A 72,089-nucleotide genomic window follows, 5' to 3' on the forward strand; every position below is an offset into this window, starting at 1 on the left:
ATAAATTTTTTTTAAAGTTTTACTTTTTATTATTATGTATACAGTATTCTGCCTGCATGTACACCTGCAGGCCAGAAGAGGGCATCAGATCCCAGTCTAGATGGTTGTGAACCACTATGTGGCTGCTGGGATTGGAACTCAGGACCTCTGGAAGTGCAGACAGTGCCCTTAACCCCTCAGCCATCTCTCCATCCCCCATAAATCTCTCTTAGTCTGGTTTATTTCAGTTAATGTAATGAGCTCCAGTTGTATTTTCCTGCAAAGACAGCCTTCTATTCTTCACGGATGCATAAAGCTACATTGTACATGCATGACACATTTTACACTTAATTAGTTTTTGAGAACTTCATACATGAATACTGTCTTAACATCTTTTTTTTTAAACCCATCCCTCTCTCTCCTCTAACTCCCTCCGTGTTCCCCACACTCCCTCTCAAGTTCATGACCTCTTCTTAACCTTTTCCTTACATTTATTAATTTGTGATGAGCAGATCATATGGCTGCAAGGTGAGCGTCACATCCCAGCATAGATGGTTGTGAGCCACCATGTGGTTGCTGGGAATTGAACTCAGGACCTCTGGAAGTGCAGACAGTGCTCTTAACCACTGAGCCGTCTCTCCAGCCCCTGTTATTTATTTATATGAGTGTTTTGTCTGCACTGGTACCTGAGCTCATGTGCGTGCAGCGGCCTTGGAGATCAGATGAGGGCATTGGATCCCCTAGTACTGGAGTTACTGATGGTTGGTAAGCCAACACGTGGCTGCTGGGACTCAAACCTGAGTTCTAGAAGAGCAGCCTCTGTTCTCAAACATCTCTTCAGTCTCCTCTTTAATTATCATTGTTATATGCAAATTATATAAACACACAGCTTACTGAGTTCATTTATTATTGCTCATATGTGTATGTGTTCGGGAATCAGGTCATCCGTCAAGGGGCTCACTCCTGGAAAAGACTGACCCTGACTGACTCACCTAGCAGTCTTTACTTGATGTAGCTCTTCATCTAGAAGTGGTATCTTGTGTGAGGTGTTTTTTTTGTTTTTTGTTTTTTGTTTGTCTTTCATTTTTCACATCCACGTTGGCATATCAGCTGGCGGTGTCATTGTGGAGGCCTTGTGGAGGCAACCACATAGTTAAGACTTCATGGTGCAGCTTTTCTGTCATTTGTAGACGATAGTTTCTCATCAGACATCCTGGTCCGTTCTACCCCCTCTTCTGGGGTGCACCCTGAGTCTTAGGTGTAGGGGTGTGTTTTTAGGCTGTATCCATTGGGGAAGATGGGTCTACAGTCAGTTGTTCTCTGCTTTTTGGCCAGATGTGGCCTTCTGTAATAGTCTTTACCTGATGTAAAAAAAAAAAAAAAAAAGCTTCCTAGATGAGGGGTAAGAACCACACTTCCTAGACCTCAGAGAGCAGTTAAGGATTCTGCAGGTTTGGAAGTGACAGCTGACATATTTTCTTTATCCATCCATTTTGTTAGTAGAAGTTTGGGACCCTCCTGTAGCTGCCAAAGGATCCGGGGAAGTTAGGGTTGGGTTCCCCTCTTGGCCTCATAGTCTTATTAATAAAATAATTTTAAGAAAGTCCAGGGCAGGAAAGCTGTAGGTCTCATCAGCTGCCTGGAAGAGGGGCGTGAAGAAGGAAAAACAACCACATGGTCTGAGTTAAGGGGACGCGGGAGTCCGTATGGCAGCTGGCAGCCACATGGTGGTGGTGGGGGTCGGGGTCGGGTGGCCTTAGGGAAAGATTAAGGGAGTCCAGAGCACCAGGAAAAACACATACTTAGGTTCTGCCCAAAAAGAAGGGTACAGGAAAAAGAAACAGGGAAACTTAGGACTCAGAATATGAACTGGCCTGAGCAAGGTCTTGGCATCTTGCGGGGACTGCAGTCAGGGAGAGTTCAGGGAAGAAAAAGCACATCATCTTGTTAAGTGACTGGTTACCATGCCTATCTCTAGCAAGGCTTCGGGTGGCCTGGCTTTTCTAAGGGCTGTCCACCCTCCAGAGGGAGGCTGCCTTGGCTAAGCCATTGCCTTTGCCCAACTGGAACGTTAGGTCTCTATCCAGGCCGGAGACTTCCTTTTTGATATGGCTTTCCCTTCCTGGGACTTCACTGCTGCTGTGGTGATCTGTTAGCCGTCACCTAGGGAGCGTATTGTGAACCTAGGCCAAAACCAGAACTTGGCTATCGGGAGCAGGGCTGCAGGAAACACACACGTGTAGATATCTCTGACCAGGGAGTGTTGTCTCAGGGCCTTTCAGCTCGGTCATATATGGTAATTCTATCTTTAGTTTTCTGGGGAATGGCCAGCTGTACTGATTTTCACAGTGGCTCGTCTAATTTATAGTCCCATCTGCGGAGCCTAAGGGTCCCGTTCCCTGTCTGTACCAGTGCTTGTTACTTTATTTAGCGATAGGCACTCACATTCTGATTGGGGTGAGGTGGACCTTCAATGAAGTTTTAGTTCTCCCGATAGCTTAAGTGTATTGAACATTTTTTTCAAATGTTTATTGACCATCTTTTGAGAACCATCTCTTCTTTAATTTTAATTTCCTGATTTTTTCCTCTGTCTTAAAGCTCAAAATTTCCTTTTAGACTAGAGAAACAAAAGCTCATATTTTTGCGGCTGAGTGTTTTTCTCCTCCCTTTCAGGGTCTCTACATTTCCCCAGACTTCCTTTTTTTGGGGGAGGGGGGGTTGGAATGCTGCTTGAACACCATGTGAATTATGAAACAAACACAGGGCCTGTTCTTTGGCGACTTTGAGCATGTGAAGGATCAAAGAACCAGGGAGAAAAACAGGGACCAAAGAGAATTGGAATGCATAGCAAACCTGTCTGGAAAAAAAAAAGATGTGTCGCCGACTTTGGAAGCGTGCACCTGCAACATTAACAGTTGATTTGTTAGTCTCTCAAACATTTTTACATCTATTATGCAGAGGACCACCCTAAAGAGAGGGAGCAGGGAGTATAGAGGAGAGAGAGAGAGAGAGAGAGAGAGAGAGAGAGAGAGAGAGAGAGAGAGAGAGAGAGAGAGAGAGAGAGAGAGAGAGAGAGAGAGAGGGAGAATATGCCTGACAGCGCGCTGCCCACACCCACTTCCAACCCCCACCCCAGTATAGGAACTGGCATTTAAACCCTGTCTGGCCCTAAGTCCTACCTGGTTTTGCTTATTCTGGAAGGGTTTCTGTGTTCACACCCTTTTGGCTGGTAGGCTCATGGCTGCTGGTTTCACATTCTTGGGCGCCTTTCCGGCTCTGCTCCCTCCGTGTGCATACCGCGCGCGCTTTCTTCACTGAGGAACTCCAGGCAGGGAAATATTTCGGTGTCTGAATTAAATGCAAAGCCCTATTTGTGGTGTCTGCTTAGGGTCGAATACCTAAGGGATTCCAAAGGGTGACAAGTGTGAGTCTGCTGGGACATTCTTTCTTAGTGGAAGGCGATGGGGAGTGACGGGAGCTTAAGAATTCTCCTGGAGCACTGGAGGCCAGCTGCGAGAGCTTACGCTGAAGGGAACCCTGGATCTGATTTCAGTGGTCCGGCCTCAAACGGCATTGTCTCTCGTTGGTTTGGCAAGAACCCTGCCAGAAATAAAGTGAAATGAAGCCGTGGACCCTGGAGACAGCAGAGGAAATTACAAACGACAGCTGCATAGTTCAATGGCAACATCTGGTCCAGAGGCCTCATCCGGGACCCCTGGGATGGGAGGGGTTGGATCCGTTGGCGGCTAGCTTTGGGGCTTAGAGCAGAGGGAGACTCCTAGGCTTGGCTTGATTTTCTTGCTGGCCTTGCTGTCTTGCGCCAGGCGAGATTTCTCAAAGCCCAGGTCTGCTAGCTTGTAAACAGAAGTGCAATTATACCTTTCAGGTTTTTTTCTTTTTCAATTTCTTTAAAAAAACAAAAAACAACAAAAAAAAACAACACACACAACAAAAAAACCTCTTTAAAAAAGTAATTTGTAAGCCACAATGGACTCTAGAAATACAAACTTTGTTACAGGTTTGAATTTCCTGAAGGGAAACGCACTGGGAAGCCTAGGAAGCATGCGGGAACACTGAAGGAAAGCGTAAAGATAGCACTCTATCAAAATAAAACTTCAAGCCAGGCGGTGGTGGTACACGCATTTAACCCCAGTACTTGGGAGGCAGGCGGATCTCCGCATTCGAGGCCAGTCTGGTCTACAGAGTGACTTCCAGGACAGCCAGGGCTGCACAGAGGAACCCTGTCTCTCCCCATGAAATGGAGGCAGGAAAACTAGAGACTTTCTAGGTCATCCTTGGCTACATGGCACTACACTGTAGCCTAGGCTGGACTGGAATGCAGTGGGTAGCTTATATACCAACTCATTCTAAAGAAGAGGAAACCAATGGTGTTGAGTAAGGGTTAGGCTGCCTGACTCACGTAGAAGCCAACACTACTGAACTTGAACTCTCCTCCCCCACCCCAAACAGGAAGCTTTATTGTGTAGCTGGCCACTAGAAGGGCTCAGTGTGCCTCTCCGATTCACTGGTGTGTGTGTGTGTACACATGTGTGTATGTGTGTATGTATTTGTGTGTATGTGTGTGTGTGTGTATGTGTGTGTGTGTGAAGATTTGTAGCAATGAAGAGGAAGAAGATGTGGGAACATATTCTGGGTTCATGGGATTTTTTTCTTCTTGTTTTGAAGAAGTTGGGGTTTATTAGGAAATGGAGAATGGTGGCACACATCCAGGGCAAAAAGAGGGTGTGGTTTTCTCAAGAATAAGCTATATTGCCGGCCTTCTGAGTGAGGCGTAGCTTCTCTTATGGGCAACTTTATTGGAGGGGAACGTTATTCATGAGCTTAGGTGGGGGAGGGCACCCAGGGATCCAGTTGGGATTTTTCCAAGAGAAGGGCTGACTTCATTTCTCTTTCTGGGTGTGGAGATTTTGGGCGTGCAAGGCATCAGATGCCCTGATGGGAGCGGGCAATTCTGCAAGGCTAATTATAAGATGCCAGGACAGTGAAACGAAGGCCATGTTGGTTCTAGCTCATTTTGGGCGGGCTTGTATCCTTATCCTTTGCGAGCTGCCACCATGCCTTCCCGTAAATCAGCTATGATGGTAGCAGTTCTTGGCACTGTACACGTGCCTGCGTGTCATCATTTCCCCTCCCCAGAGCCTATCAACTCTCTCTTATTTCCTGCCTCAGACACTTTCAGCCTCTAATCTTAAGGGATTGGAGAGAGGTGAAGATCCATCCTCTGCAGCCATTTCTATCTGATGTTGGTCTGTTGACCCTGTGTATAGAGACAAAGGAAGTCTCTGGCTGTCAGACCCTGGGAGGTAAGGGACACGGAAGCTGTATGGGCTGGAAAACTTGCACTCACTTTAGCATGGGCCACTGAAGTCCTGCGCAGGAGATTTTGATGACTTGTCTTTTGGGCATTTCTGTTTTGGGTGAGCCAGTTCCAGTTCATAAGAATTACTAATGAAAGGCTTTGGGAACAACTTAAGCTAGGGAGTTTATGTTTGGGTGTGTCCTTAGTGCATTTCACCAAGATTCAGAGGCGCTGAGCAACCTACTTAAGGCCTCATACACAGGCCAGTGAGGCAAGGCACCGAGCCTGTATGAGGCCATTTACCGGACACATTGTCAAACGGCTGAAAGCAGAGAAAGAAGCAGGCAGCCTTAGAAGCTGGCGTGACAAATTCTACTTTGCTTAACCTGTGACATTTCCCATTTTAGGAACAAAAAGTCCTGAGTCTCAGGGACCCTCTCAGTGCTAGGAAAACTGGGACAGTTAGACCCCCTACAGCTGACAGCTAGTGGACGGCTTATTTGTATCAGCAAAATCACTTGGTTCCTTTCATAAGCATAAGCAGGATGTTGTTATACATTAGTATCATTAGCGTATTACACTTTAAACATTAATATCAATCGTGAGGGTTTTCAAGGACGTGACGGAACAAGAGAAACACGAGACCGTTCTATAACTATGCCCTCACGAGGACGAAAACAGATGTACAACTGCAAAAAGTGACCAAACACCCCCCTCTCCTGGCTAACAGGAGAGTTACTGCTTCCTCAGTGTAACCCTTAACTGTTGTTGCATTCCTACAGTTTTAATGTGTCTCCAAATCAGCTAACAGCCTAACTCCCATAATAAGCCGTTCTTTGCTCCCTCTGTCTGATCTGGTTTCATAGCTGGACACAGTGTGAGGTCTCCTCATAACGCAGAGCAAGACCCGCCCCTTCAGACTGCCATCTTTCTTTCTTGAACTATGACCTTAGAGAGAACATGTTTAGGAGTTCACACCTTACTTAAGCGTCCTTAGGAACGTGACCGCAGCATCCAGTGTATTTCTGGAGGCTTCTTTAATTCCAGGGCACTGCATGTGTGGAGAGGAGCCACTTCTAACTTGTGATTCTCCATTGCTCCAGGTAGACCAGATACTTCTTTTAAAGTAGACGTGTCCAGTGAAAAAAATCCTGTTTTCTGTGGCTCTCCACTTGCCAGGCACTGCACTAACTAGCTCGCCCTGTGTGGACTGACCCATTTAGGGCTCACCGATGCTGTCTGAACTAGCAGCTTTAGTTTTTCTTATCTTACAGAGACAGAAGGGGAGCCTGCACGCATCTGTGGAAACTGACGGCTTAGGTATGTCCAAGACAAGGGCCAGTGAGGGTTCAGTGGGTGAAGGCACTAGCTGTCCTTTAACAGCCTGAGTTTGGTACCCAGGACCTACATGAAGGAGAGAACCGATTCCTTTACGTTGTCCTCCGACTTGCACACAGATGCCATAGCACAGATGTAGCACACACACACATACACATATAAGTAGAATTTAATTAAAAAAAAAAAGTATTTTGAGCCAGAGTTCACCCCACTGAGGCAATGCTAGAACCTGCCTGGAACCCACAGAACATCCAGTGTTTGGGGAGGAAACAACAAATGCTTGATTTAAGTGAGCGAGAGGATGACGGGGCGGCTTGCTTTTTTATTTTTAAATTTATTTATGTATTACCTTTACATCCCGATCGCAGCCCCCTCCTTCCTCTCCTCCCCCTCCCCTCTCCCTCTGAAAAGGAGAGCCCCTGTCCCCCAACAATCAAGTTACATTAGGACTGAGCACATCCTCTTCCGAGGTGACCTGGCAAGGCAGCCCAGCTGGGGGGGGGGGGAGTGATCAAAAGGCAGGCCACAGAGTCCATTCAAAGACAGCCTCCACCATCCTTATAAAGGGACGCACACGAAGACCAAACTGTCCATTTTGTACTTTTTTTTTTTTTTTTGAGACAAGAGTCAATGTAGTCTTGGCTGTCGTGGAGCTTTCTATGTGGGCTGGCTTTGAACTCATAGGGACCCATCACCTATGCCTCCCGAGTCCTCGGATTGAAGACCTACACTACCATGCTTGGCCCGTCTGTTCTCTACTTTTATGATAGGACAATCTGAGCATGCCCCAGATGTTCCTGTGCCCAGTTTTGACTTTTCAAATGTTTGCTGCATGACCTTGAGCTAGGTGATTAAAAAAAAAATTGCACAGGCTGTCTTCACATCTCTGAACTGAGATGTTCAGAAGTGTACTCCTTAACTGAACATGCTCAGGAATGTGTTGCCCCAGGAAGCACTTTCCTATGTAAATATATACAGGTTCCTCAAATAAAATCCTTGCTTCCCTTGTTCCAGGAGTGTGTTGCTAATAAAATTAAAATGGCCATGCATTCTCCTTGCCTGCCGCAGGGGACTGAGTTCTTCTCCATGCTTGGCTGTGCTTATTTTGGCTTGGTACTTACTAAGAGGCGAACTCACTGCGTTTGGCTGAGCCATCAATTATAATATGTTCCATTGTTTTATACACTTCTAGGGGAAAAAAAGCTGTCAATCATATTGGTACGATGTATTTGAGGGGGCCAGTGGCATAGAGAGCACTGAGTCTGAATTAGGGACTAGAATTACTTGAAGCCGGCTATGGTGGCTCATGTTGTTAACTCCAGCATTTGAAGGCTGAAGGTGGAGGCAGAAGGTCATGAATCTGGGGTCAGCCTGAGCAACAGAGCAAGGACCTGTTTCAGAAGTAAAAAAGTCGTTGTAGTTTATCCAGGTTTTTTTTGTTTTGTTTTGTTTTGGGAGAGGCACTGAATTGAGAGAAAAACGGTCTTTAGAATTGATGGAGTATTTTTACCTACATTGGACAAAGTCCATTTTTTGAAAGATTGTAAAAGCATTAAAGGAAAAGCTTGACGCAAGGCCCATAGGATGTGCTCTTCGTCAGTGTTATTCTAAATTTCATGGAAATCTTTGATTTTCGTATTTGAAGGAGGGCTTGCGAATTGTAGCCGACTGCCGCGACCCTGCATCATTTGACCAATGCAAGGGCATACATACATTTTGTTCTATTGAAGTCACATCTTGGTGATGGTCAGGTACGTCAAATGCAAGGGCCGCTGTTTTCTCCCTGACGGTCCCTGTCTGTTCTGGGAAGCCTCACCCTAGCAATAGACCTTATATAAACTAAGGAACCTAAGCCATTTCCTTTCCCCCATGTTTTCAAGCTATTTGAGGCCTGCTTGACATATCTGCCTTGTTTTTTTTTTGCAAGAGAAGCCTCAATTATGCAAATAAAGGTTTTGGTATGTTAAGACATTTTGGGAATTTTGGGGTAAAGATGCCTGCTGCTAAGTTTGAAGGCTTGAGTTGGATTTCTAGAACCCACAGAACGGAAGGCAGGCGAGAGTCAATTCCTGCCAGAAGCCTTCCTACCTCCACAGATGCATGTACACATACGTACAACCTGCAGTGGACAAAATTATATACGTGGTAATGTGTCTAAAATCCCCAGCGCTGGGTAAGGAGTGTGGCAGAAGGAGGGACATCTAACCAGTCCAGCGCGGCAACCTGAAATATATTTTTAAAGGAAGCAACTTTTTAATTTATGTTTTGTTTATTTTATTTTATTTTTTTGAGACAAGGTTTCTTTATGTGGCCCTGGCTGGCCGGGAACTCACTGTGTAGGCCAGGCTGGTGTCAAACTCACAGAGATCTGCTTGCCTTTGCCTCTCAAGTGAGTGCTGTAATTAAAGGCACACACCACCATATCTGGCTCATACACTAAAAAAAATATTTTAGTTGTATGTATGCATGTGAGTGCAGGTGCCCAGTGACGCCAGAGGAGGGAGTTTTTAATTAGAGATGGTTGTGAGATGTCAAACATAGGTGCTGGAAACCCTAAACATTACATGCCCTTAACCACTGAGCCATCTTCTACATTTCCCTCCCCCCCTTTTTAAGATTTATTTCTTTATTAAGTATACAGTGTTTTGCTTGTATGCACACCAGAAGAAGGTACCAGATCTTATTATAGATGGTTATGAGCCACCATGTGGTTGCTGGGAATTGAACTCAGGACCTTTGAAAGAGCAGCCAGTTAGTGCCCTTAACCTCTGAGCCATCTCTCCAGCACCCCATCTACTTTTAATATGAAGAGAGACTGTGGTTGTCAGCTTCCTTGTTTACCTGGAAGTCCATGGCATCTTCAGCTGTGTTTTGCTGAGATGTAAAATGTAAATGGGGTGGTGGGAGAGCTAAAGACTGAGTAGCTAATGAAATGGAATAGAAAACAAGGAAAGTAGAAAAAAAAATGAATGACAGACTAAGAAATTGTCAGAGAATCCTGATGTGTTAAGAAGGATGTGGGTCAAAGAAGGCTCAGCTCACGACCAAAGCATCAAGAAAGGGGAAGAGGAATAAAAGGAGGGGGAGGAGGAGGAGGAGGAGGAGGAGGAGGAGGAGGAGGAGGAAGAGGAGGAAGAAGAGGAGGAAGAGGAGGAGGAGGGTTGTTCATCATCAACTAGAGATTTGTTCAAAGATGTCCATGGGTACCAGAGTCCACGGATGCTCAAGTCTTTCATATAACTCGTCACAAAATTTGCATATAACCTGTGCACATCCTCCCTAGATGACTCATAATGTGGAATGCAAGGTAAGTGTTATTTCAGCAGTTGTTAGATTGTGTTGTTTGGAGAATAACGATAATAAAAACGTCTGCACATGCTCAGTACAGGGATAATATTAAAAAAAAACCCGATGTATATATCGATGTAAAAAAACCTGAGTATATGGAGGGCCAACTCTAATGAAAAGGGAAAAGACAGCAATAAAATATGACTAATATCGTCATAACACACAGGCTTTTAACCAGCAACCACAAAGTTTCACCCCACGAAAGTTTTAAAAGACACACTTCTGGGCCGCGCTGCGTCTATGATAAGCTCGCGGCTGCCTGGACACGATCCACACAGTAATTACCAGGTCAAGAGTGCTGCTTCCAAGACAGAATCATTAATCACCATTTCCGATGGTGTCGACCCAGTAATGAGAAAACACATAGCAATAGTTTCCAGGTCGCTTTCAAGCCGTGTTATGGGAGGAACGCAGAGAAATCGATGGCAGACAGTTTCCTCGAGTCTGAGCAGACATTTCAAACAGCGCCGAGCGAGGATGGAGAGAGAGAATGCCCCTTTAAAGGTCAGTAGCGATTTCCGTTACCATCCCCGAATTCGTCATTAGCCTGGAAGATTCATTCTAGGCTGGGATGCAACCTAAGAATCCATTTTTGCACAAGGGAAAGGCAGACGTGAAACACAAAACAAACAGACAAAAAAACAAAAAACCGAAATTTATATTTTGCGGTTTTAAGAACTTTTATTCCTTTCATTCCCCACCCTCCCTTTTTAGCTTAAAAAGTGGATACCCAAAATAACTAAATTTTCAAAAATTTGTGTTTCTCTCTTTGTTTTGACCAAACAATAGTTCTCTTTATCCCTTCCATAAAAACTCTGTTCCCAGTAACTGGGTAGTCTTGGGAAAATGTTTTTATTTTTTTATTTGTTTTTTTTGAGACAGGGTTTCTCTGTGTAGCCTTGACTATCCTGGACTCACTTTGTAGACCAGGCTGACCTCGAACTCACAGCCTCTGCCTTCTGAGTGCTGGGACTAAAGACGTGTGCTACCATGACCGGCCAGGAAAATGTTTTTCAGAGTGGTCCTTCTAGAACCTTAGTGTCCTCCCCCCCAGGTCAGTTATTTATTTTGTGTGTGGTATGGGCACTGGTGTTAGCACATAGAGGCCAAAGGACAATTTGGAGTGGAGTCTCTTTTTCCACCATGTGGGCTCCTGGGATCAACCTTTGTCCACTAAGCCATTGTGCTGGCTAATTTTTGTCAATTTGACAGAAGCTAAAGACATCTGAGAGGGAACCTCTCAGTTGAGAAAATGCCTCTAGAAGATTTGCCCAAAAGGAGACCAACCTGCAGGGAATTTTATTTACTTGTAGATGCATGGTGGAGGGCCCAGCCTATTGTGGGTGGGAATGCCCTGGGTTGGTAGTCCTGGGTTCTATAAGAAAGCAGGCTGAGCAAGCCATGAGGAGCAAGCCAGTAAGCAGCACCCCTCCATGGCCTCTGCATCGGCTGCACCCAGTTTGAATTCCTGCTTTGGTTTCTCCAGCCGGGCTGTGACTTGGGGTGTGCAAACTAAACCTGTTTCTCCCCAGGTTGCTTTAGTCCATGGGTGTTTCATCGCAGCAATAGAAACCCTGAGACAGCCACCTTCTGATCACGTTTCAGCATCTTGGACTGTAAGAGTCTTAAGGATATTTTTCTGGTTCTTCTCCTTTCTGCCTTCACATTGCTTTGCCAGTGAGGGTACTACTGCTTCTGGAGAACTCTCCAGGATAACTAGCCATTTAGGAGAAGAACAAGTTGTAGCACAGAGGCTCTTGAAAGTTTAAGTAAGGGGTCTGTGATATTACTGGTCAGTGATATTGTGGTCCAGTGCCTACATTACAATCCTTCAGCTGCCTGAGTGAGCATCTGGCTGTTATCACTATGGATAATGATGCTCTTTTGTGATCTTCAATATTGGTCCAGTAGACTTAGCGAATGTGGCTAACACAGCGTATTAGGAGTTAAGGAAAAGTGTGAGAAGGAAACACCTCCATTCCTGTTGTTTCCTTCTGTATGGGGTTGGGGTGAGGGGAGCAGGTCTAGGATCTCAGTTTCCTTCCTTACTCTGCCTGCCAAGGGTGTCCTGTGCTTAGTGAGCACGCATGGAGACACTTTGAGCTTGGGTCTTACATCTCTGCTCTTGGGGATAAGTTCTCTGTGGGCAACTTGTGTGTCTCTCTTCTGTCTTATGCTATTGTTTTCATGTACTTACTAAAATAATTTAGAAGCATGTGTTCATGGTGTGTGTGTGTGTGTGTGTGTGTGTGTGTGAGAGAGAGAGAGAGAGAGAGAGAGAGAGAGAGAGAGAGGGCACCTCTGTGGATGTGTGCCTGCCACAGCATGTTTGTAGAAGGTCAGAGGACAACTTTCAGGGTTTGGTCCTCTCTTTCTACGATGTAGCTTAAAGGATCTAACTCAGGTTGTCATATTGAAGGTGGCAAGCGCCTTTAATCTGTTGAGGCACCTTGCCTTCCCAAATTTTGATTCCTTAATTACGAAGCTTTAGTTCTAAGCTGGTTCACAAGAGGGGAAGAGACTGCTATTGCCTGGGTAGCTTGTAGGCCTCTTGAGGGTGAGATTCCAGCTTTCCTTGGTTATGTTAGAAATAGAATACAAGCTGGGCGCAGAGACACATACGCACCTGTAAATCCCAGGACTTGGAAGGATCAGTAGTTCAAGGCCAGCTCAGGCTACATGGGCATCGGAGACAAAAAAAAAAAAAAAAAAAAAAAGGAAAGGCAGGGATTGAAGGAGAGGGGGTGGGGGATGGGGGGGAAGAGGGGAGGGAGAAGGAGAGGGAGGAAGAGGAAGGATGCAGAGGGATGGAGGGAGGGACGGAGGGAGGGAGAGAGGGAGGGACGGAGGGAGGGAAGGACAGAGGGACGGAGGGAGGGAGGGACAGAGGGACGGAGGGAGGGAGGGAGGGAGGGAGGGAGGGAGGGAGGGAGAGGTAATGCCAGTTACCGAGGAAATGCAGAGATTCTGCGCTGCCGCTTGTATTCTGGCTCCTGCTCACGTTCTAAAACAAGCATCTTTGGAAACACTTGTGAGGTCCTGGGCCTCAACAGTGAGCAAGACAGACACAAAACCCTGCCACCAAGAGCTAGTAGAGAGAGAGAGAAGCAAACACGAGAAGAAGCTTCTATGAATTGTGATTTGGTTTTTACGATGGAAGTGCACAAGGGTCATGAAGAGTAAGAGAGGCGGAGCTGGCTCTGGACGCAGTGGCCCTGGCTAACAGAGGCTGCCTGCATCCGCTAGAATTGCTTGTGATGTCCCGATAGAGCGAACAGCGACTCTCTGACAGATGGTATCACAACCTCCAGGCTGTCCCTAGTCCTCACGATTCTACTAGACTTACTGCACACTGTCACGTATTCATGTGCTCAGCCAGTGAATGCTTTTTAATGCTTTGAGGATTTATTGTTTAATATTTTTATACATGCATTCAGTGTAGTGTGATCACCCCTGCCCTCATTTCACTCTTCCAACTCCCACAGGGTCTCCTTTAATACACCCCCATCCCAAGCTTACCTTCTCCTCCCCCCCCCCCCCCGTCTCACCTCCCCCCCCCCCTTTTATATCCTACTGAGTCCGGTTAGTGCTGCCAATATCTGTATGGATGTGGGGCAGGCCACTGGAGCAACCTATCAGTGGCCACACACCCCAAGAAGAATGACTTTTCCTCCTGTAACATCTGCCCACTGCCAGTAGTTCCTGCTAGGCATGGGGTCCAGGGGGCTCCTCCCATATCCAAGATGGGATTTTGATTAGCCAATGAATATTTTATCATGGGCTCTAAGGATGTAGGAATGAATGTATGATCCTGGGAGTTGTCTTACACATGCTAGGCAAGTGCTTTACCACTGAGCCATGTCCCCAGTCAAAATAAGACATCTGTCTGTCTGTCTGTCCATCTGTGTCTGTCTGTCTGTCTATCTATCTATCTATCTATCTATCTATCTATCTATCTGTCCATCTGTGTCTGTCTGTCTATCTATCTATCTATCTATCTATCTATCTATCTATCTATCATCTATTTAAACATATATGTTAAAGGAGATCCTGTGGGAGTTAGAGGGACAAAATGAGGGTGGGTATGATCATACTACATTGAACACATGTATGTATGATATATGTGCATTTGTGAGTGTGTGAATGTGGATGTTCACGTGCCATAGCCCGCGTGTGGAAGTCAGAGAATAACCTCGGCTGTTGGTCCTGACCTTCCATATTGTTGTCCACTTTTCTGTTGTTGTCTGTGCCAAGCTAGCTGGCCCAAGGACTTCCAGGGACTCCCCTGTCTCCGACTCCCATCTCCCCAAAGGAATGTTGGAATCACAGACATTCATTGCACTGCCTGGTTTTGTGTCCACTTGATACAAGCTGGGGTCATTAGGGAGGAAGGAGCCTCAGTTGAGGAACTGCCTCCATGAGCTCCACGTGTAGGCCATTTTCTTAATCAGTGATTGATGAGGGAGGATCCAGCCCACGATGGGTGGTGCCATTCCCTGGGCTGGTGGTCTTAAGTCTATAAGAAAGCAAGCTGAGCAAGCCAGGAAGCAACATTCCTCCATGGCCTCTCCATCTGCTCCTGGCTTAAGGATTGTTCCCAGTTTGAATTTCTGTCTGAACTTTCTTCCTGGAACAGTGCTATGGAAGTTTAAGCGGAACAAATCCTTTCCTCCTCAACTTGCTTTTTGGTCATGGTGTTTTCGTTGTAGCAATAGGAACCCTAACTAAGACATTCCTGCTGCCTGTCTGGCTTTTATGCTTGTTCTGGTGATTTGAGCCCAAGTCTTCATACCTGTGTGACAGGTGCCACTATCCACTGAACCCTCTCCCCACAGCCCCCGCAAAAAGACATTCGTAATGTCACAAGGGACAAGTTACCATGTTGGGAAGGGCAGTGGTAGCTTATGGTTAGTGATTATAACCTTGTGAAAGGCTGTGAGGAGGTCGTAAATGTAGCACAAGGAGTGATTGGCTTGGCACACAGAGGTTTGGAACTTGAGGTACAAGAGGGAGGGATCTGCAGAGACTCCAGAGCAGTGAGAAGCATGGCTTGTTTTTTTCCTGGGACAGAAATGTACTAAAGATATGGTGGCTCTGTGGCAAGGTTCTAGAAAATCCAGCCTTTCCGTGCTTCCTTGGGAAGACAGATCCAGCAACATCTGCACTTCAGCTCCTTCCTTCCTTCCGTCCTTCCTTCTCTCTCTCTCTCTCTCTCTCTCTCTCTCTCTCTCTGTTTTGAAACAGGGTTTCTCTGTATAGCCTTGGTTGCCCTGAAATTAGCTCTGTAGACCAGGCTGGCCTCAAACTCACAGAGATCAGCCTGCCTCTGCTGGGATTAAAGGTGTGCATCACCTCTGCCCAGCCTAAACTTTCTTTAAACTTATTATACCTATTATTTTCATTTTCAAGGCAAACAAAGTACAATTAAGCTAAATGACTTGTGTAGGTTTCATGGTTTTGTCGGGAGAGCAGCCAGGTGAAATATATTTTATTGGCCCCGATGGTAAGATGCATAGAAAGTCAAGGTTTGGATAATGGAAAACAAAACAAAATGAAACAAAAACAAAAACAAAAAAAGAAACCAAGCTCACTGGAGTAAAAGTTTGGCTGTATCCTCAATGAAGTACATTAACACCATTAGAACATGCTGCTGGCTGCGGATCCACCCACATCCCCTAAAGAACTTTCCCCCCTTTGATGGAAACAAAACATTTCACAGCTAAAAAATACACGAGTCAAAGCTTAAGAACTGCAAAGGCGTAAGACTTAAAAACAAGAACAACAAAAAAGAAGATCATTTTAATTATGATTTTGTTTGGTCCAAGTACAATTTCTTGCTTAAGTTTTTGTTGAGTAGAATAAAAAGATGGTTTCAAAAAAATATCCCAAACAGTCTTTCATGAATTGTTTTTGCTGTGTATTTAAGGGGATAATTAGAGAAAAGGAGGAGCTTAAAAGTGGCTTCTGCACTATCTCCACTAATTATTTTTAATAAGCAGTGATTCGTGATGCCGAGTACTATTTTTCTCCCCTTTGGCACATCCAAAGCAGGAGTGATGCTGTGTGTGCCGAGGCATATCAAAGCCTGGCTGAACCTGCCTTAGCTAGTCTGGTGGTTTGATGTTAGTTCAAAGAAAAGCTCCAATCCCAAAGACTTTTCCATTTCTCTCTGCACAATAAATTAAACGCAAAAAGACCAATATAAACCTCTTTATACATCTTTATGTGAATGACATAACCAAGTTGTTTCTCTCCAAAACATTCTTTGGAAGTGCATGCCTGTGTTGTGCTTAGCATATATTTATTTGATGCTCAAACACAATTCACTCTTGTAAGAGGGACCAAGAATATAGGGGCTGCTGTTGATGGTGGCTCAAGCTCACCAAGTCTATGCCCAGCCCAGGGCCAGGGCACTGTGAACTGGTAAATATACAAACCGTAGGTCATAATTTATTCATCACTTTCAAATTCTATGAAGGTCACTCGTACACTTGTCACTCCTTCTCCCTCAGACAAAGAAAGGAGATGGCTTTCATTTGACCTGTGGGTCCTGAAGGGTCTGGCCGCTTTCCATGGCCATCTGGTAGACCTTTGTGCTGTGCTCCTTCATCTTTTCCACTAGGTCTCTGCATAACTGTTCCTTCTCTTGCGGGACTTAACTTTCCTACTCCCTTTGTATGGCGTAACTAACCCTACTATTATTTAGATCTCAATTGTCATCGTTGTTGTCGCATAGTCTTTCCTGGTGTCCCAATACAGTTCAAACCTTCCACTAGACACCCCCTGACAGCTGTGCACCTCCTTTTGTGGTATAGTTTTGCATTTATTCTTGTGAGAAGTTGATTAATATCTGTCTCACCAGACTACGTTCTCCATGTGAGCTGAAGGTGAATATTTTCTTGCTCATTATTACATTTCCAGGCAAACGTGGATGCATTGGAGGCACTCTCTAGACGTTTTCGGTATAAATAAATAAGCAAATGACAAAGTCAATGAGTATCGGGGTAGAAATAGGGCTACAAAGTATGCAAAAGTCAATGTCATTGTGCAAAAAGCCCAGTGCTCCACACTTACTAAGTCAACGAGCCAATTGTTAACTTTACCTTTAATGAGTTAAGAAAGTCAGTCACCAGGCTGATGAGTAGAATAAGGTCTTTGCCCTTGAGATCCTTACAATCTATTTACAGACAGATCTTTAAACTGGCTCTTAAATGCACATTGTGATATGTCTTAGCTAGGGTTTCTATTGCTGTGAAGAGTGGCCGTGGCTACTCTTCTAAAGGAAAATATTTAATTGGGGCTGGCTTACTGTTTCAGAGGTTTAGCCCATTATCGTCATGGCAGGAAGCATGGCGGCATGCAGGTAGACACGGTGCTGGAGAAGGAGCTGAGAGCTCTACGTCTTGATCAGCAGGCAGCAGTGTGTGCCATACTGATGGTAGCTTGAGCAGGTACAACCTTAAAGCCCACCTCTACAGTGACACACTTCTTTCAACAAGGCCACGCCTACTCCAACAAGGCCACACCTCCTAATAGTGCCATTCCCTGTGGGCCAAGCATTCAAACACATGAGTCTATGGAGGCCATGCCTATTCATATTATCACATGACTATAATTATCTTGCTGTGTGTGTGTGTGTGTGTGTGTGTGTGTGTGTGTGTGTGTATACAGCAGTGTTAACTTTGATGTGGGAGTTAGGACACAGAATTGCAGAGGATGACCCTTTCTTAAAAAAATTTATTTATTTATTACATATATAGTGTTCTACCTGCAAATAACTGTTGCAGGCCAGAAGAAGGCACCAGATCTCATTATGGATGGTTGTGAGCCATCATGTGGTTGCTGGGAATTGAACTCACAGCCTCTAGGAAGAGCAGCCAGGGCTCTTAACCTCTGAGCCATCTCTCCAGCTGGAAGATGACCTTTTCATTTGGGTCTTAAAAGATAGTGAGTTTTCTTTGAGGCAGAGTCACATTTAGTCCAGGCTGGCCTCGAGCTTGCTATGTAGTTGAGGATGACCTTGGATTTCTGATCTTCCTGCTTCTACCTCTGGCGTGCTGGGTAATAGGTGTGTGCGCTACACCCAGTTGTGTGGTGTTGGGGCTCCAACCTAGAACCTTGGGAATGCTGGGTAGCACCCTACCCAATGAGCTATACCCCACCCCTAACTAGAGCTTGCTTTTTTTTGAGACTGAAAAACTTATTCATCAATCATCACACATTCCACAAATAACTTGGAGAAGTGATCAACCGGCCTTTCAGTTTCGTTTCTGTGGCTGTGATAAAACACCCTGACCAAAAGCAACTCAGGAGAACAAAGGAATTATTTCATCTTACAGGTTGCAGTCCATCACCGAGGGAGGTCAGGGTAGGAAATCAAGCAGAATCTCAAAGCAGAAACTCTGAAAGAATGCCAATTTCTTTCTCACTTGTCTCACATCTTAGCTAGCTTTTTTATACATCCCAGGACCATTTGCCTATGGATGGTGCTGCCCACAGTGGGCTGGAGCCCTCCTGGCTTACAGACCTGCTCACAGGTCAATCTGAGTTTGGCAATTTCTCAATGAAAGCTTCCCTCTCAGATGATTCTGCCCAACTGATAATGAAATCTCACTAGGACAACAGCGCTTGTTATTTAATTTCTCCAGGATTCAGATTTTTCATCTATTAAAACAGAGATGAAGTAATCTCAATGCTTATTTTACTGAGCTCGTGGTGGTTTGGCACACTGACACTAATCCTTACCTTTCCAATCACCTATGGAAGCCAGAGGTGTATCGCACCTCCAGGACTCCCTTGCAGCTACAGTTACAAAGGCTGGAAGGAGAAGGTGTTCTCACCTGGTTGGGTGAGCACAAAGTGACACTGGAAAGCTGGTGTTTTGTTATTAGCATGTTCTATTGGTTCTTTGAGCTCCCTTTCCTAGTCAAACAACTCTTTCTTTGACACTTCTGAAGACCATGGAAGTCAGAAGAGGATGTAAGACCCTCTGGAGCTGGAGTTACAGATGTTTATGAGCCACCCCCACGTGGATGCTGGGAGCCAAACTCAGGTCCTCTGGAACAACAGTGGTTATTCTTAGCCTCTGAGCTATCTCTCCAGCCCTGAGCATAAGACTTTCAATGAAGGGATTCTCCCTTTGCCTTTCAACGGCAACTGCAGAAGTGAATGTGTTAAAAAGAAATCTCCCATCTGGGTGAAGTTCTGATAAGGTATAATAATATCCTTTATATCAGAGGCGTTGAAGAGGAGGAGGAAGATGGGGATATGAGAGAATAGCATCTTTGGGATATACACATATATGTGTATGTCTATACAATAAAGATTCCTTTTTCAAAAACAGAACAGAACAAAACAAAACAAAACATAGTAGTTGAGCTGCTATGATGTAATGTGAGAGTAATTCCTCCAGAAGTCAGAAAATGGTAGGAGAAGCCAATGTCCAGGTGGAGGAAGCCAGTGGTTTGAAGGAGGGGTGGAGGCCGTGGGAAAGGGTGGGCAGTCTGAAGGGGTTAAGCTGCCATTGCTGTTGAGCCTTCACAGAGCCTCTTCTGCTGCTCCCTCCCTGTGGCTGAGGCAAATGGGACCGTTACTCTTCCCCCCTCCCTCCTCCCCAAGCATCACTTGCTCCAGAGGCCCCACGGATACCTCGTTCTTCCTGTGAAAGCTCTAATTCTGGAAAGGGTGGACATCTGTGTCCTACAGTGTTCTTCTGGTTTCTTTCCCTTCCCTTCCTCCTCTCTAGGATTTTTTCCTTCTTTCTTTCTTTCTTTCTTTCTTTCTTTCTTTCTTTCTTTCTTTCTTTCTTTCTTTCTTTCTTGTTTTTCAAGACAGGGTTTCTCTGTGTAGCCTTGGCTGTCCTGGACTTGCTTTGTAGACCAGGCTGGCCTCGGACTCACAGTGGTCCACCTCTGCCTCCCTGAGTGCTGGGATTACAGGTGCAGGCCACCATGCCCAGCTACACTAGGGTTTCTTTATGTAAACTGTAGGCATTTAGAAGCAGCCTGCTCTAATGTCAAGGAAGGTAGTCAAAGAGGTGAGAGAGGAAATAGCAAAGCAAATGCAAAAAAAAAAAAAAAAAAGCATTAGCTAATGGTAATATTGCAACCATATCATTAGTATAGATTGTGAAAGGCTTGGGCTTAAGTGCTGGCCTTGCCATGTACTAGCCCTGAGTTGGTGGATAAGCTATTTAACCTTTCTAGGCTTCAGTTTCTTCTGCTACCAAAAGGATATCACTATTGTACCAATTGCAAGCAAGTGTTTAAATAAACTACATGCTGTTGTTCTGAGTTTGCTTTTAGCCTTGCAGCATTCAGAAACTGTTATACACTGGTGCTGCAAGGAATGAGGCTTAACCTGGTGGGTAGGTTAGCAGGATCTCGGTCCAGAGGTGAGTGCCTCTGTGTGTGCCTGTGTGTGTGTGTGTTTGTGTGTGCCTGCATAGGTGTGTGTATGTGTGTATGCTTCTGTGTGTGTGTGTGTGCGCGCATGTGCGTGCGCGCGCCTGTATGTATGTCTCTGTGTGTCTGTATCTGTGTGTGCTTGTGTGTATGTGTGTCTTCTCTGGGATGGTTTTCAATGAAACAGCTCTCCTTTATTGAGGGTGGAGGGGGAGGATAAAGTCTATGTAGATCTTGAATATAAACCTTGGAGAAGTGGATAAGGATTTTAGGGGTGAGTGTACATCATTGGGCGGGGCTGAGGTGCTGGGAATGCTTCATTTGCACGGAGAGGAATTCCAGGTGCTAACTGGCTGTTTTTTTTTTTTTTTTTAAATAAGAAAACAGGCACAGAGGCAGGCGGATCACTGTAAGTTCGAGGCCAGCCTGGTCTACAAAGTTAGTCTGGGACAGCCAAGGCTACACAAAGAAACCTTGTCTTGAAAAACCAAAACCTAAACCCAAAAAAACAAAAACAAAGAAAACAGGCAGTTTTAACCTGAAACCTGGCTACCAGGCTATGTGACTACCGCAAAGGTGGCAGAGGTAGGGGGTCTCAAGGCTATTGTCACCAGGGCATGCAGGCCCAGAACAGGGAGGGAGCGATCCTTACTCTTGTCAGTTTCAAGATGAGAGTTTTGGAGTTTGGACACACCTCGACCTCATCCTTGCTCTAGGTCAGCTCCCCCATCCCTCGGCTCACTCGCCTCACACATGCGATCTTTAGAGCAGACCCCAGGAGGTGCAAAGGCATCAATACCAGTATCCATGCCTCCAGTAAAGGTCATGATGTGTTGCTGCTGACCATGCTGGTTTTGTCTGCCTCTTGAGCTTTAATTTTGCTGTGAGTGTCTTGAACCAGGTATCTACAGGGTCCCCCTCTCATACTGAAATTTCGAGTCCATGTTTTTACCACGAAAGGCACTGTCTTCCTTAGGGCTTTTATTGCTGTGAAGAGACACCACGATTGTGGTGACTCTTATAAAGGAAAACATTTAATAGGGGCTGGCTACAGTTTTAGATGTTTAGTCCATTAGCATCATGGCGGGAAGCATGGCGGCATGCAGGCAGACATGGTGCTGGAGAAGGATCTGAGAGTTCTACATCCTGATCTCAAGGCAGCAGGACACTGACCTACTGGGAGTGTCTTGAGCTTATATGCAACCTCAAAGCCCGCCTCCTCAGCGACATACTTACTCCAACAAAGACCACACCCACTCCAACAAGGCCACACCTCCTAATAATGCCACTCCCTATGGGCCAAGCTTTCGAACACACGAGTCCTTTAGGGGCCAGAGCTATTCAAACCACCACAGCACAAAGACATGTAGTCACGTATCACATAATGAACTTTCAGTTAATAATTGGCTACATATGTAATGATGGCTCCAGGAGATTGTACTGTTTACTGGTGTCACAGCCCTCTTGGGAAGATTTCTATTTATGTGAACATGTGTGTGCTGCATGAGTTTATGTATAGCCTGTGTGCAGATACCTGCAAGGGCCAGAAGATGGTGTCAGATGCCCTGGAACTGGAGTTACAGGCTGTTATGAGCCGCTTGATGTGGGTGCTGGGAACCCAGCTAGGGTTGTCTGCAAGAACAGTAAGCACTCTTAACTGCTGACTCCTCTCCTGGGCTCCCTCCCTTTTGTTTTTAAAATATTTTTGATCCAAATCTGGTTGAATCTGGGGGAGGGCTGACTGTATAGGAAAACTGATCTGTTTAGGAATGTCCTATACAAACCATCATTTAGAAAATACATTTAAACTCCAGGCTTGGTGGCGCACGCCTTTAATCCCAGCACTCTAGAGGCAGAGGCAGGTGCATCTCTGTGAGTTCAAGGCTAACCTGGTCTACAGAATGAGAGTTCCAGGACAGCTAGGGCTGCACAGAGAAACACTACCTTGAAAAACCCAAACAAACAAACCAACCAACAAACATTTAAGACCTCAGTCCTCAGAACTTGTATACCATGTTGTTTTGAAAACCATTAAAAGTTAGTGTACATTGCTGGAAAATTTTATTGGTCACCATCTTCAAGATGACATTCAGAACCAAAGCTGCATTTGAAGAGTTACTCTTTTTATTTTTTTAATAAGATTTATCTATTTATTACATATACAGTGTTCTGCCTGCATGTACACCTGCACACCGGAAGAGGGAACCAGATCTCATGAAAGATGGTTATGAGCTGTCATGTGGTTGCTGTCAATTGAACTCAGGACCTCTGGAAGAGCAGCTGCTGAAGAGTTACTTTTGATGGACATCGTTCATACCCAGAGGAGAACAATAAAAAATCACGTGCTGCCCATGAGGTGTTTGATGAAGACCTTACTTCTCTAAGGCCTGGTTTTATTTATATATTTATTGTCATTCTAGGCTTATGGATCATTCATTTTTATCCCCCAATGGTTCAGCTGATTTTTTTTTTTTTAATTACGTTGATAGGATTATAGTGTTGTAGTTCTGGGGAGGAGGAGGCAATTCAAGGTTAATGAGAACACCAACCACACTGAGTGTAAATCTGGCCTTCTGGATTGACAGACATGGGCGATGAGACCGGAAATTCCTGGTCACAAATAATGGATACAGCATAGCAGTTGCCTGTGGGAGAACATGAGCTGACTCATTCGGAGCTGGTTAGAGCACCACTGAGATTAAAGATTCAGGAAGATTAGCCGAGGATCAAATTATGATAATCAGTACCAAAGAATTAAAGCTGGAAAAGATGTTGTGAGGGTCTCTCAAGTGTGTGCCTGTGTGCCTCTGTGTGTATGTTTGTATATATACATATCTTATATATAGATTATATATATTATATCTATTAGCTTTTAAAAAAGGTAAAAATGGGAACGATATCACTACACTGATATTTATTTTTTTACATTTGTTCACTTTGTGTGTGTGTATGCCCACATTTGTAGTGTGTGCCCGTCACGACACATGTGTGGAAGACAAAGAACAACTTGTAGGAATAGTTTCTCTCCTTCCACTGTGTGGGGCATGGGGATTGAACCCTGGTCGCGGGGCTTGCAGGCAAGCGCCTTTACCTGCAGAGCCACCCTGATGGCCCCTCTCTCCTTTTCTTCTTCTTTCTGTGCCTGTAGCGTGGAGGGGGGGGGGCGCAATTTGAGATCCTATGAAAGTGTGCACAGGAAGCCGTGAACTAATTTGAGTGAATAACACTGCCTCTTCTCAAAAAGCGTCTCCTGCGTGGCGGAGCGTTGCCATCACCTTTCCCAGATCCATGAGCTTTCCTTCCATTCCGTAGAAGGATAGAGGAGCCTGGCAACCCCATTCCTCCTATTTCCTCAGCATCCTGGCTCCTGCCCCTAGGGACGACTTATCTGGGCGGGGCGGGAACTGGGTGTACCCTTGATCCCCTCTGCAACTTCGTGGGTGTGAGGTCTGTCACTGCACAGGACACTGTGCTCAGAAGGGTCCCGCGCTTGGTGTAATGCTCTGCTCTGCTCCTGGCAACTCTGAAATCATGCATGATTTTTTTCAGATGTCAGGTTCTGTGTTTTTCTCTTGCTCTGGTCTTTGCATTTTGAGTATCCAGTCTTGCCGAGGAGACTCATCCCCGGATTCAGATCTTGGAGGAGAAGCTCACAGTTTGGAGAGGAGTGTGTGTGTGTGTGTGTGTGTGTGTGTGTGTGTGTGTGTGTGTGTGAAGTCTAGATTGAGGGAGGGTATTTTAGGAACCCTATTTGACCACAGAGCCAGGCCTTACTCTCCTCTGCATGCTGTGCGTTTGAGAGGAGGTGTTGAAAGGTGGTGACAGGTGGGACCACTGCCAAATACAAATCTTGCTCAGTGCATGACCTTGAGCAATTGGCTCCTCGGCAGGTGCCTGTTTGCTATCCTGCAAAGTGCAGGCAGTGCTAGCGAACAGCTTAACATATGGTTCCTCTAACACTTATTAATAGTTGCTGTGGTAATTCTATCACCATGACCCCCAAATCTTGCTTCTCATTTTATTTGGGATTCAGAGGAACACAGCACTGTTCACTGTGGTCTCTAAAAATCCAACGGTTCCCGTGCCTCGAAAAAGGCGAGAGACCACCAACATGGTTTTGAAGCAGACTCTATTCTTGCCCCCGAGGGGCTTTGCAAGTTTATAACTCGAAAATTCGCACTATCAGCACAATGCGGTATGGAAGCTTCTAGAGTTAACCAATGCCTTCAGACTCAGCTGGTAACAGATGGCCCTCTCTCCTTTACAGAAGAAGGATCTTTTGTCACTGTCTTTGTGGCAGCCTCCCGGGCACATGCCCACCCTAGGCAGCAGCCACACGCTCATGTCTGGGAGGATGATAGACTTATAAGCGATTTGGTTTTCAGCCCAATGTATCAGGTCTAGTGCTGTGTTTGGATAAGATCGTGAGCTTATGGCGGGGGTGGAGGATGTTGCTCTTTTGAGAGGGAGTCTCTCACTGGCTTGGGTCTAGCTGGCCAGCGAGATCCTGAGATCTATCAGTCCCCGCCTCGCCAGAGCTGGGATCACAAACTCATGCTTATACGTCCGGGAGATTGAATCCAAGTCTCTCATAGTTAGATAGCACCCATTATGGAGTGAGCTATCTCCTCATCCTTCTAGAATCATCTGGATGGTTCTCTCGACTCTGAAGTGTGTGTGTGGTTCTCGATCTCAGAAAGCCTCTGGACTAGTGAGGCAACCAAATGTGATAGTCAATGGTCAGGCAGGTGTACAAAAGCTGGTAGAAGCCCCCAGTGGGGAGAGAGTAGCTCTGCCTGAGGGGCCAGTAGCTGTTACCTTTGAACTCTTTTGGATTAGCATGGTAGACGTGAATAGTTTCTCAAAAGCAAGATGAAGACTGGAGAAATGGCTCAGTGGCTAAAAAACAAACAAACAAACAAACAAACAAACAAACAAAACCAAACATCATCATCATCATCATCATCATCATCAACAACAACAACAACAAAACCCAAAACAAAACCACATATTATTCTTCCAAAGGACCTGAGTTTGATTCTCAGCATCCACCTTGGATACTTCACAGCTGTATGTAACTCCAGCTTCTGAGATAACTGACTTCTCTGGCCTCTGTGGGCACACTCATGTGTACACACACACACACACACACACACACACACACACACACACACACTTTAAAAAATAATAAGAATCCTAAGATGTAAGATGAATATAAAAATATGAATATGTAGATAGGTAAACTCTTATGCAATTAATTTCATTTTTGGACTCATCGGCATGGCATGGTAGATGGAAAGCGTGATGGCGCACGCCTTTAATGGCAGCATTCAGGAAGCAGAGGCAGGCGGATTACTGTGAGTTTGAGGCCAGCCTGGTCTACAAAGCGAGTCCTGGAGAGCCAAGGCTACACAGAGAGACCCTGTCTCGACAAACCAGCCCCCCCCATAAGCCTCACTGTTCTGCCTCTCTCCCCAAATTGCTATTGTTTAAAAAAAAAAAAAAGACTATCAGCTGCCAGGGGGGTGATGATGGTCCACGCCTTTTAATCCCAACACCCAAGAAGCAGAGACATGCGATCTCTGAGTTCGAGGCTAGCCCGGTCTTCAGAGTGAGATCCAGGACAGCTGGGGCTATACAGGGAAAGTCTGTCTTGGAAAACAAACAAACAGACTATCGATTTCTCTCTGGTAAGTAGTTTTCAAGATGCAGGATATGGGTCTTAGGAGCTTCAGATGGCACGGAAGGGCTGTAGCGGAGATGCTGTGAGCTCGTGGAAGAGAACACAGCCGAGTCAGCCAAGGCCAGGAACGGGGTCAGCCTTGGAGGGACCTGGTGTAGGCAGGAGACGGACCCGTAGCTGGAGCCCTCAGGAGGGCTGCTATTGGCAGACGCTGTAAAAGGCAGAGACTAAACATCCCACACTCAGCCCCCCCCAACCCCCCATGTTGTTTTTTTGTCTGTGAGTGAAGCTTGTGAGGGAGGCTCCGCCGTGTGCCACCTGCAGGCGTGAAGTTGGCAGGACCTAAAGGAGACATCTCAGCCCCCTTTTCAATGTCTATGGCAGCTTTGTTTCATGTTAATTCAAAGTGATTTGTTTGTCAACTGTAAAATATCTTTCACACCATCATGTATTCATTCCACACTATGTGTCATGTTACGTAGTTACGTAGTTACGTGAAGTTACGTAGAACCAGGAAAAAGCCAGGAAGCCAGACGGGTCAGAAAAAACGCGGGGGGGGGGGGGGAAGGGAGGTCCTGACTGAAATCAAGTAAGAAGATGGAGAACATGTGCCCGTCACCCCCGACGGCCCTACAGCCTCCATAAGGTTACCGGCTGAAGTGCTGTTAAGAAGGCCATAGGTAGCCAGGCTGTGAGTTCAAGCCCAGCCTGGTGTACAGAGTGAGTTCCAGACAGCCAGGGCTACAAACAGAAACCCTATCTTGAAAACAACAACAACAACAACAACAACAACAACAACAACAACAACAACCACCACCACCACCAATAATTGTACCAATACACATCTGTTCATTGTATGCATGATCAATTCACTTCACTTAATTCAAACTCCACTAAATTTAATTTGATTCAAAAAAAAAATCTCCTAGAGTTTGTCAGGTACAGGGGTCCAAGGATAGCCAAGAAACTGTCCATTTAGTATTTCACTGTGCTGTCATTCCTCCGTCTGGCCACTTGGTGGCAGTGTGTCACAGAAAATCTTTATTTGTGGGGCTTGTTGTGTGGCTCCCACCCCCCACCCCCGGCCTAAGGCTCAGAGATTGTTGCTCCTTCCTTGGATTTGTTTAATGCACACTTCCAAATTGAACAGACAGCTGGTATTATAGCCATGTGTGTGCAGTATATATGCTTAATTATACTGTGGAATTAAATCCAAAAGGGTGAGAATGTGGTTACATGTGTATGGTTCCAAAGTCTGTGCGGAGTTCACAGCTTTTGCCTGGGGCTCAGTCAGGGATGGGGAAGGCACAGAGAAAGCCTAGGGAAGCCTCAAGCCCGGCGGCAGGTGGTTATCAGCAGGCAATAGTGCGAATTTGCTTCCCCGGGCCACCTGAGGTTCCCCTTCCTACCGCCTGCTTCAGCTGCCCCAGCCCCTGATTCATTTCCTCGGCTTCCTACTGGGCTGTGTCAAGAAGGCTGGCCCGGTTAGGGAGCCGGGTACCGTGACCTTCATCTTCCCAGTTCTCAGCATCTCTGACTTTTCTCCGTCGCTCTGAAAACCTGTACTTGCTATGCAGGGCCATGTGCCTCCAGAAAGGCATTTATTTGCTAGTTTCGGCGTTAATGACATCTAGGGATGTCTCTAATGGCGAAATCTCAGGTTCAGGAAAGGTCAATGGGAAAAAAAAATCACAATGACAGAAAAACCTCCAGGTTATCCCAACAGCAACCTTGGCAGCCGGGGGCGGGGGTGGGGGTGGGGGCGGGGGTGGAGAGCCGGTGTTTGCTGATGCTGGACATATCCTTACTGGGAGCTCATCGCTTTCCACCAGACCCTTTCTTTCCCAAGGAGAACGAAGTGGGGGGATCATTTACAAATTTCCCATTTCTCTTTGAGTTGAATTTGCCTCCTGTAGGTTTCGACGGTTGGGCCTTATTCTTTCTTCTAGGGCCATATAGGCAGCACCATGGGTCATATATATCCGACATATACAGAGGAGTCTCTTCCTCTAACAGGCTCCCAGAGGATGGGACCTTCCTGGCTCAGGAACTACACTGTGTCGGGACATGAAACCACAGAAGAAAATCCTTTGATGTCTGAAATGGTTTTTGGGTGGGAGCTCTGGCGTTAGTCTCCAGCTTTGTGACTGTGGAGAACTTACCCACAGTCCAGTGTGTGAGACTGGAGTGTGTGTGTGTGTGTGTGCACAAATATATATGTGTATGTGTGTATGTGTATATATATGTATATAAGGATATCTATACACACACATATTTGTGTACACACACACACACACACACGTACTCCAAGTACTGGAAGTATTTGGGATGACCAGCTTCTATCCCCCACCCCCACCCACCCCACCCTTCCTCCTTTGCCCCACTCCTCCTTTTTCTTTGGTGTCTCAATGGCTAAAAGCTGGGTCACAGAACCAATCTTAGGAAACCCTGGCTTCAAAACAGCTGAAAAGGGATTGTGACGAAGTCATCGCTTTGAGCTGGGCCCATTCTCATGCTCATCGAAACTGCAGTTTTATTAGAAGGTGTCAGGGATGAACAGCAGCTGGGTGCCTCTGCAGCCTTTGAAGCAGGTCCACACAGTTTTTTTGGTAAGCATCCTTTTAGGAGGTGGTGGCTGCATCTTTTCTACACAGTGATGACAACAGCAGGCCGTGTACCTCCTACCTTATTTCTTATTTCTTAGAGCTTGGGAGCTCTCAGGTCCTTGCCACAAGCATGACTCTCCTGCAGACCCCATGCTGCGAGGACCTAGTCACCAGGAGAGGCCAGGCGTAGGTTCCAGAATTGGCGACCATGGTTTTTCTTTCCTCCCGTCCCAGGTCTGATCCTTCTGTCACTGTGCAGGGCCCGTCCTTGCTGCGCCGTGCTTGAATTCCCAGGCCTGCAAAGCTTGTGAGCATAATTCAGTGGTATGAAGTCTGGAGATAGCCTTTGTTTTGCTTTGAGACACAGCTTCGCATAGCCCAGCCTGGAGCTTGAACTCACTATGTAGCTGGACTAGCCTCCAACTCCTCATCCTCCGGCCTCTACTTCCCACGGGCTTCGATTCCAGGTGTGAACCACCACCCGCTTAATGGGGGATGATGTTCAACTTTGCCATCATGGGGAATTGTTAACTGCTGGAACCTGTCACGGATGGTGTCTGCTCTGTAGATGCTCAAATATGCAACCTTCCTCATTGCTTCTGAAACTGTTGACTTCCCTGGTACCCATGATTCAACCAAGGGAGCCCGGTGAGGTATCTTCATTTTCTTTTATTGCTGCTCACTTGGTTTCACTTTCCCCCCCTTCCGCCATCTTGCTTTTCTCTGATGAAATCCCAGGTGACGTTCACCTGCTTTTGAGGTCTGGATTCCGAAGCCGATGATGATACCGGTTTGCACTGTACTGAGTGACAGCCATGTGCTAGACTCGTGATCTCATTACCCTGGGAGAGTGCACCCATTTTGCAGCCCAGGAAACTGAGGAATAGATGCAGGTGGATGAGAATTGGCTCAGGGTCTCCTCAGAGCTAGTTAGTCGGTGGAAACCAACCCAGCCAGAACCGTCATTCTCCACAATGGACAGCAACGTGTTGGCTGGCTGTGGTGCGGTTGCGCAGGAGCGCGCGCCAAGCAACGCCTCTGAGATTCTGCGACGTGGGTAAGAAGGAAGGAGACATAGCGCGTACACAGACAGTTCCATAAAAGCCCATGCTGGGGGAAGTGGGGGCCTTTTGGGAGATTTACCACATGCCCAACTTCCTACCTAACTGAATAACAGCAGAGATTGTTGGTCTCTTTGTATTGGTCTCTGTCCTAGCCCCTGGAGCTCAACTCGTTTTCGCTTCCCCATTAGCTGGCCCTCTCAGGGCCTCCTTTGTGCTGGTCATGGCTGTTTGTCCTGGCTCCCCACAGTCTCTTTTCTTCTATTGTCCTTGCGCTTTGTGTCATGGCCTCCCCTTCACCGAAGGGCAGCTCTCATTCTCATGCCCCGCGATGGACTGATTGCCCCTCTCTCCTTGGAAAACCAGAATGACTCTGGACTCGAACCCACCGGTCTCTGTTGCCGGGATCCAACAAACTGGGTTTCTTGTAACAACCTTTCCCAGCTGCTCACAAACCATCCGTTTCCTGTATCATTATATTCGAGAACGTGGACCACACCGAGCTCAAAAATCACCAGAGCCATTTTTTTCTTACATCCGGGCTACCGCTCAGCCGATCCACACCAACTCTCCAAATCGATCATTTCAACCTTGAAATCTTCTAAATTTACCACTCTTCTTTCTAAACAACGCCCCCCCATCCCCCCATTTTCACACTGGAGAAACACTTCTTATTTTTGTGATAAGATTCTCACAGCCCCTAGCTTCCCATCTGTTACTATTTCTAGATGACAGGTTTGAGTTCCCTTGATGATCAATTTCAACTTCGCTTTGGCTTTGGGGAGACTGCTGAGTTGAGCCGAGGGGTAAATCACAATGTGAGCATTTTCACATGGACGAGCATAGGAAAAAACATACATACTCAGTACCTGTTAGCTCACTGGGCCATTCCTCCTTATACATTTTGCCATACTTGTTCAGTCATCACTGAATGCTGTAGACAGTGAAGCCCTTTGGAGGACTCTTCCGAGCTCCGTTTCTGTTTTTCACTCCCCTCCTACCTTGAGCAGGACCCTGAAGCCAGTGCCTGTCATTCCAAACTGGCTTATTTACGTTTACGTCTGCTCTGTGAGTATGCATGCAGTACTCCTGCACCTCACAGTCCAATAGCTACGTGCTGTATTTAGTCTTTGTACTCCCTCCGCCCCCAAGACAGGGTTTCTCTGTGTAGCCTTGACAGTCCTGGACTCGCTTTGTAGACCAGGCTGGCCTCAAACTCATAGCGATCCACTAGCCTCTGCCTCCAGAACGCTGGGATTACAGGAGTGCGCCACCACGTCTGGCTTGTGCCTGTTTATTATTATTTTTTCCTCTTAACATTTACTTTTGAGATTTATTCATGTTGATACATGCCACTTTGGCTTTTAAGGCTAATGCATGGTATTTCATTGTATGCTAGTACCTAGATATATTAAACTACTTCTTAATTAGTAAAAATGGAAGTGTGTGCTTACAGGTGCATGTCCACCTGGAGGCTAGAGGTCAATATATATATATATATTTTAAGCACAGATTTTCACTGAACCTGGAGTTCACCAATTCTACTAGACTGGCTGGCCAGGGAGCCTGGGGATCCTCCTGTCACTGCCTCCTTAGGGATGGGATTACAGATATGTGCCACTACGTCAGGTTGGTTTTTGTTTTGTTTATTTAATGTAGGTTTTGGGTACCAAGTTCAGCTCTTTAGGCTTGCACAGTGCACACTTGACTGAACCATCTTTCCACCTGCAAGAGTCTGCCAGCGTGTTCTGAAAGCCAGGCTATGATCACTGGCAGCCTCATCAGATCGTTATCCGAAATGGTTGAAATAATTAAGTACCCACCAGAACTGCGCATCTTTTTCTTGACGCATTGAAGATTGCTGTTTTTTTTTTTTTCCAGTGTCATGAGCCAACATGTGGACATCTTACTCGGTGGCCCACGCTGGCCTGAGACTCCTCTGTGTAGCCTAGCTGGGCCTTGAATGTATAGCAATCATCCTGTCTTGGTTTCCTGAGTAGGGGGGGGGGATTATAGGTTCTCTCTCTCTCTCTCTCTCTCTCTCTCTCTCTCTCTCTCTGTTTGTGCAGGTGTGTATGCAGATGTCAGAGATAATTGCCGGTGTTATTCCTCAGGTTTCCATCTTGTTTATTTGAGGCAAGAAGGCCTGGAGTTTGTGATTTAGGCTAAATTAGCTGGCTAGCACCCTCCAAGGGGTCCTCCCGCACCCCCCCTCCCCACCACTGGGCTTACAAATATTATGCCTGGATTTTTTTTAATGTGGTTCTGAAGATTGAATTCAGGTATTTATAAATGCATGCTGAGGACTTTGCTTACTGAGCAGCCCAGTCCACTAGAGAATTAGGAACTGACCCTTGTGATGGAGTGGCGGCCTGTTGCCTAGCGTGGCTATAGAGGAGGGTGGCATATCATAATAGGCCAGAGAAGATCAAAAATTCAAAATCCTACTGAATGCCTCTCAGTTTTGTGCCGCTGGTAAGTTGAACTGTTTGAAGTCTAGGCGCAGCTGTAATTATTTAACCCAAGACTCTTGGCCCAGGGATGGTTTCTAGGATAGACTTAGAGGTGATGGAGACCCAGTTGCTGCTGACCTTCCATCAGTGTGTTGTCCAAATCTCTCTCAGTCACCCCAAGACCACTGCGGCAGATCCAGGCATGCCCTCCTGCCCCACGGGTGAGAAGTAGGGAGGACGATGGTAGAGGCCAAACTGAACCTTTGTGTCTTCCTCTTACTGTAAACCATAGTCTTTCTTAGAATTCGCTCCCCGAGTCCTACCCTGGCCACGTGTCTGTCTTAGATAAACTCTTGGCAGATTGAACGTGACTGCATAATTGGCTTAGGCCAATCTCTGCTCATCCCTAGAAGCTGGGCAGATCACAACCCCAACAGAAGCCAGTGGAATGGACAAAGGAGGCAGTGGCTGCCACACAGATGGCCAGCAGCACCACTTTCCCCATGGACCCGACTAGTCCCTGCTCTTTTGTTCTAGACCTCTCTCCCTTTGATCTCCTCTGTCAGGCCTCACCGCTTCTCCCTTGGGCTTCTGTCTCTCTCTCCATTGTTGGGTCACTTTCCTGAATCTTCTGTTTTCTTCTGTTTTGTCCCCCCCCTCTTTCTTTACAAAAGCTCAGTAGTTCTAGAACTTGTTAGGAGGTGATGTGTGTTCTGAGTCTTGCTTGCATGAAGATGCTGGCGTTCTGTCCTCACATTAGATCCATCATTTGGTGGTTCAGGATGCCAGCCATCAAGTATTCTGCTCTGAATTTTGGAGGCATCACCCCATTAACTTCTTATTAGGAACGTCAAACTACACTGATGACTAGTGGTTTTTTTTTTTTTTTTTTTTTTTTTTTTTTAAAGAAACTCCACTCCTCAGCTTCCAGATGCCTTCCTGATCTCTGGCTTTCTAGAATCCCATATGATGTCCCATGGTGTGGGCACTTAGGGAGCTCTCAGGTGATGACTTTGATCCTCAGTTCTAGATGATATGTTTGGTATTAAAAAAAAATGCCATAGACATTTCTCTTCCCTCCCCACCTCCAAGTTCCTGGAATACCTGTTGGCTATGTAGTACTCTGTCTCGCCTGTCCCCTTTCCGTTGCCATGAGCGTCCTGTGTTGGACGCATAGGCGCACGTGTCTGTGTGTCTCCTCCATGTCAGATTTGATTGGCTAACAATGCGTTCACAAGGTACAACAGTTTCAACGGGAGCAGATTCCCACACTGCTATATGTACTTGTATTTTCTTGATAACCCTGGCTGGGGGGCAAACACAGGTTTTTTTTACTCTAGTCTTAGGTATTAATATAAACTCTCAGATTACATCACCGGCTACACAGGAAATGTACCTGTCTGTTTACATGTAGGTTCATGACTGAGTGCAAAGGGCTAAAGAGGCAGGGGTTTCAAAGAGACCCGAGAAGCCAGCGTTGGGAAATACGGAGGCAAGAGTCTGTGTCTTGATAATGATGAACCTGTCAAGCTACAGGGAAGAAGGGGATTCAGGCTAATTTGGGTCGCAGGGTTGAAAGAAAAGCTGTAGAGTCCAGTGTAGCTGCAGAGCGAGGAGGGTAGGACCACATCCAGATAAAGGAATCTGTGGACAGACACATGGCAGGCGCTGAGTGCCCACCTCTTTATGGGGCCCATATGTGAGTTACATCCTTTCCTTGTCTGGTCTGTCTGATAAGTTCTCAGGCCTGGGTTCCCTGATACGGTTTTAATTTGTGCCCGGGTCTCTTCCAGTCTCAGCTCATCCTGATGAATTTATAGGGTGGATATTTTCACCTCTCTCGAATAAGCCATTTATCAGTCCACGCTGCATGGGTTGTGCTGGACTGATTGTGTCCTTCTCATGTCCACCCTGCGTCCTCTGTGCTCAGAATGGTGTCATTTGTAAAATGGAGCCTCTTAGGGCAAAGGTGCAGCCTGCTGAACCTCTGTCTCACAGAACATGTAGTAACTTAGATTTTTAACAGCATGCTTTTTTTAGTTTTATTTTTTGAAATTTCCCTACTCTCTCTTTAGTTCTTTGCTTTGTATTCTATAAGATTTCTTTCCTCTGTTGCTCCAGATCTTTATTGTCTTTTTATTTGCTTCCACATTTTTAATATCTATCCAAGGCTCAGTTTTGCTCATTCATTCCATCATATTTATGTACAAAATATTACTTAGAGAAAGTTTTAGGCTTTCTTTTTTATTTTTGGATTTATCCTGCTTTTTTTAAAAAAATTTTATTTATGTGTGTGTTTTGTTTTTAATGTGCTACTATGTCTCTTACTGTGGTTCTTTGGTAGAATTGTTCTCATGAGGCTGGAACAAAAAGGTCACTTACAGGACTTGAACGTGGGAGCTGGGCTTGCTGAGAGAACGGCTGATACGGAATGGTTGGGTGACAGACTAACCCCTTGATGATGTTATCCTACACAGGCTGTTTCACACCTGTCCAGGTGAGGTCAGGCAGATCCCGAGAACAGGAAGCGGGAGAAATAGTTGGGAGTGAAGGGGTGAGCATGAGAGAAACAGATTTCCTGGAAGACAGGCTTCAGTGAGGCAGCTCAATTTAATTGGGGGGCAGGGGAAATAAAGACCACTTAAACCTTTGGAGAGTGAACAGAGGCTATTGGGGTGAGTGTACATCATTGGCCGGGGCCAAGGTGCTGGGAATGCCTCATTTAATGCAGAGGAATTCCAGGTGCTTGTTGCGCATGACCTTATAGGGAGAGAGGAAGTTGAACTTGTAACCTAGCTGCCAGGTTACCTGACCACCTCAAGGGTGGCAGAGGTGGTGGCTGTAAGGCTATGTGGACCGGGACATGCAGGCCCAGGGCAGGGAGAGGATGGTCCTACTCCTGCTGGTCAAAAGATGCGGTTTTGGGGGTTTGGACCCTCCTCGACTCCTCCTCACTCCTGCTCCAGGATGGCTCTAGCGTAGCTCCCCTGATGCCGCCGCCGCCGCACAGGCCTTTATCCCAGGTCACTGTTGATTTGGCCCTGATGGTTCCTGTCAATTCATCTTTGAAGCTCATTTACGCCTAGTTTTCAAGACATCACACTCCTCCGGCCTTAGTTTCCTTGTCTATAATCAGATGGAACTGGGCTAGGTTACCTCAGAGGACTCCTTCCCAGTCTACAGGTTTATAATATGATTCAGGACGGAGATTTAGTCGAGAGACGGAAGCATATTAGAAGGAATCAACTATGCTAAAATAGAAAAATCCTTTGAAGCTGCCAGGAGATGGGCTCGAAAAATCTAATAAAATATTTGACTCACTGGGGACATGACTCAATGGGAGATAATTAGAAATAAACTGGGTGGGGGGGGGAGGAGAATCAGGGGGGGGTTAATACTTGGTGGCACTGCCTTAATTAATTTTGCTTGTGCCCTTGGGACGATTATGGTATTTACTTTTGCAGTCCAGCCCAGGGGTCCGAGTTGCACATGTAAGCTGGATGCTGCTGACTGAACGGGGGGGGGGGGGGGGCAATTATAGATCAAGGAAGAAGAAAGGAGTTTTAAGTTTTAATTTATAATAGCCCATCTAAGACTCGGGGTCTCAGACTGACAGGTTCCCCCCAACAGAGGTCAACAAGGTGGAGGAGGATTTCTAAGATTAGATTTTTGTTTATACCTGAAATGAAGCTCTGTTCCTTCCCCTTGGGGTGAATGCCGTTGAGGGGAACCCCAGAATGGGAGAAGAAACCATTGCCTGGAGAAACTCACATTTCCGAGCAGGAGCTTGTTAGATTCTGAAGGGCGTATATACTTAAACGCAAACAAAGTCCTAGTTTAAAATCTAGTCACTTGCCTCAGTTGTACATTCCTGTGATACTGATGTCTTTGCCCCCTCCCCCCTTTTAATGTGCCACCCATCCAACGTGCATAATTGGTGTTGGTTGCATGTCTGAGGAAAATGAATATGTTGAGATGCAAACATGCCTTAGGAAATGGCTTATTTTTTCATCTACCTCTAAATCATGTGGGGGAAATCTATAGATCATGCATCCAAGTCCATCTCACTCTATGCTGACTGATTGGAACCGGGCCTTGTTTGAAAGATAAAAGTACAGTCTTGGGCACATGTTGGAATTCCAATGTCACAAAATACCTTGAGGGGGAAAAAAAACCAACCCAAAACTTCTCAGCCAATACGCCTTACTTCAGCCACATGGCTGGTCCTGCAGCCCGTTCAGTATTGTATTGCCAGAGCAGAAATGGTGGCCCACCTGTCAAAATGGTATTTACACAGAGTGCAAGAGAGCCATGGTGGTGGTGGTGGTGGGGACATTCAGGAGAGGTTTCCTGGATTTACGACATTGATTTTTGTTGTTTGTGTGAGGAGGACGTTAACATTTCTACTGGAAATATGTTCTCTGTAATGAGTCTGGTTAACTTTATGAAATACAACATGCCAGGTTAGCATGAGCCAGGAAGCGGGTTTCCCACGCATTCAGAGAGGGCTGAGGGGGTTCATGAAAGATCAGATAGGTAAGGAGGAAGCTCCTGGTGCCTTTAGTTTTGGCAAAGTGATAAAACACAAGCCTTAGCTGGGGTTTTTTGTTTTGTTTTTGTTTTTGTTTTTGAGGAGAGGGAAGATCTTCACAGTAACACGGACTTAGGGGCTGCATTTAATATCAGTTTCATAAACAATTCATTGATTTAGCTATTCAACAAACATCTACCAAGGGCTGGGCACCGCCACCATCATGGGCAGATAGATATACAGACCGGCCTTTAAGAGAGCTTCCAGACCAGACAAGGAAAAAACCCAGACCAGTCTCGTAGCCTGTGAGCATGGAGATTATTAACTCCTTGGAGAAACCCAGATGCTTCTTGTAAGGTGAGAAACTTGTTTCTGTGCTGCTTGACGTCTCCTCCATATCACCTCCAGTAGCCTGGCGCCCAGCACTGCCTCTGGCCCGCGTTTTGAAATCAGTCCTTCTAAAAAACGCGCCTTTCATCTGTTTCTCCCTTCTCGGGATTTGCAGTGATGTCCCGAGTCCCGAGTTGTCTGCCGAACTCAAGATCAAAAGGCCGGGCTTAACAGGTATGCTTTCTCACAATTTAGCTTCTCCCCCTTTCTGACCACAAACGCATAGATAGTACCCCCTCACTTCCCAGGGCGCACCTCTCCCTTCCGAGGTCGCTCCGTCAGCTGGAAGCCTCTGATAGACTCTTTGGTTTGTAGAAGTGTTGACTGGCGGATAGTTATCGCCCAAGAGCAGCCAAGGCTTGCTCTTGCTTCAGACCAGCACCACTCGTCCACCGCAAGGAACTTGTTTCCCTGCGTTCCTTAGTGGAGATGTAGGTGTGATGAGGAGCTGTCTGAAGCTCCTGCCTCCGTGACTGCCCCGCCTCCGTGACGACTTCCGGCCACGACCGGAACTGTAAACCGAGTAAATCCTTCCTTATGTGCTTTTGCTTTTGCTTTATCACAGAAACAGAAATGGAACCTGAGCCTGGTGGCATGGGAAGGGTGCGTAGGCCGGGGTTGGGCAGAAAGGTAGGTGTATGGGTCGGGAGGGAGGGAGTGGGAAGAGGTAGGGACAGGGGTGGAGGAGGGTGGGGTAGGATGGGTGTTAGGGGTTCGGCCATGGAGTTTATGGCAATCTGCAAGTGACCATCTAGAAGTCTCTGGGTCTTGGACATGGTGTTGGGATTTGTACAGGGAGATCACGGATGGGGTGGGGTGGGGTGGTGGGATGGCCGTCTGAAGTAGGTACGGATATCCATCAGGAGGATGGGAAGAGAGCGGGTGTCATATAGGGATAGTGGCAGTGATGTACATTGGGGTAGTCACGTGGTGGCCTACCAGTCTCACCTCTTCCCGGGACCCTTGGTATAACTAGATCGTCATTCTGTGTCCTCAAGAATCATAAAGATGTAAGTGGGCCAGCCTGGCCTTCCATGTTGTAAAAGACACGTGGCTTTCACCAGCCTCACATAGTACCCTCTGTGCTCTGCCCAGGTGCCCAGAACGTGAAACCGGCTCTAAGTTCTCTCAGTACTGTGCTTCTGTGATGCCCACCCACTTTTCAGTATTGCTTAGTCTCCGGTCCCCATCGGAGGCACAGTTGACATTCCGGAGGGACAGCCAGTGTACTGGAGTATTCAAAGTCCCAGAAACATGGTCTACCATGTTTGTTGAATGAATATTGGTGTTGGGTTAGAATAATGTTATTGAGCCATGGTTGGCCTTAAGTATCTTTGGTAATTGTTTCAGTATTGAAGTGTGTGTGTGTGTGTGTGTGTGTGTGTGTGTGTGTGTGTGTGCATCTGTATGACTCATATCTATAAACCAAGGACAGTTTATAAGATTTAATTCTTCCCTTCTCTCCTTGTACGATTTAATTCAGGCTAGGTTGTAAGTGCCTTTGCCCACTGAGCCATCTTGTCAACCCCCCTTTCCCATTTATTCTTTAATTATTTTATATGCATGGGTGCCTCCCATAAGATGTAAGTATGAAAGTGTGACTAGTTCACTAGAAGTTATTTGTGCAATATTAGTCTAAAATCCCGCAAAAAGGATATGATTTGAGCCAGAATTTAGCTGATGGATGGGAAATTTGTAAATTAGAATCCATCTACCTGTCTCAAGTGAGGATACCGAGTCATGATAAAACAATACTTTGCAACAGGCAGGGGGAAATGACTTTAAGAGTTAACAGTGGTAACAGGACAGCTCACTTCCTTTACCACTACAGTGACTGCCCTGCGGATTCTTGGCTTTCAAACTCAGGCTTCTATAATGGCATTGAAGACTGTATTTAGCCTGCCAGGTAAGCCCCTGGTAAATCTACTTTAATTTTTTTTTTTTTTTTTTTGATATTTGAGAAGCAGAGCAGATAGATGCAATCTCAGGCCACTTCCCATCCTAGCTTTCCTGGGTCACCGCCTGAACCCTGGCATGGAGGGTGAAGAAGATAGCTGCAGAGTTATTACTGCGCCTATTCTTTCTGTGGCTTACTCCCGGCATTAAAGCAAAAACAGGTTTGAGACGAGACCCTTCAGATGGGTCTGAGGAGGCTCACCTGAGCCCCAGGGAAGGCTGGGCTCATTTTACACCACGGTGAGCTTACACAGTGAGGGTTAAAAGGAGCACCGGTTAGCCACAGAGCTGAGTTCTTCTGTTTGGAGCTTTTGTATTCTGTAACCCGCTGCACTGACCCTACCCAGGTTCCCAAGTGGCTGACGCAAGCAGGCCAGTGTGGTCTTCTTTTTTGTGTTGAAGGCTATGGCTTTCGGGAGGAGAAGAGGGCTGGGTTCACGGGAAGAAGAGAGCCCAAAGGAGACCGTGCCAATTACAGCACCTGTCAGTGTTCAACAACAGATAAAATTAATTCGGAAACCCAAACAATCTGCAGGAAAACCGAACACAATTATCTAAGAAATTAAGTTACACCATTTCCATGACCTTTAATCAATCATCCCACCGTTAATGTTAATTTTGCGATCTAAAAAATCATAGTTCGATTTGCATTTTAATGGGTGCTAAATGAGTGTCATCAGGAAGAAATAATGGCAGGGTGGCCTTTTGCTACAAATTCCTCCTGCCTAATGGCAAGGCACAAAGCGAGGAAATGGCGTTTGGAAAGGTTTTGTTTCGCTGTCTAGCAGATGTACAGAGCTGCCCTTCTCAAATGAAAAAACAAGCAATTCCCCACAAATACCACCACCTGTTGTTATAAATAAATCCAAGCTGTAAAATGGAAAGAAAGCTTAATGGCAAAATCATTACCCGGCATCCGACCCCCTCCCGCCAACCCTTCATAATGGTCTCTTAACAACTTGTTCTTCAGTCATGTGCCTTTTTAAGCTTTCGACCAGCCTCCAGGCCCCATCCTTAACCGAGAGAGATGGCGTGTGAACTTGCGGCTCAGAATAAAAAGTTACAAGCCTCAGGGAGAATGATCTCTTGGTCCATTTGTTTGGCGGGAGCAGCTAGAAGGAAGTGGCTAGGCGCAACTCGGAATTTTGGGCTCCCTTTAAATCACAATCTAGACGTCCGGGGCGTCTTTCCTGGCTGATGAGCTTAAGCTTCAAGTGTGAGCGTAGAATCCTAAATGACATCAGGGCATCAGAAGGGCGTGGCAAGCTGCTAGTGATTTGGTAGAATCTTGCTTCTATGGGTTCTTGAAGGGAAAGTGTAAATCATTATAATGGTGACGTTGTATCCTTTAATTATCTTCCTATCTGTCTTCCGAGCTCCTTTTGCCTACAGAGCTTCTCAGGCCACCTATAAATACTGATCGTGCCACAGGCCCAGAATATTATACTTACCGAAATATTATGATCCTCACCTGAGACAGACCGTCTCCATCTCGGTCCCCTGGGAAAAGGCCTAGATGAGTTATTTCTTTGGATGAAAGAGGTCTTGAAATTATAAATTTGAAGAAGAAAGCCTTAAACATAAAGAGCTGCAGAGAGTTTTTCTCCCTTTCCCCAAGTATAAGAAATTCAAATAAGGCAGGGAAAAGAAAATGCTGGCAATGAGCGCTGACTTACTTTTTTCTTCAAAGGCAAGATGGGGGTAGCGGTGGGGGATGTTCCTGCCAAGATTGCAAAACTCCATTTCATAAAAGATTTATTAGCAGCGACAGAGAGAGATTGCTGAGTGGGACCCTGATAAACGCCTCGCCTTTTCTCTTCTTGCTTTAAAAATTATGGGTTCTGTCCATAAAGTACTGATTAATTCATATTCCCTCAATGACATCCCCCCCCCCTTTTTCTTCCTAAAGCAAAGATTGTAAGCATTTTGCTTCAACAAATAAAGTACTCTGGGTGGGATGCATACTAATTCATTGAGTGTGGCAACTGGCACTACAATTTATGCAGCTAATCACAGCAAAGCAGGAGAGAGGTTTTTCTCTTAGTGTTGAAAAGACCTGCCTACCTTTCCCCCTCCCCCTCCCCCAAGGTATTATTAATCTCTAAACTTCACAAAATTGAAGACTTATCTAAGACCCTTTAAAGCTGAGAGGTATCATAGGCAGAAACTCCCCAAGAGAGAAATTTCTTTGCTTTTCTGAAAGACCGACTGTAGCCATTGGAGTCTTTTTTTTTTTTTTTTTTTTTTTCTTGTTTAAAGAATCAAGATGAAATGGTGTCTGCTCGAAATTTCCAGGGTAAATGGCTGGGCTTGAAGCGGCGGCATTTATTTTGGAATACTGGGTGCTGCTGGCTGAGAAAATGGGCAGAGTATTCGCAGAGAAGAGAGTATGTCCTGAGAGCCAGTGGAAATTGTTGCCTAAGGAAAGTCACCATAACATCCCTAGTAAGTCGCTGGCTAGGAGGGCCCTGTTCCAGAAGATAATGCTCTTGCTTTTGTTGGCTCTGTTAAGTCACTTATGCCATTGCTGGATGAAATATTTGAAAGTAGTAGCTTCAGGGAGGAGAGCTTTAAAAAAATACCTACTTTATGTGTATGGATAGTATTTTGCCAATATGTATGTGTGTATCTGCACTATGAGGAGTTTGGTGCCTGTGGAGGTCTTAAGAGGGCCCTGGGTCCCCTGGAACCAGACTTACAGATAATGGTTAGCTGCCGTGTAGATGCCAGGAATTAAATTCCTGCCTTCTGTAAGAGCAACAAGTGCTGCAACCGATGGGTCACCTCTCCAGCCCCGCGGAGGGCAGTTTTGTTTCAGCTCCTGGGTTAGTGCATATGGAGGATGCACTAACTTACCACCCAAGTGATGGGAGTCTGGGGCAGCTGTTTCTTCGTAACTAGGTGGATCCGGAAGCAGAGAGGAGACAGGAAGCAGGCCTGGCCTCTAACCATCAAGGTCAGCCGCCAATGGCCTACGTCAGGTCGGCCAGTGAGAACTCTCAAAACAGCGCCACCACCTGGAGATTAAGTGTTCCAACACAGAAACCCGTGGGAGACACTTTGACTCTAAAACCATGACATTACCTCTCCCAACCAGCACGCGCTTTTCAGTTTTAATGAATCTGAAAACGATTAATTTGTCCCTGTAAAATAGTGGATAATGTAGAAAGTTGTTAGTGAGAGAACAGCTTTGCTAACTCCTACGGTATTAGAGAACACGGTGTGTTGGTAAGAAAAGTGAAGTCTTCTACCAATGGGGCGGGGTGGGGGTGGGGGTGGGGTGTGCGGCGTGGAGGGGGGAGTGGTCCTTAATTTGGGTTGGGGAAGCACTGGACAACGGCCTCTCTGCAGACTTTGGTGTTCAGCACATGGCTGACGCTTGGGGTGCATTTGATGAGGGAATAAAGTTGTAAGCAACGGTGCATGTCCACATTTGATTCTGGATGCCTTGGACTCCGGGTGACTGTAAGGAACAGATATCAGAGGTGAATAACTTCTCTTTTTAAAAATTTAAATAATTTATTCAGATTACATCTTGACTGTTTCCCCCGCACTTGTATCTTCCTGTTCCCCCCCTCTCCCCCCCCCTTTTTCACCCTATTCCCCTCCCCTAGGTCTGTGACAGAAGGGGACCTCCTCCCCCACTGTATGATCACAGCATATCAGGTCTCATCTGGATAGCCTGCTTACCCTTCCTTTGAGTACCACCAGACCTCCCCACCAAGGCCAGGTGGTCAAATAGGGGGCACCAGCGTTCATGTCAGAGTCAGTCCCTGCTCTCCACACAACTGTGGAGAATGTGCTGTCCATTGGCTAGATCTGAATGGGGCATCTAGGTTTACTGCATGTATTGTCCTTGGTTGGTACAGTAGTTTGTGCAGGCACTCCCGGGACCAGATCTGGCAGCCTTGATGGTCTTCTCTACGTAGCTTGATTATGGTGATTCATTTTGATGGTCACCTTGCTTGAATTGAGGAGCTCTAGGATCCCAGGAAAGTACACATCTCTGGGCATGTCTGTGGGGGCATCTTCAGAGAGAAGGAACTCGGGGGAGAAAACCTGCCCTGACTGTGAGCAGCCCCACAGGATGGATGGAGAGCCACGTGGAGGGAGAGGAAGAGGAGAAAGGCTTTAAGGGCTCGCATTATCTCTCTCTGCTTCAGGTCCACCATGAATTGAACAGTCTCTGCCCTGTGCCTCTGCCACCAGGATTTTTGGCTTAACCTGAAACAATGGAGTCAAGGACTATGAGTGGAAACATCTGGAAACGCTACTAAAATGAACCCTTCATCTCTTAAATTCTTAGGTGTTTTGGGACAAAAAGTATGACTAACACACTTAAATAGGCTGAGAGTGGCTATCTACTTATCTGGCTGTGGTGGATGGTGAGGGAGATGCTTTTCTTTCCACAAGGACGAGACTGATCCAGGCCGTGTTGGTGGCGCATGCCTTTAATCCCAGCACTCAGGAGGCAGAGGCAGGCGGATCGATGGGTTCAAGGCCAGCCTGGTCTACAGAGTGAGTTTCAGGACAGCAATCACTCATGATCCCTCGGCTGGTACAAGTGGTAGATGTGGGATTTAAACTCTCCTTTGTGGGGACTCTGGCACTCCTGGTCAAGACGGTCATTTTACTGTCAGGAGCTAGGCCAGCCAGAGATGGGAGCTGTACAAGATGTCACATATAGGGTTGTCATACAAAGGTGAGAGGTTAGAAGATATGCCATAAGGCGCTGCTTCCGGGAAAGGATGTGTAGGGTGCCGGGTTCTGCTGGGGATCCTAAGACAGTGTGCACTGAGGCTTTGTGTGCAGGCTTTTGAGTTCTGGTAAAGCTGGCAGTGAGCAAGGGAAAAGATGAAGAGCGGTGGTCAAGATACAGGTGGCCAGTATGGAGGGACAGAATACACTGCCGGGCATTGGACTCAGGCTACATCTAGTGGGAAAGGTGGGGCACTTACAGTTAAAAAGTTGAGGTGCAAGCCAAAGAGAAGCGTCTTGCCTGAATCCAGGGCCAGTTAATGTATGTGCATTTCCAGTTTTTTGCCAACAACAACAACAACAACAACAAACAACAACAACAACAACAATTTATTGAGAAACTTGCAGGGGTCAGCAACAGAGCATCCTGCTGGCATCTCGTTTAATCTGCACAGTAATTATGTCTGATAAATACTGTTATAGCGTCTTACTTTACAAATAAAGGTTTTTGAGGTCACATATCTAGGAAGCGTGGGGCCAAGGCTGTATGGCAGATGAATCAAAACAGCTGCACACGAGGTTAAAACGTAGAACCTCTCTTATTTCTGTGGTAGATAATCATTGTAAGTACCCCCCTAAGGGTGATCCAATAGGCCAGTCCTGTGATTAGCCAGTTTAAGGCGGGTTGTCACAGCAGGAAGCTGTGGGTTTTCTGATTGGATGCTACTTATCTTAAACTGGGAGCATCTATTTTAGTTAAAAAAAAAATGTATTTACTAGGCATTGAAGCAGGAGGATTAGAAGTTGAAGTCATCCTTGCCTACATAGCAAGTCAGAGGATAGCTCGGGCGACATGAGATCCTGTTTAAAATATTCTGGGGACTGGAGAGATGGCTCAGCAGTGAAGACCATCTACAGCTTCTGTACAGGACCCTAGTTTTGGCCTCAGGACACCCAATGGGTGGCTCGTAACTGCTTGTGACTGCAGCTCCAGGCAATCTGCCACTCTCTTCTGGACTCGGTGGGTACTGCATTCACAGACACATCTCCACACACAGGCATATATGCAAACACATAATTAAAACAATAAATAAAGCTTGGGGCTGGAGAGATGACTCAGCGGTTAAGAGCATTTGTCACTTTTGTAAAGAGCCTGGGTTCGATTCCCAGCACCCGCATGTCAGCTTGCAACAGTCTAGGGATGCAGTGTCGTCTTCTGAACTTCACAGACACCAGGCACACATGTAATGTGCATGTGCACACACTCGTGCAGGCAAAACATATATAAAATAAAAAAAGAGAAAGCCTTAACTTCTTTTTACTTTTAATTGAGGAACAAAACTATAGTATAAATTATAAAATATGATGCTTTGATATATATATTTATAATATGACTGCATATATAATATATGCACACGTGAGTGGCTTACTCAAGATAATTTGCATATGTATTGCTTTACATATTTATATGTCTGTCATGAAAACATTTAAAATCTACTCTTTTAGCAATTGTCAATTGCATAATATATTATTTTCAACTGTAGTCTTCCTAATGCACAGTAGATCACTTGAAATTATTTATTTTTACTTATTTTTTGTTTATGTGTGTATGTTTGTCAGTATGCAAATGCAGGTACTTGAATGTGGATGTTTTTCCTTTTTTTCCCTCCAGTCTCTAAGTGGGAGCTGGGCCTCTTGAGTAGGCTACCCCAGAGAGCCTCCTGCTTCTGCCTCCCTCCTCAGCGTTGGGATTGTAAGTGCATGCCACTGGTCCTGGCCTTTTCTGTGAGTGCTCGGGATTGAAGAGGACATTATGTTCTCCCAGCAAGCACTTTGCTGACAGAGCCAGCTACTCAACAACTCTTGACCTTCTTTCAATTTTCTCACTAATGTTTGAGGCCTCCTCACCCTCTAGTCTCCCGGGTGTTGAGGACTTTAACCTCACCCCAGGATGGAGACAGTTTCTGTGGCATGCATCCAGCCGTGCGGGAAGGAGGCTGCCCAAGGCCACTCTGGTTGGGATACAGAAACTCTTACCAACGTTAGCTCCAGAAAGGACTGAGTTGTCTTTTCTCATCTAAAGCGCCCATTAACTTAACTTTCTCAGAGTTTCCAGCTTTTGCCCTTTTGTAAATCTATCAATCCCATTAAAGGTCACTTGTGCTCCCTGCTGCGGGTTTCTCAGGTGCAGATGGTAAAATAGTGGGTGGCTCTCAAGGATTGTTGAGGAACTTCAGAGGGGTTTGTTGGAAAAAAAAAGCTGGATCCAGAAGCAAGTGAAGAGTTCAAGTCCAGCATCTTATTTTGTGCGATTTTGGAGTAATTCTTCCTCTTCTTTTGTAAGGCGGGGTAATTACACCCACCCTCCGAGATTCCCTCCCATCTAGGCGCTTTGCCTAGAGAAAGGTTAAGACTGGCTTAGTCTTGCAATACATACATTCTCCTGTATAACACTATGGTCTAGACCTTGGAGGGATTGACGCCTTAGCAAGGCCTGCTACAACAAATAGTCTCTGAGACAGAATCCAGGCGTAATGCTGTCCCGTCTTCTCCTCCCAAGAGCAGTCCTGGGTTTTTTTTGTCTTATTTGTTGTGTTAGGGTTGCTTATTGGAATCTTCTTTTTGGACTGTCTAGACTGCCCCCCCACCCCAATTTAGGGCATTCTGAAATGACATTTCTAAAACCAGCTGGAGAGTCCTTCTCTGCTGTCCCCAGCCTCACCTTACTCCCCCGTGAAGGCACACACCAGGCTTTATTACATTTACCAAGACGGATGCCCGAATAAATCTCACTGTAGATAAACAGCCTGCAAAATTAGCCATGGGTGAGCAGACTGCCTTTAAACGCACCCTTTAAAGGGCATGCTCTTTAAGGGGGAAAAAAAAAAACAACGACTGAATGGGTTTGGAGATAATTTGTATATTGCAGGTATGGTCTGATAAGACCCAGCAAAGCTTCTGACAGTAGAAATGTAGCATGGCTGTCATCGGAGCGGCCTTTATAAGCCAAGTCATTTGCCAGAACGAAATCTATCATGCACACACTTTGTGAGGAGTGGAAACTAACAGGCACAGGGCGACAACATGGTGAATTCATGAAGTCCTTGTCAGGTACCTCTTCAGGACTACGGCCCGTGGCGGGGGGTTACCACTGCTCTTTCAGAAAGGAAGATGTCAATGTCCTTAGGGCTTATTGACTTATCTTGATTTTTAATTTTGGGAGCTAGAGTGGTGGTTCTCAATCACCAGGGAACATTCGGGAATGTCTGGAGATATTTTGGGCTGTTGGACCTGGGCGTTGGGAGAGGGTACCAGTAGGACCTACTGAGGCTGCGTAGAATCCACCAATGCTAACATCCTCAGTGTCAAAGGCTCAAGCAATTGAAATGTTGAGAGTGCTAAGTGTGAAAACCCCTGAGCTGGGAGGAATAGCAGTGAGCTCAGTGCTTTGATCCCTCAGTGTATTTCTCCTCAGGCTTGACAGGATCGCGGTGTAGAAGAGCCACTGTCATCAGTCACGTGCTTCTCCAGGCACATGGTGCTTTGGTGGTACCTGCTGATTTCAGCAGTGATCACTCTGGTCATCCCATGGGTTCCCGCAAAACCGGCTATCGACTGTCCCGAGTATCACCTCTGGGTGTCACGTGACCCAGCTTAGCAGTGTCTAATCTGCGGGTGGTGGAGGAAGAACACTAGCTTTACAGTGGAGCAAAGAGAATACGTAGAGGAGGAGGAAAGTAGACTGGAGATTTTTCTTTTTTCAGAAAGTCACTCCTTTTGCCTGCTCTGAAAGTGACACCATATTCCATGCACACAGCGACTTATAATCTTCAAAGTATGTTTATATCCCAAGAACATGTGCTTATTGGGGGGTGGGATTCAATGCGTGGTTCTGATCAAGCTCTGGTCATAAATAGTGACAGAAGCGAAGGCTCAGACTTCTTAGAACTTATGTATGAAGGACAAGGGATACAAACAATATAAAATAAAGCATATAACATACCAGGGAAAGATGGATGCCCTCTGCATAAGAGGGAAGGTGTGGTATAGTGTGTGTGTGTGTGTGTGTGTGTGTGTGTGTGTGTGTGTGTGTGTGTGTATGTGTATTCCACCTCACATGGGTGGCAGGAAAAGTATAAACAGGTAAGATGCTAACCTTTTTGAGACACGATGGGGGCGTTTGTATGAGATTGAATCATTTGGATATCAGGAGAGGACAGTTCTGGGGGAGACAACAGTAGAATCTCTGGGACTGGTGTATGTTTGACAAGTGTAAGGAACAGCGAGGATGCCAGTGTGGCTCAAGACGAGATGGCAAATGAAAGGAGTGTGTAGAGTCAGGGTGACAGCAGATGGACCCCATAAGCCCCTGGAGGACTCAGGACGAAGGTGAGTCAATGTAATTAAAAAAAAAATCAGCCTGACAGATGTGCTGAAGATAAGGAGGTAAGGAGTGGATAAGCCGTAGAGGACCCTGCCTTTCCCTCCCTGCTCTTGGTCCCCGATGGCCATGTGGTAAGTAGGCTTCCTCTATCATGTGCTCTGGCACCGTCAGTCTTGTGCTGTCACAAGCGCCAAGCAACCTAGTCAAGGGGCTGTGGACTGTAGCCCTAAAACTGTGAGCCAACAGACACATTTCTGCTTTTTTTTTTTCTTCTGTCTGTATGTCCTTGTGTGGGCACACCCAGTGGTGTGTGGGTACACGCACGCACAAATGTGCCCGTGAATGTATGGAGGCCGGAGGTCAATGCTGGGACTCTTCCTCAGTTGATCTCTGCTTTAATTTTTGGGGACAGACTCTCTCTCTGAACCTGGAGCTTGCAGTGCTGTGCCTAGCTGTCTTTAAATGAGTGCTTGGAATCTGAATTTAGAACCTAATGCTTTCATGACAAACACTTTATGGGTTGAACTATCTACCCAGCCCCAAACCTTTCCTCCTTTTAAATAATTTGGTCACAGCAATGGGAAGCTGATTAGCACAATTTACTTGGCTTATTTTTTTAGCCAACTCTTTATTGACATCCCCAGGATTTTTCTTTGAAAAAAATTAATATATTCATTCACTTTACATCCAAATCGTAGCCCCCTCCCACCTCTCCTCCTGGTCCCACCCTCCCTACTTCCTCCTTGTATTCTCCCTTCTCCTACTCCTCAGAAAAGGGGAGCCCCCCCCCACCCACTTACCCCAGCTCATCAAGTTGCATCAGGACTGAGAGCATCCTCATCCCCTGTGGCCTGGCAAGGCAGCCCCATCAGGGGGAAGTGATGGAAAAGCAGGCAACAGAGTTTACGTCAGAGACAGGCCCCACTGCCTTCACTAGGGGACCCACATGAAGACCAAACTGCCCATCAGGTGCATATGTGTAGGAAGCCTAGGTTCAGACCATACATGGTCCTTAGTTGGTGCTTCAGTCTCCCACACGCTCCCTGGGCCCAGGTGAGTTGACTCTGTTGGTCTTCTTGTGGAACTACTGTTCCCTCTGGGCACGCCCATCCTTTCTCCCACTCTTCCACAAGGCTCTCTGCACTCCGCCCAATGTTTGGCTGTGAGTCTCAGCATTGCAGGGTGGGGCCTCTTAGAGGAAAGCTTTGATAGGCTCCCACCATGTGTGTCTTTCTGGATCTGGGTTACCTCACTCAGGATGATCTTTTCTAGTTCTACCCGTTTGCCTGAAAAATTTCACGGTGTCCTTGTTTATAATAGCTAAGTAGTATTCCATTGTGTACATGTACCACAGTTTCTTTATCCATTCTTCAGCTGAGCGGCATCTGTGTGGTTTCTAGCTTTTGGCTATTATGAATAGAGCCGTTAGGAACATAGTTGAGCAAATGTCCTTGTTGTATGATGGGGCATCTTTTGGGTATATGCCCAGGAGTGGTATAACTGGGTCTTGAGTTAGATCTATTCCTAATTTTCTGGGAAACCTCCAGATTGATTTTTAAATTTCCCCTCCCAAGTTAAAAAACAAAAAACAAACCTCTATATATGTCCAATTGCTCAGAAATATCCCCATGCGCCTACCTCTTAACCTCTACAATGAATATTTTCCTACATTCTCTCTCTCTCTCTCTCTCTCTCTCTCTCTCTCTCTCTCTCTCTCTCTTTCTCTCTCTCTCTCTCATCTCTATGTATATCTATGTGAGGGTGTCCCTTGGAACTGTAGTTACAGACATGTGTGAGCTGCCTTGTGGGTGCTGGGAATTAAACCTGGGTCCTCTGGAAGAGCAGCCGATACTTTTTAACCTCTGAGCCATCTCTCCAGCTCCTATATTTTCTTTTTAAACTATCTATGATTCCCCCTCTCCACCTACCAAACCATTGATGTTCTTGGTGCATTTCATGACAAATTGCATCCATCAGTACATTTCACTCCAAAAGCCACCATTGTGTATAAGATCAGCCAAGTTCTGTGTTAAAACCCTCTGTGGTCTACCTGGTACTCACTGGACTCTCAGTGGTGTTCTCCTGAATGGAACATAGTTGGATTTTGGATTTGGATCCATCATAAGCATGTACGTCTTTTAAAGAGGAGTAAAGGCCTACCTGTCCTGATTATAATTGTGGGTGTCATGGTCTTTTAAATCTATGTCCATCTTCTATTTATGTTTCTCTTAATATACCTCATTAATATTTACATGTAATAGTTATTTATTCAAATCTTGTTGAGTTTTGTTTCTCTAATGAAGTTATCTTATTTCCCCTCCCCACCTCCAACTAATAGTTGCTTTTAAGTAAAATATTGAGTCTAAAATTTTCTCTATGTGTCAAGGGGGGAAAAAAAAGCGGTGTTGATCGTCTCTTTCCTAGGCAGACGGCATTATTTAAGCACCTTTACTCTCTTTGACTGTTGACTTAGTTCAGGGTTTGAGTCAAAAAGTCACAAGCTCAAAGCATGTCAGGCTTTTGTTTTGTAAGAGGGGATGGAAACTGGGGTGCAGAGAGAGAGAAGGGTTTTCTTCAGAAAGGAAGAAGCAGAGGGCTAGCCAGACACACGGCAGGTGCTTTAACCTTCACCCTGAGCCTGGAAGACACTCAACAACACTGAAAGCTCCCAGACAGATGAGAAAATATGCCAGACTGAGAGGCTTAAGGAAAATGGATTTCGCGATTCATTGTAGAAGTTTAAAAGCTTTCCATCCAGGAGAGATTCTTCCATCTCTATAATAAAAAAAATTTTTTAGCCTATGTTCTATTAATCTTTATGTCTATAATCAAAAGCCTTTTGCTTAATAATATCCCTTCAAATATTTGAAGACTATTCTTAAGTCTCCCCATAGACTCTTCCTTGAGAATAAATAATCTAAATTGCTTTAAACTTTTCTCATAAATTCTTTCATTCTTTTATTACTCTTCATAACTTTTCCAGGAGTTTTCTCCACGTTGTTCTATCTTTTAAGACACGAGGCCAGGAAAGGATGGAGAACCACATCGCTTATATCCAAGTGTGAGTTCCTTGAGGGCAGGGGGCTGTTCTTCACTCAGGCTGGGCTTTTGGTACAGGGGAGAGCAAACTCATCTCCGGAGAAAAGCCAGATAGTAAATGTTTTAAGTGTTGTAGATCAAGGGGTTATGAACTGTATTGCTTGTGCAACTGTTCTTTCCACAAACGTTATATTGGTGGTGGTGGTGGGGATGCTCAGTGGTTAAGAGCACTGGCTGCTCTTTCAGAGGACTGGAATTCCAGTCCCAGGTCCCACAAAGCAGCTCATACTTGCCTGTAACTCCATCCGGTAGATCTGGCATCATCTTCTGGCCTCTGAGGGCACTGCATGTACCTGGTGCATGGACATACAAACAGGCAAATTTCCATTCACATAAAATTTGTATTCTTAAAAATGTAATACTCTTCTGGGTGGTGGTGGCAGCACATACCTTTAATCTCAGCACTCAGGAGGCAGAGGCAGGTAGATTTCTGAGTTTGAGGCCAGTCTGGTCTACAGAATGAGTTCCAGGACAGCCAGGGCTACATAGAGAAAACCAAAACCCAAACCCAAACCAACCAACCAACCAACCAACCAACCAACCAACCAACCAACCACCACTACCACCAAAACAACAACAACAAAAAGGTAATATTCTTTGTTTGAAAAGTATAGAAATAGTTTTTTTTTTTAACCTCAAGGCTCATGCCAAGTTAGGTAGTATGGCTCTGGGCTACAGGCTCTGGGCTTAGTACCCAGAACAGCGCATGGCTCACACAAAGCATTAGGTAAGGTTTGTTGAATGAAGCAGTGCCTAGATCTACGGAGACTATTTGTGGTCTCTCTGTTTTATATGGACTTCGTTGATACTTCTGTTATGCTGATGATGCTGTGAGCATGTCTGTTGACATTTCCATGTCGTCCTCTGGCATGCGCACTAAGGGTCATTGCCTTATATGCTGTCTGTAGTAGAGCAGTTGCATTACTCCTCCCCTGAGGTAAGGTGTGGATAGTACTCTTAGTCTTCATTTGCTGGTGGCTCTGATTTCACCTTTCATTCAACAACTGTGTTTTAAGCTCTTGTTTGAAACCCCATAGTCAGAAGTCATTTGTGAACACGAAGAAGCCTAGGCAATTGCTAAAACCAGTATGCTGGACTCTGTTGAATTATCCCAAAACCTCAAGCTCTGTTTTATTTCCCTTAAAAAAGATTTATCTTTCTTCTTCTTTCTTTATTTTTATTTATTTATTTTTTTGGTTTTCTGAGACAGGGTTTCTCTGTGTAGCTCTGGCTGTCCTGGAACTTGCTTTGTGGACCAGGCTGGCCTCGAACTCACAGAGATCGGCTTGCCTCTTCCTCCCAAGTACTGGGATTAAAAATGTGTGCTAACCACCCCTGGCCTGATTTATCTTTATTTTTAAGTGTGTGTGTGTGTGTGTGTGTGTGTGTGTGTGTGTGTGTGTGTGTGTGTGAGAGAGAGAGAGAGAGAGAGAGAGAGAGAGAGACAGAGAGAGAGAGACAGAGAAACAGAGACAGAGAGAGACAGAGAGAGACAGAGAGAGAAGACAAGAGAGAGACAGAAGACAAGAGAGAGAGAAGACGAGAGAGAGACAGAGAAAGAAGACAGAGAGAGAGACAGAGAGAAGACAAGAGAGAGAAGACGAGACACACACACACACACACACACACACACACACACAGAGAGAGAGAGAGAGAGAGAGAGAGAGAGAGAGAGAGAGAGAGAGAGAGGCAGAGAGGCAGAGAGACAGAGACAGAGAGAGACAGAGAAGACAAGAGAGAGAGAAGACAATAGAGAGAGAAGACAAGAGACAGAGAGACAGAGAGACAGAGAGAGACAGAGAGAGAGAGAAGACAAGAGAGAGACAGAGAGACAGAGAGAGACAGAGAGAGAGAAGACAAGAGAGAGAGAAGACGAGAGAGAAGACAGAGAGAGAGACAGAGAGAGAGACAGAGACAGAGAGAGAGACAGAGAGAGAGAGAGAAGATAAGAGAGAGAAGACGACACACACACACACAAACACACACACACACACACACACACACACACACACACACACACAGAGAGAGAGAGAGAGAGAGAGAGAGAGAGAGAGAGAGAGAGAGAGAGAGAGAGGTGGATGGGTACAAGGATGTAGATGTCTATGGATGCCATAGGTAGTGGATGCCCCTGGAACTGGAGTTACAAACGTTTGTGAAATGTCTGATGTAGGTGCCGGGAACTGAACTTGAATCCTTGGAAAGAACAGTATATGCTTTTTTTTTTTTGAGACATAATTTCTCTGTGTAGCCTTGGCTGTCCTGGACTTGCTTTGTAGACCAGGCTGACCTTGAACTCACAGAGATCTGTCTACCCCTGCCTCGCAGAATGCTGGGACTACAGACGTGTGCCACCACACCCGGCTGCAGTGTGTGCTCTTAACTGCTGAGCTATGGCTCAAGCTCCTGTTTTCTTACTGTGGCACCTGGTTTTCCCAGAGAGGGTGGGGAGTTCATTTCTGCTTGGTGAACCTGGGATGCTCACAGAAGTTTGGAACCAATGAGAGAAGAAAAGAAAAGGAAAGGAAAGGAAAGAAAAGACTTATCTTTTCTCCCTGCTTAGTCTCTGAGTCTGAAAACAGCAGACTCCATGGAGTTTTGTGTTAGAAGGGTGTCCCTCCCGAGCTGAATCTGAATGAAACAATATTGGGCAGAATAAGCGCACAGAGCCAGTGGATGGGCTTTATGGAACGCCAGGTGACCAACCTCAAGACCAAGCTTCTGACCCACCCTACCTCCACAGCTGACTCTGCCTATGGGTCCGTAGAGGCCTTTCTCTTTGAAGTCCCTTATTTGTCTGCAGTGACCTTGAATTGGTACCTCACGCCTCTCAGCAACCAGGGTCCAGTGGAGCCATCTCTAAAGTCTCAGTGGGCAAGCAAGGAGCCACACCTTCTCGGGGCTCAGCATCTTGCCTTCGTCCACAGAGGGTCTGTTTAGTTCAGTTCGATGTGGTGCCGTAGCTGTGTGAAGTGAAGCTTCCAGTAAAAAAAAAAAAAGGGGGGGGGGAGCCACACCTGTGGGATAGTTGTATAAGGCTGATTGATGAAAATTTCTTTGGTTGAAGGGCTTGAATATTGCAGGTCTGGAGGCAAACTATATTGAGCGTCTTAGGTTCCCTTGATACCACGCATTGCCTACGTTTGTGTTTGACCCAATAACCATCCTTGTGAAATCTTTTTTTTTTTTTGATTAACAAATAGACTCTTAGTTTCCACTGACTCATAGGCTAAGAAAGTCATCTGAGACATCTCCGTTTTGTTGTGACCCACACACCTGATGTTTCCACGAATGTATTTTTTTTTTTTTAAATGCCTTGATGTATGATTTTCTTTGTTCTGTCTCTATAAAAAACTTCGGGAAGTTGAGACTGTGTTGGAACATGGTATTTGGGGCAAGCTGAGCCTGCGTTTCCGGGCTGTGGACCCCATGTTTGGCTTCAGAATCAACTCTCTCTTTCCTTTGAGAGGAGAGCTGTGTCTTTGTGCTGATGGAAACAGGCAGGGAGCATTTTCCTCTAAGCTCCCAACTAGCTCTTTGTTGATTATAGAGTTCGATCCTAGAGATCCCTGAAAGGCTTTAGGGGTTCTCTAGGGGTTGCCCACCGTGGCCTGGTCTATCCAATCACTGCCTAAAACTCCCATACTGCAGAGACTTCCTCGGGTGCTACCATTTAATGTGCCTTGGAAAGTTGCTTTTATTTACACCGACTTCCTTCGTAACTGGCTGGGGAAGTTGCAAAATAGCCAAGGCAATGGTGGCTCAATCTTTAACGTTCCTTCTCTCAAGTGTTGGAGTGAAGAAAATGATGACAGTTTTAAGGCTCTGTTAGGTGGGACTGATGTATGAGGGGCTGGCGGACAGATGAAGGCCACAAATCAGGAGCTGTCCAGCGACTCAGGAGCCAGGAAGGCAACGTGAGCGTATTCCTCCTGAGTGTGTGAGTCGAAGTTTAGGGATTTATCAACGTGTGTCTGGGATTTCCTGTAGCGGCCTGCCCTTCCCTTTTACTCATAAAACAAAACTAGTGTCTGATTAAAGCTGGCTCGGCTTCCTTAGATGCGGGAAATTAATTCATTCGGAGTTAGTGGGAGTATCATGTCTTTGTCTGGCTTAACAGAGAAACAGCCTCATTTGCGTATGGGGATCCTGTTTACCCCCCAACTGGTAAAAGAACAACGACAATGACATTGAATTTGCATATTCTCCATCACTGACGTTGCCAGAGCTTCTTTGAAGGTGTGCTGGATTCTGGCTATATCCTTTTCTGTTTTTGTTTTTTTTGTTTTTTCAGAGCTTTCTCTTACCTTGTGCTTAGTCAGGTCATATTCAGGCTGCTGGCATGACAAAACCACCGTGAAACCTCAGTGGCTTGAGATGAGGAAGGCTTATTTCACTTTCAGGGTACATGGCTAGCACGGTCCACATGGAAATTCACTTTATGCAGCTTGCTCTGAAACATCCTGCTATTTAGAGTTGATGGCACATTTTTTTAAACATAAAGGTCACATAGTGTTTTACCCTCTCACTACTCCATGTGTCCTTTATAGTTTAGGAACAGCCACACTCAATGCGTGAAGGACTGAGCATGGACGAATTCCAGTAAAACTTCATTTGCGAGACTCGCTTCATGGACCAGGCTGGTCTCGAACACACAGAGATCCACCTGCCCCTGCCTCTCGAGTGCTGGGATTGCAGGTGTGCGTTACCGCCTGGGTTCCCACATCTATTCTTAAATGGCCTAGAAACTTCTCCATAGGCCACTCCTGGCTCACGTTTAAGGTCTGTTCATGAAAGAAAACAAATGGTATTGGTCTTTTTGAGTCTTGCTTCACACAACGACCTTCAGTCTGATACACTTTCCTAAGTGAAATGATTTCATTCTCCATGGCCAAACATAACTCCACTGTGTATCGATGGCGCATGGCTACATGCATTCATGTAGTGATGGGAACACGAACTGATTCCATAACTTGGCTCTTGTGAAGAGCTTCCTTTGCTCTTTCTTTTTTCCTTTTTCCTTCTTTCTTTTTCTTTTTCTTCTTTTTGGTTTTTCGAGACAAGGTCTCTCTGTGTAGCCTTGGCTGTCCGGGACTTGCTTTGTAGACCAGGTTGGCCTCGAATTCACAGCGATCCTCCTGCCTCTGCCTCCCGAGTGCTGGGATTAAAGGCGGGCGCCACCATGCCCGGCTCATTGTTTATTTCTTCCTTCCTTTCAAGCCTTTTATTTCTAGATTACCTTTCCTTACCTCCTAGCATCCATTAGTTGAAAACTATACATTTACAACTCAGTTGCTTGGCACGCAGGATGAGGAGGGTCTAACTTCCGGGAGTTGTTCTAAATACTAAGTGTAGGACATTCCTTTTCTTGAAGCCACCACGGTTCTGTTTGAATTCCTGCACCATTATGGCGAGATTAAAATCATCTGTTGACCTCATTCTTGGAGGTGCTTAGTTTACTAGTTAGACTTCTGAATACAGATGACCGTATGCTATCTTCTTTGGAATTTTAACATGTTAGCCATGATAGTCAAGGAAGTCCTGGAATGTTGCGTCCTTCACTGGGATTGGAGGGCCTGGGTCTTTCAGATCACCTTAGGTATGCGCGACCTCCTTTTGTATCCTCAGAGGGTCTGTAGAGCCTTCCTGACACAGGGACTGAGAGCCTGCTTTTGCGGTTTAGCCTGGGTTCTCTCCCAAACTATGCAGAACAGGAGAACTCATTTCTTCCAGTAGAGGGCACTGTGCACCAAGGGTAGCCAGTTCCATCCCTTCTGTTAGAGGGATGAATTAAGGATTAATGAAACCCATATTCAAACCTCGAAACTATAGCGCCTATCATAAACCACAAACCAAAATACCACACTAGCAATGTACTTTATAAAGTGAAGAAATGCAATTTATTAGCAACTTGCACACCCCAGAAGGTACAGAAGACCTCATTAAATCGGCCGACCGTTTCCAGTGGGCGCGTCGTCTTTTCTTTTCTCACCGACTCAGGCTGTCTCAGTAAGAGCCGCTTAGCTCAAGTCTTCAGGATCTTTGGGGGTCAAGGATTCATTCAGGTGTGGTTCCGTTAAAAACAGAACCCTTTGCCGTTGGAAAGCGTCCTCTCCCACAGGAAATCGACTTTATACTTTAGAGAAACTTACAGACTACTGAGAGAAAATATCAAAAGTACAACGGCCCCCTAAGTGTTTAAATGGATGACGTCAATAGTTCATAGGGAATTTTGAACATGTACTTCGAAGGGTATGAACTTTTTGTCACTGCTGCTGTTTAAAAAAAAATTTATTTTTAGAACCACACATCTATTTCTCTGTGCCATGCTTTCAAGAAAAACATTACAATTCTCCTCTCTCTCTCTCTCTCTCTCTCTCTCTCTCTCTCTCTCTCTCTCCTCCCTCCCTCCCTCCCTCCCTCTCTCTCTCTCTCCCTCCTACCCTCCCTCTTTCTCTCCCCCCTGCCCCCAACCTCCAAAATTCTACTTAGCTTATTAAGCCTTCCCTTGAATTCTGACTATTAGGTCTGTGTCCTCAGCTTCATGGCTTTCTTGCCAGTAATGTAGGGCCTGTCTCTGAGGAGGTCATGAAATTTTTATTGCATTCTTTTTTGTTTTTTCAGCCTACAACTTTTGCAAATTATTTTCTCTCCCTTCCCTTTCTCTGTGAGCCTGATGAACGCATCTAGGACTTCACTCATGCTAGACAGAGCCTCCACCAAACGCAGCCAAGCGTACGCCCCTAGCCAGCCACATAGGACACAATGCTTCTAGAGAGCCTGCCTTGCGCTGGCCAATAGCCATTCAACAGGGCTGCCCATGGGACCTCCCCCACTTCACGCTATGCCAGCTCCCCGTGTCCTTTCCATGTTGCAGCCATATAAGAGAGCACGTTTAGTTTCAGAGAGATTACTTATCAGTCAAACAGAAGATATTAAGGATTTTAAAGGCAGTTATCTGGTGTTATCTTTTCTTTTCCCCCCGGGTTTGCTTTTTGCTATTACCCAGAGTATTACATTTATTATTTTTTGTCTTTTTGTTGTTGTTGTTGTTTTGTTTTGTTTCTTGGGACAGAGTTTCTCTGTGTAGCCTTGGCTGCCGTAGGCTCGCTTTGTAGACCAGGCTGGCCTCGAACTCACAGAGATCTGCCTAGCTCTGCCCCTGCCCCCCCCCCCCCCAATGAGTGCTGGTATTACAGGCGTGCACCACCATGCAGGCTCCCACATCTATTCTTATAGGCCTAGCAAACCTCTCCATCGGCCTTCTCCTGAGATGCTGATCTCTGAGATTTTATGCTCTTTATCGTGTTAAGTTGCTGCACTGAGTCAGGTTAAAAGATGCTAGTTAAAAGCAGGTGCTACACGTTCCAGGCTAAGTTCTTGTAGACACTAAGCTGTTGAGACCTTACCACAACTTTAGATTGTATCTTCATTAGACATTGCATTTATTTATTTATTATCTATTAGGTGTGTGCATGTGTGTTGGCACATGCATACCATGGTGTGCCTGTGGGGATCAGAGGACCACTTACAAGAATCCGTTCTCTCCTTCTACCCTGTGGGGCCTGGGGACTGAATTCAGCTCGTCATGCTTGGTGGCAGGTGCCTTTACCCACCGAACCATCTATCTCTCTTTGTATTTCTGTTATAGACAGAGGGCTAAAAGGACATCAAGAAACATGGCTTAAGTGGCATAGTTAGCCAGTGGCAAGAGGAGAGTGGTGCGCCCAGAGTACATCTGCTCCGGTGCTGCTGAGGTCTTCCTAAAATGTGTTTTCCTGGTCAGAATCAGAATATACGAAAGGACAAAGGCCAGAACATATACAAAAATAGAACTCTGACTCATGGTCTGTAACAACCAGCCGGTGGGGGGAACAGATCCATCATTTACAGGAACCAGGAGAGGAAGCCAGCCTGCCATCTCCTTTCAGACTAGCAGGAAGTCAGATCACTATCTCTAACAACTGGCCCAGGAAGGCAAACAATCACACTGTAATGATTGGCCCCAGATGGCTGAGGCTTGAGGACTATCTGACAGCATCCATAATTTTCATCTCTATTTCCAGCTCTAAGACCAACCAGGGAAAGCCAAATATATAACCCTAACTAGTCACACAGGACACCTTGCTTCTAGTGAGCCTGCCTCAGCTTCCTCAGGCCCACAGACGCCCAGACAGGCAAGCATAGAACCACTTCCCCCTCCTTCCACACACGTATTCCTTCTCCTCTGCCTGCCTTTGAATCTTTGCCAAATTCTGTGGCAGTGTCTGCCTTCTCTGCTTTGTGACAAGGCCTGAATAGAGTGTCCATGCCCTCGTTGGGTTTGTCTTCATTTGTTTCCACACTGGGCGCCATATATTTTCTCAGGGCTGTGTGGAGTCTGGTAACTACTTTCTGTGTTGACTCACATTTATGTAGTCGTCGTCTTCTTCTTCTTCTTCTTCTTCTTCTTCTTCTTCTTCTTCTTCTTCTTCTTCTTCTTCTTCTTCTTCTTCTTCAAATGTCTCTTACTATTCAGATTGGCATTCTAACTTCGAAGAAGCCTCTTTGAATCTGCTCATCCAAGAGACTGCAAGCATTTGGATTTCATTAATTTTGGTTATGAGCCTAGCCTTTAACGGCTGAGCCATCTCTCCAGGCCTGGACTTCATTAATTGATCAATTATATTTCTATAACTTTAACTAGTTTGTTTCAATTTGCTATTATAGTGAACTGCTCACCACTTATTGCAAATGTCTACTTTGGGTATGCCTTTATTTGTACCACTAGAAAGGGAGGAATTTTAGATATTTGACATTTAAAAATATCTTATAAATCCTTGGAGAATTTAATACAAAGCATTTTGACTGTATTTACCTTCAACTCCTCCCCTTAACTCCTCTCAGGTCTACTCTCACCTCCCTACCTTCTTAAAAAAAACAAAAAACAAAACAACCCAGTAGCCCAGTGGCTCCAATTAACAATTTTTTTTTCAAGTAAGAAAATAATTTTAGTTCTGAGTCCTGCAGAGTTCCCCCACTGCTCAGAAATGTCCGTCTTAGGGCTCCTTTCTCTGTCACATGACTCAAGTCTGTTTCCTGATCATGTTAGAAAGTACCCCAGGGGTTACAGCTAGCCTAGCCTCTGCTTGCTTAGATGTTAATGACCAAGTAGTTCATATGTCTTCAATGCCCTGAGGTGAAAAATGAAACAGATCAGAATCTGAGCAGGCAACATTTTACCTGGAAACTTTAAGTACTGGACTTAGGCCCAAATTACCCTATTTGTCAAGGCACCCACTCCTCATTCTGAATTTACAGAGCAAGTTCTCTCGCTCCTGGAAGTGTGTTATGGTTTAGGAAGTGTGTTAGAAATGAAGGAAGCAAGGATGTAGTCTTTTCTTGCCCTCAGGTAGAGAGACAGACAGCTTATGTAAAAATATGAGGTGATTCAAGACTGTGCACTGAGAATATGGAATCGATGGTTTCTCTCTTAGACCAGTAACAGCTGGGACTTAACCAGTCCTGGAAATGCAGCAGAAGACGTGTGTCTGTTCCTCTCACTGACCTGTGAGTGCTTGAGGACACATACAGCCTGCTGTGCTGACAAGACCTCAGTTGTTAGCTTAGCTCCTTCATGGTGTTTGGTCATATTAATCCAAACAACTATGGAAAGTCAGTTTTCGTAAGGCTCCGCATTTTCATCTGTAAAATGGGGAGAATATTAATTGCAGCCATCAACCCCACCCAAATACCACGCCCATCAGGGCACATATTAAATACTCAGTAAATTTCATCAATCGTCTTCACATTCCAGTGTTAGAGGATTCCCACTCCAGTACTGGAAGGAAGGAAAGAAGGATTGTTGGATCACAGCCTGAAAGTCAGGTGTTCTTCTGGGGCAAAAAAAAGAAAAAAAAAAAAAAAAAGGAAGGAATCCATTTCAGTCTTCCGTGTACAAAAACAAGTGACAATGGGTGTGTAGCACATGGGAAGGTAACACACGGAGCTACAGATGGAGCCCAGAGGACATGATTCATGACCAGGGCTGGGGAGCTTTTATTCTGTGTCTTGAATGTTGGGAATTACCTGTCAAGAGACACATGGTAGAATCCGATTTTGCTCCAGAAAAAAAGGTCTTGGCTGTGGGGAGGATTGAGTAAGGGGAGTTAGTTTCCAAGGAAGAGAAAAACTTTGAGCCCCTTCTGTAGGTGAGAAGCTGGGAGTGGGTCTTAAATGCTCTCATTGATGCTGTGTGTCTCAGTTTCCCCAAGCGAAACTGAGATAACAGATGTGAATATACTGACACAGACATATCTCTAATGGTAGAAATATACTGATATTATTTTTCACTTTCACGCTCTTAGGGATACAAGTAGTAACAATTGGGAACTGTACTGGATGTGGAACATGAGCTTACGTAAAATAACTAATATTGTTTCACTGTGGCATAGCATAGCAGAGGCCGGTGACCATCTTGCAAAAGCCACTCTCTTTTTCTTCAATTGTAATCAGAACCTCTCACGAATTCCAAGCCATGGCTGCTTGGGATAGCAATTATATTTCCAATCCTGTTTGCTGCAACGTATTCATAGGTGTGACCATGGACACAGAGTTATGAGAGAAGGTAGACTGTGCAACCTACAAGGCATTTCCTTAAAGGAAATGATGTATTCTCAGCTTCCTTTTCTTCTCCACTGCCCAGAACACTAATATGACGGCTGGAACTCTGTAGTGTGCTCAGTGGGACCCCAAGGCATAGACTTCATTTAGGATGGCTAAGCCTGGGTCACCTATGACTGTGTGGCTGCCCACCATGGAGGGAAGATATGCTTTCTTGTTCTGAAGCATTTCTTTTTTTTCAGGTGGGCTATCAGTCACCACCATCAGAAAAAAGTTAATCTTAATAAGTCCTAACAATTATTTTTTAATGACTCTTGATTGTTCCAGTTTCATTTCTGTTGCTGTGATAAAAATATCTTAACAAAAGGCAACTTAGGGAAGAAAAGGAGTTTATGTCAGCTTCCATTTCCAGGTTACAGTTTATTGTGGAGAAGTCAAGACAGGAACTTCAGCAAGATGGTGTTGGCACACGCCTTTAATTCCCAGCGCAGGGGCAGAGGCAGAGAGGCAGAGGCAGAGGCAGAGGCAGAGGCAGAGGCAGAGGCAGAGGCAGGGGCAGGGGCAGAGAGAGAGAGGCAGAGGCAGAGGCAGAGGCAGAGGCAGAGACAGAGGCAGAGGCAGAGGTAGAGGCAGAGGCAGAGGCAGGTGGATCTTTGCGAGTTCAAGGCCAGCTTAGTCTACAGAGTGAGTTCCAGGACAGCCAGGGCTACACAGAAAAATACTGTCTCGAAAAACCAAAACCAAAATCAAGACAGAACACCACCAAAACCTCCCTCTCCTCTCAGGCACTTCAAACAGCCACACATTATATCCACAGTCGTGAGCAGAGAGAGAGAGTGAATACATGCGTATTTACCTGTTTGCTTGTGCTCAGTTTGATTTCTCTATGCTTACAGAGTTCAGGACTCTCAGCTTAGGGAGTGGTGCTACCCGCAGTGGGCTTGGTCTTCCTACATCAATATGCCCACAGGCCAACCAGATTTAGATAATCCCTCATTGGTACTCTCTTCCCAAGTGATTTTAGCTTGCACCAAGTTGGCAATTAAAAGCTAACTATTGCATCAATACTGCCTCATGGATTTAAAGGGAACACACGAAGAGTCAAAATCAAGATCCAAAAGGAATATGAATCCCACACAATAATTTATTTAAAAGAATTTTAGCCTATCAAAGTGAGGAAGGAAAACTAGTCTGCCTTTTGGGTTCCAAGGGCCAAGTCAAAGCTTTGGTTTCACAATATTCATCAATGAAGAAGACTTAATGTCAGCAGGCATAGGTTTCAGTATGCTAAACTCTACGTTGATTTGGCCATGGCAGTTTGGGATAGCAAGAGCCTTAAGAATAGTAAAGATAGAGTAATTGTACATTTCTGTGCCCTGGGTTTTGAGATTGCTTGTGGTAGTAAACCGTCCTACCTAAGTATCTGATGTCTGTACCAACACACATATATTCAAAATCAGGACCACACCCATGGGATAACCAAGTTACTTTGTGTTTGCATCTTCCTGCTGGCGATTCAGTAATTATGAATGGTTTGGTAAAGCTAAAACTTGCTGTAAAAGCTGTCTACTTCAGTCTCTGGAATAATTCCCTTCCTGCTTACCCCTCTGTCCACGTGGGACAGCTACTGGCTCGCTTTTTAGAGCGTGGCCCTTTCAGCTGCCCCACAATCATGAGGGGCCTTGCAAAGGGTAGCTGGAATTGTTTCGTTGCTTGGTCTTCCTCTTCTGTGTGCCTCTGGTGGCCCCTTAATGAAGGCATTAGTCAGCAGTTGTACAAGAGGTTGACGGGTTTCTCTGTTTCTCACCTCCTCTGTGACGGCTTCCCTAACACTCCAGCAGGAAGAGGGCCTAAATAGCTTCAACGACATTAGTAAATCCTAGTGCTTTTATTTTTTATTTGAAATAGAATTATGTTGCCTCCCCCTTCCCTTTCCTCCATCCAATCCCTCTGAGCTACCTACCTTGAACACCTCCCATGTCTTTCCCCACTTTCAAATTGATAGCATTTTATCCTTTATTATTGTTACACATGTGTGTGTATACATATGTATATGCATGTACAAACACACACACATATGTTGGGCCCATTTTTGTTATTTGTGTCTACATGGCTTCATGGCTAACCATTCTGCATTGGACAACCAACAAGGGGGCTCATCCCTGAGAGAGGCTAATTTTTCTTCTCCCAGCAGTTTTTAGTTGTTCCTGAGGCAGGACCCTGTAAAATATTTCCCGTTACATGTTAGTATGTCCATTGGCCTTGTTTTAGTTCCAGTCTTGATTGTGAAGCCATTTCTAGGAAAGATTTCTTCATAGAAGACTTTCTGGTGTTCTGGATTTTAAAATCTTTCTGGTCCCATCTTGTATGATGTTCTGTGAGCCATATATGCATTTTATATTTTCATAAAATTATACACAGTACATAAAAGTGTACACACACACACACACACACACACACACACACACACACACACACACACACCTTAAATGATGCTTTCCATAAGAACCAGAGACTAACAAAAACCCTAGAACCAGGCACGAGAAACCTTTTGAATAGTGAGTCAGGGTGGTCATGTGACTCCCAAAACCATATAGATGATCAATTTAGCCCTTGGTTGCCTTTCAGCCTTGAGGGTAGGCTCCTGAAGACACTATTCATTTAGGACACAGGATTCAGATGATTTGAGCTGGATCTGATCAGAAAGGCTCTTTCCTGTGGTCTAGCTTCCACGGTTCTAGAAGGCACTATGCAGCCTGCCATGGGAGGGGAGCAATGGGACAGTCCAACACAACCGTTACACCTATGAACCATGGGTGACCACCAGCATGGCATGATACGCACACACGTGCAATAATGGCACTAGGTGTCAGTGGCAAACAAAAGCTGTCTCATTGGACTTAAAGTGAGGAAGTCATGGCTGGTACTAAAAACTTATCCAGCGTCCTAGGGCAAGGGAAGTCATGACCTCAGACAAGAATGTATTACCATCGCTCTGCTAGATCAGCAAATTACTTGCTGAATTCTGAATCTTATCCTTAGACCCGAAGGTAAGTGTAGCTACCAAAGAAGCCTTTCTTCACAGGAAATGGAGACTCACAGAAAACCACAACTGGACACAATGCAGTGACCAACAGATTGTGGGGAGGCAAGCCTCCGAGGATACACAGTCTAGTGTTTTTAAAACAACACAATTGGAAGAGGATTGATTTAATCATACTCCCGAGTTTATGATGAATTAATATCACTGTTCTGTGCAATGCTCCTCTTGTTTATCATTAATTTTTTTTAAAATTACATTCTCATTCTTATTCATTATAAGCAGTCATGCTAATTGTTTATTATGTATCTTTTCTCTGAACATCTTCTTATAATATGTAGCATTATGTAATTCTTGTATATAGTTATTATATGCTAGATCTAGTTACAGGTTATATGCAGTGATTTAATTCCCACACCTTTACGAGTTAATTATTTTTATTATTGTCATCTATATGAGGAAAGAATTGAGCTGTTGAAAGGCTAACTAACATGTCTAAGGTCACATAGCTATTAAGCAACATTGTAGGATATGAACTCAGGCAGTTGAGTTCTTAACATCACGCTTTTATTGTATTGCTGTTGACTTTTTTTCTTTTTTGAGACTAGGTCTCACTCTGTAGCCCAGGCTGACCTGGAACTCATTATATAGCCTAGGCTGCCCTTAAACTCGTCCTAATCCTCCTGCCTCAGCCTCTAGAGTTCTAGATTACAGATAGGAACCACCATGCCTTGCTGAACTCATGCATTTAATCACTCAGCACACCCCCAAAATATGTACTGTGCTTGGGGGTTTGCGTTTTCAGTTTCTGTTAATGGCGTCATATAGCACCCATGTCCTGAGTAGAGTTTTCTTTCTTGCTTTTGCACTCGGCACTTTGCCTTTAATAAGTGCCCGTGTTTCTCTGTCTGCTTTCCATCCATCCTTCTGACTGCCGTGTCCCTGGGGTTGGCATCTGTCTCATTCTGCCTCCTCCAGTAATGATTCTCCAATTTCCTGCCACTACAAACAACGCTGCAGTGAACATCTTCCCCCAGGACCTGTGTGAGAACCTCTCTGGGATACAAACCATAATTTTCCTTCTTCAGCTTCTGCGAAACAGGAAGCTGGTAAATTTAGAGATTTTTTTTTTCCTGAAAAAGTTAGACTATTGTTATCATTCTCGAGGGGGGTAGGAGATCTCAAGGTGGAACACAGATATGAATTTATAGGAAGCCAGAACCCCTAACTTATCAAACAATTACTTTGTAAAAATTTCCCCCTTTATCCCACCAAAGTGTTATGAGGTATTATTAGACTCTGGCCTTGTATCTCAGTCACGTGAGTACAAGGACTAGCCCTGCTGTTTGTCCCGTGCATGTGTGGATATAGGACACGTTTCTTAAGCATGCCAGAGCTCATTTCTCTCAGACTTAAAGTGGAGATAATTATTGTTTGTTGTGAGGATTAAATGAGACAGAACTCAGGGAGCCAGATTTTATAAAGGCGCGCGCGCGAGCACACACACTCCCCCCCCCCCCCCGCCCCGCATCCTTGAGAAGTTCCCAGCAGATAATACAAATATAGGTCCAAATATTCACTGCGAAGTGTCAAGGACCACCACAGCAACATGGGTGAATGGAGTGGTTTCAGAGAGGTAAAAAGCACATTGAAACAAACTAATTCAGTCATGAAACACATAACTCCAGTAGCCAATGACGGATCATGTATAGAACAGTGATCCCCTAACATTGAACCAGTGTTCAAAGTTCCCACCACCTGCTGGGAGCGTAGCCATCGGACTTTGGTTGGTAGAGTGCAGGTTTGAATTGTTATCTAGCAGAGCGGGAACATTCACCATGGAGACATGGGCTGGTTCAGGCACTGCCCTGGACAGCTATAGGGTTCCTGATAGTACAGACGGAACAGGGGGCTTGAAGGAAGCTCATGATGTAAATGGCCCAAGTGGTGAACACGGACTTCTCCTACTTTTCAGCTAGATGTACAGTTTGTCTCTGTTCCAGAAGAAGTAATCAGGGCTTGGGGAGGCCGGAAGTTTATCCCATGAGAAGGGTTTAGCACTATGTAGAAATTTAAGGAAAAGGAAATGGGCTTCCTCTGATATTGCTGGACATGACTGGAGGTGAGAGTAGAATTAGGAGTGGGATTTGTGGCCTCCATTATAGCACAGGAGTTATTTAATGACCATGTTTTGCCATTTTTGAGTTACACTGACAGTCTCAGGAGGAAGTATAAAGTGTGGTGACTGGTTTTGGAGCCATGACCTCACAAAGGCCTCCCGGCCAATCGTGGCCTCCCGGCTCCCCTCGGACTTCTGCTTAACCGCCGACTCCCAGTTAACCTCCAACTGCAAGGACTTGGCACATATTCCTGCCTAGCCACAGATTGGATAATGAAGCCTAGTGGGTTGACAACGTGGACTCTTTGGAACTTTAGAAGAAATATTTCTCCCCCTCCCTTCCTCCTCCTTCCTTTCAGTTTTCCCTTCTTCCCCTACCTTGACCCCTGAGATGGAGAATGGAAAAGCCTGGAAGGAAGCCTTGGGTGTTTTTCTTGCCTTCTACGCTGGCTGGGGAGGAAGTCCCTGAGTGTGGAAGCCCAGCCTCCTCTAGTCGCCAGCATCCTTCCCCCTGTGTCAGACACTCAGCAGGATGCTCTGCCCTTGGGAGCTGTGCTGGGTTGGCCATTTAGTTGGTAACTCAGCTCGGGCAAGCTCTCCAAACAGACTGGCCATTTTGGTTGTGTGAAGCTCACCCCAGCTTGCCATTAAGATCCAGAACCTTTAAGGGAAGATATATAATGATACTGGCCTCAAGGTCACAGCACTCACGTCAAGGTAAAAAGCCCAAATTTCAGACTCTTTTCTTTTCAGAAAACAATAGCAATTAGAGTGACCATCATGACCTTGGTGCTGCTGGTGTTCAGGTTTTCCCCCTCCCATATAGCCAAGGTTATTGGCTCCCATACAGCGAATAGGACCGTGAGACCAAATAGGCACATGCACCTTTCAAATTATGCTTCCTTATGATGAATGCACTTGAATCTAGGATCTACAAAGAATTCTGCAGAGCACATGTTCAGTCATTTCCGTGGTAGCTGCAGGACACTTGTTCCTAACAACTGCCTCGAGTGCTGAACTCGCTTATCTAAAACAGGGTAGTATTTGCATATGCGTGTACTTTAGCACGCTTCATCTCTGAATTACTTAGAAGGCCTAATACAGCTGACCTCTCAGATATGGACCCTGTAGATATGAAGGCTGACACTGTGTAGGCATGTGAATACATGTCCATGCACATACATAGTCATCAGAAGCACACACACACACACACACACACACACACACACACACACACACACGTTATATACAGACATACTACCACATGTGCACACACATGCTGCACACTAACAATGAACATATAGATCACATGCATGAATACACTTCATATGTGCCCATCCAACACACAAGAGGCAAGACAAATAGGCTTGGCATGGTGGCACACTTATTAATCTCTGCAGGAGGATCATGAATTTAAGGCCAACCTCAGCTAAGTGAGACTCCATCTCAAAATAAACAAATGAACAAAAAAACAAAGAAAAGAGAGCACATGAATATACACATGATATATACGCCCTATTGTGTCCCCTACATGCACACATACAGAACATATTACACATACATATATGCACATACATTTTATACATACATATATCACACATGCATACCTAGATAGGGATATGTGGTGCATATATAACAGACACATACCACATTCACACGGCATCCCTCTATGCCCCCCATAATTTACATATACTACACACATGTTTGACTTCAGACCCATCACAGGAAGCTCTTTGACAAGTTTTCCTCCCCTTTCTCATACATAATACATACTTTTTTTTTTTTACCAGTTACACAGAGACATAGAGACATGTCTAGACTCAGAAACAACTCAAGAACCCGGGAAGTCAGCACGTGTAGCCCCCAACTCCTGGACACTGCTTCCCTGTCCCTAGGAACACCTGCATCCGAGATAGACATCTTTATTTCTCTGGATCTTTGATTAAGCCTCACAATAAAACAGCACAGTGTGGGACATGACATTATGGTGTCATTAAAGCGAACACTTCACTAGTGAGCATTCCCAGCCTGGGACAATGCTGGGTTTTCATTTTCACTAAATCTTTGAGGCGGACAGATGGAAAAAGTTAGTGTGGCCGGAGCTTGTGGCGGCTGTTTCCCGAAGGCGATTGGGGCAGGCTATTCTGAGCTCTGACCTGACTGCCTCAGAAAAGATAAAAGAGTCAAGGGAGGTCCATGGGAAATCAACAAACAGTAGATGAAGCATGCTTGACTGTGTGTGCTCACGCATAAACACACACCCAAAGACATTGACAGAACCGACATGGATAGCAGTTTTTTCTGGAAAGGATTCTATGTGCATTGATGAGTGAGTCTGGAGCTTTCTGGACCAACTGTGTTGGCTAAAAATGGCCACTGCTACTGGTAGAGACACATACTCCTGTTAATGTCATTAGCAGGCAAAACAGCAGTGCCTCCAAAACTCAGAAGCAGGGGAATGACACCCAGGGGGTACTGATGGTGCCAAATAAATGTGAGGTGATTGACTGTTTTCATCAGTACCTCCACAGTAGGCAGGAGTCTGTGGTAAGGACTGCCTTGGGCTCGTGGGGTAGAGAACAATCAGACAGCCCCGAGACAACATCCATTGTCCTTAAAGACATGTTTCCAGGAGCAAAGCTGAAGGTCGCGCTGTTTGTCCTGCAGGAAACTCTTGATAAAGGTTGCTTTTAAAAATGCCTCTTTTCTTTGATTAGCAGTAATAAAAGCTTTCCTTCTAAATATCTGTCCTTACCCATCAAAAGCATGAGATGAAAAACGCATTGTTATTTGCAAAGAATAGAGTCTTTGTGGCTTGTTATCTGTTGGACTGATGTTAGGAAGCGACTTTGAGGCTCTGACAGTAGCTGGACTGTTCGGTCTCTTGTGGCAAATGTGACTAAAGGCACAATTGTGAGAGTGGGTTGAGGTGGCTAGCTCATTCTCCTTGAAAAAACAACAACAAAACCAACAACAGAACAAACCAAACCAAAGCAGAAGCCAAAACTAAACAAAACAGAGACTCACAGGGTTTTGTATGCACAAAACTTGCCAGCCTTTGTCCTGCCTGGTTCAATGCGGATGGCACTGACATTCGTGATTAAACTGTAGGAACTGCTTACCAAATGGATAAGACGCAATCCAGACACTCTCATCCCTGTGATATGGCTTGGATTTACGAGCGGCTTCCTTCCGTTGTCCGATGCTCTGAAATCAGTGTTGTGGTTGGAGATGTAAAAAACAATGGCGCAGCCTTAGCCAGTCTTCATGTGTGTGGGGTAAATAAGGCTGAATCCTCAAAACTGTAGATTTTGCATCCAAGAACAACTACTAAAGTAGGTGAAAGAACAGGATTCTGACTCAAGAAACGACTCAGTTTAGCATAGTCCACGGTGGCGGGTGGGGCTGTTGTCTCAAGGGCACAGAGGTTCTGCTTGGTGAGCTGGGAAGGGCTCCAGGAATGGACCACAGTGATGGCCACGCACGTGAAGGGGCTCCGTGCTGCTCGGCTGCACTTAGAGATGGAGAAGATAAAGAATCTCACGTTGGGGACTTCAGAAGCTCAAACGTAGGTGAAATGATAACTTTGAGATATGGACGCTTGAGTAAATGCAGCCTTCCCTTGTGTGCACCGCACCAAATATGTTCCCTGTGCCTGACAGTGGCTGTTGGATCATACTCTGAAAATTGGCTCATTAACAGTGCTTGGTGGCTCCTGTTCCGCACGTGAGCTTGTGCAGTTTGCTAGTCAGTCACTTTGTTTTAAGTTGGTGTAAACTGTGGTGTCCCAACCAAATCTTTAGAGATTTAATTATGCAGGAAAATATTCTTAATCTCTCTCACTCTAAGCTATCTGGTTTGCTATTTATTTATCATTTTAATTAAAACCTCTGGCTTCTTTTGTATTTCTGTTGCTACTTTTACTCAGCTATGTGTCACAATATCCTGTCTTCAGGAAACATTTTAATCTGTACCCTCTTCCTTGTTGATTTTGTAAAAATAATATGTTTTTCCCCCCTCACTGGTAGTCCACTGGCAGGAGGGGAAAGAATTATAAACATGGAGCCCCGAGGCCCAGAGTTTGAGCCCTTGCTTTGAAAATTATTAGTTTATTCCTTGGGGTCTCTGTCTTCTCCACTGTAGAAATAGCTACCTTATCTGTGGGCCTAGTTAGATGTTTGAAAGAGGCCCAGTGATACGGCTCAGTGGATAAAGGCTCTTGCCCCCAAGCCCGATAATCTGAGTTCAGTCTCGGAGCCCCACACCACGGAAAGGAAGAACTGACTCCAGCATGGTGCCCGCTGACCCCCACCCTTTCGCTACAGCATGGGTGTGTGCACGCACACGCACAAGGAAATGAACTAAATATGTAATTCAAGATTTAAAAAAGAGAGACAGCCGGGGCTGCTACATGTTGAGTGTTGCTGTGTGGAGAATGTTCTGTGTAGTTCATGGAGGTCGATGACTTGGACAATTCCAGTGACGTGGTAGAGATGAGAAGGTTAAAAGCAGGAAGAGGTAGAAAAACCTGACTTGGGACCGCACATCTGGCCAGCGGTGGAACACGAGTTAGGACCCTGGCAGTTGGGGCTCATGCCTACGACACCACCCTGGCACGAACTAGAGGCTAAAATGCAGGGCGAACAGCTTTAAAGCACAGTACGAAGTCCGATGAGTTGGTACGGCTGACTTTTTCTCAGTCTACCTCCCATGTAGACTGTGACAGATGTTGGTCCTCTGTCCCTAGAGTGAGCACCACAGATGATAATGCAGCCCTTCCATCTGGAGGCTCCAGTTTGCTAAGGGCGTAGCAATGTGGGCTACCTACTTCAGTGCAGCTCTCACTCCTGTTATAGTCAGAGTTATCAGCAACATCATCTGAGTCCCACTAGGCTAGGAGGCTCAGCGTAGCCTATTATGTGGCATCTACCCCACAAGTGGCAGCAATGTGCAGCAACAACATATTTAATAGTAACGAGATCTCAAGTTTACTGAGACCCTATTACCGCATGCTCACTGGCTCTTCATAACAATGCAATAATGAGGGTCTGACCACCATCCCATTTTAAAGACTAAGAAAGA

Source organism: Acomys minous, assembly GCF_964271855.1.
Source record: "Acomys minous genome assembly, chromosome: 9".
In the NCBI taxonomy this organism is placed as follows: Eukaryota; Metazoa; Chordata; class Mammalia; order Rodentia; family Muridae; genus Acomys; species Acomys minous.